The sequence below is a fragment of the Lissotriton vulgaris genome, chromosome 1_1 (genome assembly GCF_964263255.1).
Source record: "Lissotriton vulgaris chromosome 1_1, aLisVul1.2, whole genome shotgun sequence".
NCBI lineage: Eukaryota > Metazoa > Chordata > Amphibia > Caudata > Salamandridae > Lissotriton > Lissotriton vulgaris.
Genome location: NC_141685.1, coordinates 183,816,274 through 183,888,362, shown reverse-complemented (window position 1 = coordinate 183,888,362; position 72,089 = coordinate 183,816,274). Strand labels below are relative to the sequence as shown.

Below are 72,089 nucleotides of genomic sequence, written 5' to 3'. Positions count from 1 at the left end.
TTCCTGGCCATTTTGGATTCGATCTTGACTGGGAAGGATTACTTTTTAGGTTTTGCCTGGCGAAAGCTGCGCTCTGCGCAGCTTTTTCGCGCAGGCGAAAACCTAATGAGAACTGTAGTGTGGGTTTGGGTCGGCCCTCGTCATTCATTGGCTGGCTCCATAAATGGAGCCTAGCCATTGGACAAGGGGCCTGTCCGTCAATGCTGGACCAGACTCGGGGGCGTTCCCGAGATTCTTTGGCTTTTGCCGACGTCACGCGACGTCAGCCAAAAGCCGGGAACGCCCCCGAATCTGTTCCGGCATTGCCGGCACCCGCCTTACTGCTCCGGTGTCTCCCGACGTCCGTGTCCTCTCCCGCCCCCCTCCCCCAGTCCCTCTTGATGAACAGCCGGCATTGCCGGCACCCGTATTTCTGCTGTAAGGGTGAGCCGAGGTGCATTTAATAAAATTACTGTTTTCGGCGCTATAGTCACCGTTGCAATGAGCGATCTTTCACTCACGCTGTATTCTGGGCCCACGTCGGCCTTTCCTGGTCTCTCGCGCATGTTTGCTGGTTGGCGGCTGCCTCACAACACGTTCCTTGTTTTTTTTTATATATTTATAATATTTATCCCGCCAGCGGCTCGGGAAACTTCGCCGCCCGCCTGCCTGAGCTAGAGACGGGCCGCCGCGCTGCCCGCAGCGACCCGGAAGTGACCGGCCGGCCGGCCAATCCTAGCGCGGCCGGCCGGAAGTGCCCGCCCCCCGCAGCCCGGTGGAAGAAGGAAGACGGCAAGAAGTATGGCGGCGCCCGCGGGGCTCCCGTGGCCTGGAGGGAGCCCCGGGAGATGCGGAGGACGTTGCCGGTCTCCCATGCCAAAGAGGGAGACCGGAGAAGTGCCAGCGAGATTACCGCCGTCGATGTTGCCGGTATCCCATGCCAAAGAGGGAGACCGGAGAAGTGCCAGCGAGATTACCGCCGTCGATGTTGCCGGTCTCCCATGCCGAAAAGGGAGACCGGAGAAGTGCCGCCGTCGCAAGGTGCAGGTGAGTCGATCTGCTTGCACAGGAGGAGCCCCGGGGAAAGAGAACGTCCCTCCGCGGCCCGGAGAGTCCCGAGGAGCGGGAGCTCTCGTCCAGCAGCCGCCGGACCCGGTGAGTGCCAGCAAGGGGAGAGGGGCGTCGGGACACATTGTCGGTGTCCGCCCCTCCCCCCGTAGTAGAAGTCACCATGTCCCCCTGCGCCTCCTCCTTCCCTCGCGTCGGGTCTCCTTCTCCGTGGGTCTCAGCCGTCTGGCAAGAAGCTGGGACTCGGGTAAAGATATCCGGGACCGAAGCCGCTGAGGGGGGAGACCTGTTTGTCACCCATGTTCTGCTAAAGGGATTAACTTTGCATACAGAAGTGTTCTGGAACATGCACTAATTCAAATCTTTCGGAGAATGCTAGATGGAGAATGCTAACTTTGTTCTTCTAACAGTTGCTGTATTGTCTGTTGCAGTTTTCATTTCCTTATGCTCATTATTTTTTTGTCTGTTGCACCATTAGGGCAAGTATATATTTCACTTCACGTGAAGGACTTCTGGAAGGCTCTCGTTAGTGCATCCCACCCGTCTTCCAGCAAGCTTTTTCTCCTGTATGTCTAAGGAAGCAATAGTGCACTGTGGCTCCAGGAAGTTACAATTAGTTAAATTCACCTAGGGACATATGCCTTAAACATTTTCTAGCTATAGACGAGCACATGCCTTCGTATACCAGTCGGCGAGTTACATTTTTTAGTTTACCCCACTAATACCCTCACCTCTCTCATTATGTCATCGTTCATCTATGACAAAGTTAGCAGTGGAATGTGTGTGTGTATGTATGGGGGATCTGTTGATGCACGCCGGTCAGAGATGCATCATTAAAGCAGGAGGGGGGGCGCGGGGGCTCGCGCAAGCTGCAGGAGGCGTCAGTCATACACAGCAACAAGTGTCTTCCACCAGGCGGGCAGAGCAGCATGAGCCCATGCAACCTTCAGCACCACTGCCCCCCTCCTGCTTTAATGATGCATCTCTGACCGGCGTGCATCAACAGATCCCCCCCACCTGCTGCACTGGAGGCCAGGGAGGTGGGCTGACACTGCATCTTCGGCACGCGCTGCTCTTGTGTGCACCTATCTGTGCCCAAGAACATGAGTGCACTGCAACAGCAGGTGTTAGTTCGCATTGGAAGAGGGTCTCACATGCCATCCATGAGGCGTGTGTCTGTTTTAGGTTGTGTGCCTGTGCATCTGTGTGCAGCTGCATCTGTGCTTCTTTGATGGCTGCTGACTGTCCTGCATACTTGGTGGGGATCCGGCCGAGGGTCTTTATTGGCACTGATGCCGGCTGCAGACACTGTGCAGCGTGGTACGGAGACGTGTGCGCATAGGGGTGCAGTGGCGTCACGAGGGTGCTAGGCAGGACACTGACAGCCCGTGTGTTTATTATCCTCTGCATTAGCAGACGCTGTGTGTGATGTGCACTGTGGTTGGAGGCCTGGCACGGGTGCTGTGGTGGGCGGTAGACATGACACCTTTAATGTGCGCCTGTGTTCACCATTCTTGGCACTGAACTGAGGGCATAAGACACCGTGCAGTGTGCTGTAGAGTCAGGTGACACACCACTGTGCTGCTGGCCGGAGTGAGGCCTGCAGGAGGGAGAGGGCGGTTGCCAACCTGACATCTTTCATTTGTGATTGTGGGAGCGCTCATGTGTGGCATCCCATGGGCTCCTGTCCAGACAATGCATGATATGGAGTAGGGTCAGGCATTGCGCGTCGAGGACATTAGTGGGACGCCTGTGTGTGTGTGTGCTCAGGGGCGGCCTTAGGCATGTGCAAGCGGGGGGTTACACCCTCTCTAATATATGTATCTCCTAATAGAATGGTAGGGGTGCTTTCAGTCGGGTAGGTTGAGAATGAGATGCCAGTTGGATTTCAGCAGGAATTTCTACATACCCACAGACAAAAACGCATAGGCACTCCAGTTTTGAAAGTCTTCAAAAATGTTTTTTTTTATTTTCAAAATATTGTGTTCTCTTTCCTAGTACTCCTACCAAATCGCATCCCTCTCCCTTACCCCTTGGACGCCTCTCACTTTTTGTCATATAATTTATTTAAAAGTTTTATAACGGCAAGAGTGTCAGAAAATTTGAATCCCCCACTCAATGGAACGGGGAGGGGGACATGCGTGCGGGCTTGGACTCTTCCACCAGGCAGCGGAAGGATGGAGGGATGGACACGTGAGCTGATGAATGGATGGATGAACGGCGCATGCTTTGATAGATGAGTGGGTACCAGAATGGACAAGTGGGCAGCTGGGTGGGTGAATGAAGAGATTGGCAAGTGCATGCGTAGATAGATGAGCGGGTGGATCAGTGGCTGGGTGTTCAGATGGGTTAGATGAGTGGTTGAATTTGCTATTGTAAATGACAATGCCATTTATTTATGTTAAAAAAAAAACAAATAAAAATAATGTCAAGAGCAATGCCAATAGCTCTAACTTTAACAAAGGCAAAACCATTGCATTGTAAATGCTTGTTGTGGATGCTGCTGGATATTTGGATTTGAGGCCTTTTGGATTACTTTTGGATTCGAAATTTGATTTCACAAGTAAGTTGATAAGTTGATGTTGTTTGTGGTGATTTTTGTGTGTGTTTTTCGACTTTTGGGGTGGTGTTGGGGGCTGGCTATGTTGGTGGGGGGCCATTTGGATTACTTTTGGATTCGAAATTTGATTTCACAAGTAAGTTGATAAGTTGATTTTCTTTGTGGTGATTTTTGTGTGTTTTCCGACTTTTGGGGTGGTTTTGGGGATTTTGCGAGTTTTTCGCCACGTTCGCGTCGTGAAGCAACAATCTCGTACTCGCGAAATTGCAAAAAGTGCAATTCTGCACCAGAAAACCACCAGCAGGCAGCATAAACCTTCTGAAACTTGATGGATGGCATTGGATTGTGGTGATTTGTGTTGTCTTTTTTGACTTTTTGGAGTAGGGGTTGGGGGCTGGCTATGTTGGTTGGGGCCATTTTGAGGCATGGTCCTGGCCATGTGGATGGGGGTCAAGCGGCCATTTTGAAGGCAGGCAGTGAGCTTTGTGCCATAGGCCTGCACCCATTTTGCCTTGCTTTCACCCATTGTGCCCAGGTTGAGTCAGTGGTACATGAAACTACAACCCTCTCTGTGGGCTCTCTTGGATCAATGTTAAATTCCTGTTTCCCAAAAATTTAGCAATTCTTATTTTTGATATTTCCATATTGTGGCGTGCACGTGTGTATTCGAAATTTGATTCCACAAGTAAGTTGATAAGTTGATTTTGTTTGTGGTGATTTTTGTGTGTGTTTTCCGACTTTTGGGGTGGTTTTGGGGGCTGGCTATGTTGGTGGTGGGGCCATTTTGAGGCATGGTCCTGCAGGTCCTGGCCATGTGGATGGGGTCAAGCGGCCATTTTGAAGTCAGGCAGTGTGCTTTGTGCCATAGGCCCACCCAATCTGCTCTGATTTCATTCATTATGCCCAGGGGCCCTAGAACTCCCGCGGATTTACCGAAAATCTGCAAGTTCGCGAGCTGCGGATTTTTTTGCTTGTGTTCGCACTGCTCGCGTCCCTCGCAGCAACAATCTCGCACTCGCGAAATTGCACAAATTACAATTCTGCACATGAATTGAAAACCATCAGCAGGCACCATAAGGAGTCCATTTTGTGGGGGTGGGTGCCCACCCCCACAGAATGGGGTGCCATAGGCCTGCATCCAGTGTGCTCTGATTTCATTTATTATGCCCAGGGGTCCCAGAATCGGTCTGTTCGCGGAATTTGTGGGTGTTTTGCCACATTTGCGTCGTGAAGCAACAATCTTGCACTCGCGAAATTGCAAAAATTGCAATTCTGCACCAGAAAACCACCAGCAGGCAGCATAAACCTTCTGAAACTTGATGGATGGCATTGGATAGTGGTGATTTGTGTTGTCTTTTTTGACTTTTTGGAGTAGGGGTTGGGGGCTGGCTATGTTGGTTGGGGCCATTTTGAGGCATGGTCCTGGCCATGTGGATGGGGGTCAAGCGGCCATTTTGAAGGCAGGCAGTGAGCTTTGTGCCATAGGCCTGCACCCATTTTTCCTTGCTTTCACCCATTGTGCCCAGGTTGAGTCAGTGGTACATGAAACTACAACCCTCTCTGTGAGCTCTCTTGGATCAATGTTAAATTCCTGTTTCCCAAAAATTTAGCAATTCTTATTTTTGATATTTCCATATTGTGGTGTGCACGTGTGTATTCATAAATGCCTACTTGCAAACTATTAATTGAAGCGCCACATATGCAACATATATTTAACTGATGTTCCTCTGTCTTCGTTTGCTTTTAGGTGCACAAAGTCAAGAACTCCGCATCATCGTTGAGCATCAGTGACAGGAAGAAGTCCTGCTGCGGCCTGCTGTTCCGACATCTGAAGAAGATGGGTCCGAAAAGAGGTGCCCGTAGCTCCTCTTGCAAGAAAGATGTCTCTACTAAGGAGAAGAAGAAGCAAGTGGCACCACTTACCAAGGAGTCTGGTGCCTCGACCACTAAATTTATGTGGAAAAAAGAACAAAAGTCCACCATGAGTGCTGCACAGGTAGCCTGTTTAGTGGTTCAATCACCAACGACCAGTGATGTTGGCTCAAGTACTATTCAACAACCAAAGCCGCAACAACAACTGCATGAGCTAACAGTACAAGCACAAGTACATGCGCAAGGAGCTGTCCGAGAAGGAGCTGTCCGAGAAGGAGCTGTCCGAGAAGGAGCTGTCCGAGAAGGAGCTGTCCGAGAAGGAGCTGTCCGAGAAGGAGCTGGCCGAGAAGGAGCTGGCCGAGAAGGAGAAGGCCGAGAAGGAGAAGGCCGAGAAGGAGAAGGCCGAGAAGGAGAAGGCCGAGAAGGAGAGGTCCATTGAGAGTTGCAAGTAGAGGTCAGTGAAGAGGCCCATGTAGCGGCGCATGGAGCGGTGCAAGTGGCCACAATGGTTGTTCTTCCAGAAGTAAGGGCACAGGAGGAAATTGACTTTGGAGCCGGGGTATCATGTCAGGAAGACGAAGCCACTCCTCTTGATGATTCATTTTCTCCCAGCTCCCCAGCAAGGAAAAGACCAAGGAGGGTGTGTAGAAGTTCCTCTTCAAGCCCCGCTCCATCAGATAATCTGGATCAAGATTGGCAACCATCTCCGACGTCTGAGAGGGAGGCACACCATGAGCTGAGAAAGGTATCAAATCTTAAAAGGAAGGGCCCCGGAAAGCTCATACTTATGGATCCGTACGTCGGACTTGATGAAGTGGTGCATTCTGATGTTGATGAACAGGATGACAGCAATGACCTAGTCATCACACATGCCATTCCAGCCACACCGGCCATGCAGCAGACAGACATTTATACCCTATCCCGATGTCATGCTGAGCGTGACCCTGGCGATGTGGCACTGGTAGCACCACCAACGCAGTCAAGTAGTACAAGTTCAACAAAACCTACAGCTCCCATATTTTCTCCCCAGAGGGGAACTCCATCCAGCTCGACTCCCTCAAGTAGGGTTGCTGCAATAATTGCACAACCCAGTAGATGTCTGCAAGGCTCATCCACCACTGCTTCATCTGGCATTGGCAGTATCACCTCGTATGGCAAAACCAGAAGTTTCCAGTCCCCAGTTTGGAACTTTTTTAGTGTCCATGCAAAGCATGATAACCTAGCCGTTTGTTCCATTTGTACGACTACAGTTAGCCGTGGTAATATTGGTACCAACTATGGTACCGGAGACCAGATAGGTCATCTTGAAAGAAGGCACGCTGTCGAATGGTTTGCGCACCTAGCAAACATCAAGGGAAAGCAATCCCAAAGGGCAAGTGGCCAAAATATACCCGTACTAGGTGTTTCATCTGAAGATGACGGGGAGGTAGAAGAAGCGTCAGACATTTATCCGGTCGCACCCAGTACCCCTGGCAGCACCACACCCTCCGGAACACATAGGAGGCACACTGAGAGTCTGGGAGACACACCAATGCGGAAAATGTCAACACTGAGCAGAAGTGGGTCGAAGAAGGCATCAGCATCATCCATTAAACTTGTCCAGCGCAGCATTACAGACATGTTCTCCTCAGATGCGCCATTTCAACGCAACCACCCAATTGTGCGCCTGTATAACACTAAGCTGGCTAAAATGCTAGCGGTGGACCTTCTCCCTTTTTCGTTTGTCGAAGGTGTGGGTTTTCTTGAACTCGTGGCAACACTGGCCCCTAAATGGAAGGTTCCTAGCCGGTTCTATTTTGCCAGGGTTGCTGTTCCAGCACTACATAAAGAGGTGCTTGAGTTGATTGGGGAAGCTTTGCAGAAGAGTGCTGTTCACACTATACACCTGACAACAGACATGTGGACCAGTTGCGCAGCCAATGATTACATGTGCATCACTGCACACTGGGTCTCTTTTTCAGGGGTTGCAAAACAGATAAATGCAGGTGGTGACTTGGTCGAGATTTTTAAGGGTGCTCGTAAACATGCAACATTAGCCATGTTTGGCTTGGAGAAAAGTCATACTGCAGACAACATTTTGGATGACTTTAACAAAAAGGTCTCGCAATGGCTGCCCCCAAGAAAATGCAAGTTTGGTTATGTTTCTACTGATAATGGCAGCAATGTAGTTAAGGCCATGGAGGACAGTGACTATTTCAGAGTGGCGTGTTTGGCGCACTGTATAAACCTGGTCGTGCAAAAGTTCTTTAAAAATGAACTTGCAGTCGACAAAATACTGACCACCTGCAGAAGAATATGCACACATTTCAACCATTCTTTTAAGGCCCGGAAGGAGCTGAGGCGCAAGCAACATGAACGTAGAATGCCAGTGAAAGCACTTATCCAGGAGGTGGCAACACGTTGGAATTCAACCTTCTACATGCTTGAGCGTCTGCATGAGCTGTTTCCAGTAGTCAATGAGTATGTCTACAACCTGGGTGGTGCTACGACAGAAATGATGCTAGCGGTGGAGCAATGGCAGCTAGTTAAAAGCCTGACAGACATGCTTCGTCCTTTTGAGGTCTTCACGCGTGAAGTCAGCAGGGAGGACTGTAATTTGGGAAAAGCTATCCCATGGTTGCTGAAGCTCGAGCACCAAGTCAAGGCGGTGTCTTCAAAATTAAAGGATGCTGGAACGAATGAAGCATATGAGTTGGCCCAGAGATTATTACAACGCCTAGTTAGCAATAAACGGCTTGTAAATATCAAGAAACAACAGCACTACATTTGTGCTACTATTCTGGATCCATGTTACAGAAAGCCATTGTTAGGCAAAGTATTAATTCCTTTTGAAACTTCAGATGTTACAGAGTACAAAGGTTGGCTAGCTCGGTCAGCCATTCGTTTTGAAAGAGAGCGGAAGGAAACTGTAGGAGAAGACAGTACTAGTGAATCAGCAGGCCAACAGGCGTCCCAAAAAAGCACTTCTGTGCCTGTGGCAGAAGTGAGTGTCTTTTCCTCTGTGCCGTTAACCACACCAGCAACCGTATCATCTGCACCAGGCACAGGCGATATGTCTGAAGAGGATTGGCTAAGTCAGCTAGGGTTTCCTTGTCCCAGAAAGGACACAGAAGTGCAAAGTACAGGAATGCGGGAGAACATTGTTTCAATGGTGCAGGCCTCCCTGGACGACTCAACAGCGGTCAATATTACTGAGGGCCCATTGGCGTATTGGCATGGGAAAAGAAACATATGGCGAGAGCTCACCAACCTGGCTATCAATTACTTGTCTTGCCCACTCGCAAGCGTGTCTTCAGAACGTGTTTTTAGTTCTGCTGGTGGCATTGTGACTTCCAAAAGGTCCCGCCTCTTGCCCGCAAATGTGGAGCGGCTCACCATGATAAAGATGAACCAGCACTTCATACCACCAGATTACAAAGTACGAGAATGCACGCAGGAAGAAGAGGACACCGACCTACCTGAGGAAAGTTCTCCTCAGTTACCAGAAGTACTACCGACTGAATTTGCAGAGTATGAGGACGAGTTCTGCTTCCCTGACAGCGAGTTCTGAATATGAGTCAAGGATTCATTAACTTTATTTTTAGTCCTTATTCACTTTTATTCCTGTGTGTCTGTCTTTCTTTGTTTAGCAAGTGCTTGATCCCATTCACAACAAAACTGTAATCACCCAATCAAACAACAAGCCCATCAGCAGAACTGTCTTGATTTTGATGCCGCAGCATTCATCAGGTTCACAAGTTAGTTGCCAAGAACTCAGTCCTGGTCGTCTATCCTCCTCCTCCAGACTCACCCTATCCATTTCCCGTAATGCTGATGCCTGGATTCCGCACAATGAAGAAACTTACGTTGACGAGTCCCCTAAAGAGGTACTGGAAGTAGTGAGTCCTCATTTAAATACATTTTGCTAAGTGTGGCTTTTTTCCCGGATTTGCTTTTTGGCTGTTTGGGGGGTGTCAAACTTGTTTGCGCCTGGGTTTACGGGTCTTGGCTGGGCCATTGCTGGCAAGGTCTATTAAGGGATGAAATTGGTTAGGAGGAAATGGGAGGTGAAAACGTTTAGGCGTTATTGCTCGCTTGCCTGTCTTAGGGGTGCTGTCTGTGTGGCTTCTAGGGTTTTGGGGTCTGTGAGCCCCGCTGGCACATTTCGAATGTCGATTGCTTTTGCTTTTCAGAAAATCCACGCCGGGAAACTCCAGTTGGGGCCCTGCTGCAGAACGCTTTAGGACACTGTGAATTCCAGGTGGAGACAGCCCTCAAACACAAATTACAGGTAAGATAAGCGTTTGGATGGGAGGTAGTATAATGGAGTATTAGGAGGAGAGGCGAAAGAGTGACAGTGGTACTACTAGTAAACTCCTAGGACTCTTGATTTAAGAAACTCTGTGACAGGCATTTAACTTTGGAAAACATTTTGCCAATTACAGGTGAACGTTTAGGCGTTATTAATGCTCGCTTGCCTGTCTTAGGGGTGCTGTCTGTGGGGCTTCTAGGGTTTTGGGGTCTGTGAGCCCCGCTGGCACATTTCGAATGTTGATTGCTTTTGCTTTGCAGAAAATCCACGCCGGGAAACTCCAGTTGGGGCCCTGCTGCAGAACGCTTTAGGACACTGTGAATTCCAGGTGGAGACAGCCCTCAAACACAAATTAGAGGTAAGATAAGCGTTTGGATGGGAGGTAGTATAATGGAGTATTAGGAGGAGAGGCGAGAGAGTGACAGTGGTACTACTAGTAAACTCCTAGGACTCTTGATTTAAGAAACTCTGTGACAGGCATTTAACTTTGGAAAACATTTGACCAATTACAGGTGAACGTTTAGACGTTATTAATGCTCGCTTGCCTGTCTTAGGGGTGCTGTCTGTGGGGCTTCTAGGGTTTTGGGGTCTGTGAGCCCCGCTGGCACATTTCGAATGTTGATTGCTTTTGCTTTGCAGAAAATCCACGCCGGGAAACTCCAGTTGGGGCCCTGCTGCAGAACGCTTTAGGACACTGTGAATTCCAGGTGGAGACAGCCCTCAAACACAAATTACAGGTAAGATAAGCGTTTGGATGGGAGGTAGTATAATGGAGTATTAGGAGAGGCGAGAGAGTGACAGTGGTACTACTAGTAAACTCCTAGGACTCTTGATTTAAGAAACTCTGTGACAGGCATTTAACTTTGGAAAACATTTGGCCAATTACAGGTGAACCAACACGATGACAGTGTTCAGTAAAACGAACTTACTGCAAAACCACCACCCACCAGGCTCAAAAGTAGTAAAAAACAGTTATGCTCAGATAAAGTTGGAAAAAGTATATTTTTATATCCCTAACAAAATAATCTCCCGCAAGACCCTCCCTAACCCCAACAAATAAATAGTCCTTCAAAAGTCCCCAAAAACCCCAACTCCCAATTCCCACCCCCCAAAGTCTATAAAAAAGGGGCAAGGGACACTCTATGGATGCATGGTGTTGACTTTGGCCTCCAGGGCATCATGCCTTAGGGCCAGGGCATTGTACTGCTCCCGGAGGGTGGCGTGGTCTAGGCGGAGGCCCTCCAACAAATTTTGGTATTCTTTCAACTTCCGGACCTCCGCCTCCAGGTCGGACACTCTGTGCATTGCACGGCGCAAGCGAGCCTTTAGAGTACTGTGAGGGGCAGCCTTTGCTGCTCGGCGGTGGCGTCTGCCAGCCCGGCTCCGTATCGCCGGAGCACTGCGCTGGCCGGCAGAACGTGGGGTCACGGAGGAGGATGCAGGTGTCTCATTTGATGTACTGGACTGCGTGTCCTCCCCCTCCAGTTCTACCAGCCGCCGATATTGGGCAACAGTAGCATCCAGCCTCCGTTGCCGGGCCAGTAGAGTCTTCATACTCCTTGGTGCTTTTGATGTTTTAGTATTGCCAACTATATGAAGAAAGAAAGACATAATCTGTAACCAATGCTCTTTAAGAATATGATTAACACAAAATGATTCAGCAGAAAGTTGTGTCACAGTACAACTAGCAACTAGCCAGCGCAGTACAAAACTATTGAGGCCAGTATCATGGGCGTCCGCAGGGAGGGGCAAGGGGGGGCGCTTGCCCCCCCTCGGATTGCAGGTCCATCCAGTGCTGGCCCAGTGACAAATTACAATATGGTAATTACAGCAGGCTGGAACCGACAGACAGATAGAGGCAGAGACAGGGACAGAGAGATAGAGAGGGAGATGGCGAGGGAGAGAGAGAGAGGGATTGAGACTGAGGGTGACGGAGGGAGGGAGACAGAGAGGGAGATAGAGAGACGGAGACAGAGGGAGACAGAGAGACGGAGACAGAGGGAGACAGAGAGACGGAGGGAGACAGAGAGAGAGGGAGACGGACAGAGTGAGTGAGACAGAGGGAGAGAGAGAGAGAGGGGGAGAGAGAGCAAGAGAGGGAGACAGGCAGAGAGGGAGGGAGACAGAGAGAGAGAGGGAGGGAAACAGAGAGAGGGAGGGAGACAGAGAGAGAGGGAGGGAGACAGAGAGAGAGGGAGGGAGACAGAGAGAGAGGGAGGGAGACAGAGAGAGAGGGAGGGAGACAGAGAGAGAGAGAGGGAGACAGAGAGAGAGGGAGGGAGACAGAGAGAGAGGGAGGGAGAGAGACAGAGAGAGAGAGAGAGAGAAAGAAAGATGTGTGTAATGTGTATGCCAGGTCTGGTGCCTCAGTGGACAAAGGCATCCGCTGCTGGGGCATGAGTTCAACCTCATGGTCATAGTTTTTTTTGTTGCTCTAGATCCAACCCCCTCCCCCACTGACCCTGCCCCCTTCGGTGCCGCCCTTGGACACAAACCACACTGTCAATTTGGCCCCGAGAGAAAGTTTGTGAGGACCCATGCTCTATACCACATCCTCCTGATTTAGATTGAATTGTTTTTTTCTGGCATTTTTTGTTTTTCCCTGTTTTAATGTAGTTGCCAGGTCGTCTGCTGTGGTGCCGCACAAGATTTTTCTCTTCCCCCTATGGGGTTCTTTGTTTATTTAAGCTCTATGTCGTGTTAGATTTAAAAAAAATATATGTAATACTTGTGCTCAATCATGTCAGGACTCAGGAGATGGTGATGATGTTGCCCCCCCACGCCCCCCCGGAAACATTTCATAGTATTTTCGTAGTTCATCCAGTGACCGTCTACTCTCTGTAGATACACATCATATGCTATCTAAGAGTCAGATAGTACCATGATCCAGCTTACCTCTACCCGCCACCACCACTGTCTGTTTCCTCACAGTCTCTTCTTTGGCCACTTGCGCCACCGCCGCCTCCTCCCCAGAGTTGTCCTCGGACCCGGAGTCTACCACCACCACCACATCCGAGCTGGCCCCTGCACCAGATGTTCCACCTACAAAGTAGATTTAAGAATGTTAGATTACACCACTCACTAGTATTTGGTCTAGGAATGAAGGAACGTGAAAACAACAGAAAAAGTAATTGACTGTCTACTCTAGTCTAAAGTAAAAATGTCCCTCCTTCCAGGGAAGGCTGTTGTCTTGCTGCACTTTTTTGTCACAATTGATGAATGCTTGCTTAATTTTAACACACACCATTTTTCTCTGAACAGACAGAAGCTGGACTTCTAAGGACAAGACCAACATCAACTTCAAACCAGATGAAAGCTCGGCTCGACCACAAGAAATGTGTTCAATTACTCATCAACTCAGCACCAAGCACTTTTCCATTTCCAGCTAACTTAATTTTAATATAGGTGTTTACTTTTACTTTTAATAAAGCTTTTAAACTTGAATAGACTCTGTGGTTTTTGGTCCTCCAGACTAGAGTGACTGAGCGAAAGGTTTTGCAAATTTTGGCAAGGAGGAGTCCGTGCCGCAGACACTACCAGGTTTATACAGTGTGCCAAACACGCCACTCTGAAAATGTATTACTCTGGTGTTTAGTGTCCATAGTTCGGTTTGTGGAGAATTGTCCCTGCAACAGTAGTATTATGGATTGTGCTCCTATCTAAACACTATTTCGAAAAAATTAAATTAGGAACGCTTGGACAACAGTAGGTCCTCTATATTTAAATGAAAACTTACTGGGGCCAGCAAAGGAGCACTCGCCGCCCTGGCCTGCATCCTCCTCCTCTGGAGCCACAACAGCATCCTCCTGTTCCACTTCTGTCCGCTTGCCCCTGGGGGGACCTGACATACAACATGAAAGAAAGAACAGAAAACATTGATGATTGCTGCTTGTCGATGTCCTTGTCAACCAAATCAAACATTTAGAAAGAACAAGAACCAACTATTTCAGCCAAAAAGAGGGCTACAAAGGAAGGACTGCACCTGAGCCTCTACTCTAGGGGCAGATTTACAAGCCCCTTGCAGCTCTTTTGCTCCGTTCTTGCGTCACTTTTCTGACGCAGCGCCACAACAAGAGAGGCGCCATGGTGTGGCGTATATTAACAACGTGACGCATATGGGAGATGCATCCCATTTCAAAGCCCTGCGCCATAAGGGAGCATTCCAGCGCAAGGGAGGGCGTTCCTGCGCAGGAACGCATGCTAAAAGTGGCTATGGGGAATATATTAAATTTGAATCAGTCATTTAGGACAATGATGCGCACTCAAACCCTGCACCGGCATGAAGCAGACGTACGGCTTGACGCAGCATTGCTGGAGCTGCGCCATCGTTGCGACGCAACTCCATCAATGAGCAGCCTTTACGGCACCGATGCGTAAACGCTTCGGTGACGTTTTGGGACCATGGTGTGCCGCATTGTAAATACGGCGCACCATGGGTGGTGCTGGCGTGCCGCACACTTTGAAGGGATGCGCAGGTAATTGCAAATCTGACACTTAGGGGCATACTTACTAGTTCTGGGCTGCACACCTCCAGAGGTGCACCAGAACAAATGCGTAACGCAAAACTAACCTTGCTTCACGGCAGATGCGCCGCAATTACAATGCGGTACACCCTGGCGCAAGGGTAGGCAGATGCGTGACGCATCTCGTGACGAAAGAGGGGCGCATCTCTAGAGTCGCGTCGCAGGCGCGATGCAACTCTAGCACTGCTCAGGGCTGCCCAATACTCAACATACCGCATCAGTCCTTACGCCTGCTTCAACCAAGCAGGCATAAAGAATTGACGTAGCAGCGTCGCGGAAGTGCCTGCGTTAAATCTTGTAGATTTCACGCAGGCACTTTTGCGAGGCGCACAGCTGCCTGACCGCCACCCCCCCCCCCCCCCACCCCCCTGTGTGGAGACGCACCCATTGTGGCTCAGGCCCAGGCCTTAACGTGGCGCGTCTCCCTAGATGCATCACGTTGTACATGACTCGCAGGGATGCGCCACGTTTACGTCGCTGTTGCGTCAGGTAAGGCAGCGTAAACGTGGCGCAAGGGGATTGTAAATCTGCCCCTTGGTGTCTAGCATTACGCAGTTCTGTAAAGTACACTCATACATTACTCAGCCCAATTAAATGAACACAAAATAGAAAACAAATAAGCAGTGGCACCGCCACAGAGAAGGAGAGCAGTGCACCTGAAATGCACAGAAGATTTTGAAATATTAACTTACCTCTACTATCAATGTAATCGGCAGCATTATTGCTCTTTATAAAAAAGTTAAAACAAACATTTGCAATATAACACACAGAGCAGGGGAAAAAACAGAGTAGAGAGTGATGAAAAAATTGCTACTACTACTCACCAAGCCTGGGGACCTCCACTCCCAGCAGGTCGAGCAGTTCGCGCTCCCTGTCCAGGATATCCGTCCAGCGGTGGGTCACCTGGTTGTAGGTGCGCTGGACCCCCGAGATGTCAAACAGGGCCCGGCACACCTGCTCCCACCGCTTCCGTCGCTCCTGGCAGTTGGTGTAGCCAGCAGCGATCCTGCCGCCTGCCGCGATGGTCCTGGGGAGAAGGCGCTGGACATAGAAAACCAGTGAGCCCACCTTCTCAGGGCTGAAGATCTCCCTGGGCACCACCATTTCCGGCCTTAAACGGCCACACGGGAGCCGGGCACGGGCTGCGGGGCCCGTCTTGGGCAGCTTCACTGCTGTCTTCACCATGGTCTGGGCAGGTGGTAGGAACAAGGAGAAAAAATTAAAAAGAATAAGACTAGGGAAGAAGAAAATAAAAGTTTAAAAAAGTAGTTGAAAAGTAAACAAAAGTAGCAAAAAACACAAAAATATAAAGCTAGAAAACTAGAGGGATAGATAATAATTTAAATAGATTCAAAAAATATTGTAACAAGCACAGGATGGCAGAGATATAGAGAGGATTAGAAACACCACCTAGCCCAGACACAAAAATGAATGAAAAACAAGATGGCGGCCCGATCACGTGAGCGTGAGTAAGTTCGCACGCGATTTCTCTCGCGAACTCGTGCGAACTTGTATTCGCAACGCGCTCATTCCGCGAGATTACACTTCGCGGGCGGAAACGGAAATACGTCACGCAAACAAAATGGCGGTGCCCATACTCGACCTTGGGGTTTTTCGCACGAGTTCGCGGCTTCTACGGTCGATTTCGCACGACGTCGCGCCTCGCGAATAGCGCGAAACTACAGAAAAACGATTTTTGCAAAAGCAAAGGCTATGAGCAGGTGCAAAAGTTCAACCTCATCATTTGTAACCATTCCCTGTAGTGCTTCCTCAAGGGGCCCTCCAGAATTCGGTTAGGTTCCTGTTAAAAAAAAAAAAATTGCAACAAACAGGAAAAGGAAAGGAAAGGGAGCAGACAAGCAGGTGCCAGCCTTCATTAATGTCAGTTGGGGCAGGGCAGGTGTTGTTGTAATTTAATTTTGCAAAACTTAAAGCACTTAGCAGGTGTGCTTTGCTTTGCCACAATAATGTACACTCACTGGTCAACCAGAGGGTGCTCTGATGACACCGAGGGTGGCATGGGTGTGCCAGCCAGAGGGTGGCATGAGTGAACCAGAGTGCCAGTGTTGACAGAGGATGGCAGTGCTTTGCCCCAATAATGTAATATAATATAATATAATAATAATAATTCGACAAGCCCTTCAAAATAGAGAAAGCATACAGGATCCCAGCAAGGAAGCTCCAAAACAGCAACAGCCCAAGACCAATCATCTGCAAACCACTGTGTGGCAACCAAACAGATGCAATCTTTGCAATCGCCAGAAAGAGGCAATCGCTGACCATAAACGGCCAAAAGATAATAATCACGCAAGACTACTCTAAACTCACAGTAGAAACCAGGAAAGGGTTCCTAGCCCTACGGGACAAGATGCGAAGAAACAACATCACCTTCAGTTTTGCCGGACCGTCCAGGCTGAGAATAACGGACAGGAACAGCACCCTCCTATTCGATGACCTCAACGAACTAAAGAGATACCTGAGAGGACCAGAGCCAGAGAACATGGAGGCACAGAGCCCAGGAGCAAAGAGAAGAGCCTCGTCAGATGCTGCAGAAGGCGGAGAGGAGTAAAGCCGACCTAAACCGACACTGGAACATTTCTACCCAAGGCCGGCGAGCACTGTTTTTCTTTTTTAACTTTGATGACACACCTACCTCAACTCGGAAGAAAGAAGAGAAAGAACACTGAGTACAATCGCAGAACTGCCCCAGCGCAACTGAAGTACGCAACCTTTGTCTACCTCAGTCTTTTTCAGACAAACACAAGCGTGATGACCTACCAGACCTACCCCAAGCGATTGGAGGAGAGGAAGAAGGACACAACAATGCTACCTCAAAAGCAAACGCAGCAGCACGGAGGGCGCAGAAGTGCAACCATATCCTTTTTTCTATTCACAGACACTATCGAGTTAAGGGGGGAAATACTATGCAAGGACACAGAGTGACAAGGGCTGTATCTCTCCTTTCAGCACAGATACGGACTTGGGGGAGGGAGAGAGGGAGGACTCTTGCTGTCACACGCTCACAGTTCAAAAAGCGGGGGGAGGGGGGAGGGAAGGGAGGGGGAGGGAAGGGAGGAGGGAAGAATGGGAGATCGCGACTGAACACCACAGTACAGAAGCATGCATTACTTTTTCTCTATGTCTTTACTATCTCTACATCCCTACTCATACTAAGCCACAGCCCAGAGGGGGCTTCTCTAAGCGGGAAGCGTAGACCAATGGCGCCCACAGCAGGCAACCTAAATGACCCACCGACAGGCGGCGACACCAAGAAACCACCATGAGCACATCAACACAAGCCAGGCCAGCCGCAAACCTCAAGGTAGTGTCCCTAAATGTCAAGGGCCTCAACCACCCAGTCAAACGCAGGAAGACGCTCGAATATCTGGCAAAACTGAAAGGGGACGTATATGTATTACAAGAAACCAAGCTCTCACAAGAAGAGGTCGCACAGCTGAAAGCGAGGTGGATAGGGGAGGGTTTCTGCTCACCAGCCAAGCACAAGAAACGTGGGGTAGTCACAATAGTAAGCAGGAAGGCCAACCTGACCCTAGGGAAAACACACACAGATGAAGAAGGCAGACTACTACTCACGAGTCTGAAAAGGGGGGATGAAACAATACACGTAACCAACATATACGGACTAAATTCGGATGACAAAGAATTCTGGGAAGGAGTTACCACAAGACTATCAGGAATTCCCCAAGAAGACCTCCTCCTCGTGGCAGGAGACATGAATCAAGTATTAGACCAAGCAACAGACAGACACCCGCACAGAGCAAGCCACGACACCCACAATCCCAACATCCTGAAAGACGTTTGCCCCAAGCTTCAACTCACAGACCCATGGAGGCTGCAGCACCCTGATGCACGCGAATATACTTTCTACTCACATCCACACAACTCCTACAGCAGGATAGACTACATCCTAATGTCCAACACGCACTCACATCTGATTGGCCACACAGAAATAGCGCTGATAACCATCTCGGACCACGCGCACATCACACTCTCAATGAGCGGGAAACACAACGACAAACCAACTAGCAGATGGAGACTGAACAGCAATATCCTACAAGACCAGAGCAATGTAAAAGAAATTGAAGAGGCCATAAAAGACTATTTAGATCTAAATGACAACGGCGAAGTGGAGAAAAGCACCACCTGGGATGCCCTAAAGGCAACAATCAGGGGAAGCTGATAAACATCAAGGCCAGAATCAACAGAGGCAGGAACAAGAAGATAAAGGAACTAGAAGAACAAATAGGCCCCTTGGAGAAAGGCCACTGTGCAAACATCACAGTCAAAAATACCCTAACAACCTTAACAAAGAAAAAATACGAGCTTAACAAGATCCTGAGTGAAAGAGCAGGCACATGGATAAATAAATTCAAAGTCATAAATCTATGCTCAGCCAACAAGGCAGGGAAACAACTGGCATCGTACCTGAAAGCGAAGCAGAGGCAGCACTGAATCGCAGCTATAACTGACAATACAAACAAATCACAAACGACGAACAAAGGGATCCTAGAAGTCTTCAGACTTCTACCAGGAATTATACAGTGCAGACACAAACCTGGACTTGCTCAGTAGAGTCAATCTGCCAGCACTGAAGGGAAGAAGGGAGCAGTTCCAAAAGGCGCTGAGGGCCTGGGTCAAGGCAAGGAATGCCCCTGGAAAGGATATTGAATTTGAGGATGCAGAACAGCAGCTGGAGGGACCCCTGACTCCAGAGTGGAGGGGTGCAACCTCCCCTTTGGGTAGCAGTGTTTCTGGCCGAGGTCTGTCGCCAGAGGAGCTGGCGGACAGACAGGCAACCCAAGATCATGAATTGAAGTTGGCAGAGCTGGAAATAAATGGGCAACTGGAGCTAGAAACCAAGAAGTTGGCCCTGGAAGAAATGAAAATACAGCTTGCCCGTGACTTAAGAATGAGGAAACTTGACATGGAGCTCGAGGGGCTTGAGGCCAGGAGGGCTTCAGTCCAACAACAAGAAATATGTGTAGCTCAGAGATTGAGCTTTGCTGAGTTGGAGGTGGAGTCCAGCTCAGATGGTGGCAGCAACATTAAGGTAACCAGTGCTGAGAGCATAGTGCACACACCTAGAGATGTGGCACCTGACTTGGAGGGGTTTAACATACGTCAGTAGGTTCAAGGGCATGAGGTAGCTCCAGTAGTGTGCAGCGTCCCTGAAGGGAATAGGGTAGCTGGCATAGGAGTTCATGGTCCTAGTGGTGGGAGGGATTCCCCCATGGTTGAGGTCCTGGTGGGTGAGTGTAAAGACCGCCCAGAAGAGTGTGGGTTGTGTGACAGAGACAGTCCGCTACTGTCTGGCCAGTCTCAGAAGAATGGTGTGGAGTATGTGTGTGAGGCGCTGGATGGAGAGGTGGAGGATAGTTTGGTTAACCCTGCTAGGGGGCTGTGTAATCCAATTATGGGAGAGCATACTTTAAGTCTCAGTTTTCCAGAGCTATGCCAACACCTGTTTGAGAGTGAGTTCTCTGACCCCAGGGAGCTCACATTGGAGGCAGACCTTGTGGTGGATTCCAGAGGGTCTGGAGAGGCAGTGGGGTGTGATCCTGTGGGGAGTGGCTCAGGTATCTTCCAGCCCAGAGTGGTGGAAGTGGCGCAGAGTAGCCCAGCTAGGTCCTGTAGTAGTCAGAGGGGTGTAGGGCCTCACGTCCTGTCCTTAAGGGGAAGGAGTGAGAATGGGTTTTGTCCCGGTAGTGCCCAACCTCAGCCTCCGATCCTGGATGGTTCTTTAAGGGAACACCAGGTGGGGAGCCTAGGCTGTCTGGATGAGTCACCCGCTGAGGGGGATCCCCCAGTGGCGAGAGAACGTGGAGGCTCTGTAAACAGGGCTCCAGTAGTTCTGGAGTCTGGCAGTACCACTCCAGTTGGGAGGGTGCAGAAGTCCAGAAGGAGGGGCGAGAGGGGGAAAGAGTCCCCAGTGGAAGAACCAGTGGGTCAGGGGCCAGCCAGTGAATGACCATGGGGACACCACTTCTGTCCTGGGGGATCTTCCCGCACTGTCAGATGGACAGGGGTTGGGAGATCTGCGCCAGGCAGCCTGTCGCATGGCACATGAGCTATATGCCACCCTCAGGAGGGGGCATGCGTGCTCCCCGGGAAGTCATGGTGCACCAGGCAAGTGTTCAACTGCAGGGTTGGGTCCCTGAGTTGGAGAGCCAGGTTCAGGTGTTGTCTGACCTGGAGGGGAGGGAGTCCTCGTCTCTGATCCTGGTTTAACTAGAGGGTTTAGACCCTAGGTCTAAGTGCCAGGTGCAGGGTGTGCCCCCTGACCTGGTGCCCCAGTTGCAGGATAGCACCCCTGAACTGGTGGGAGAATTGTGCAGGTCACCTGCCACAGGTGCCCTGACAATTCTGAAAGGGGGTACCACTCCAGGTGGAAGGGTACAGAGCCCCAAGGAGGAGGACCGGGTGTGGGAGAGGCCACCCCAGTCTTTGATCCAGCCGCCAGGTACAGGCCTGGAGCTGGTGGGTCAGTGCCAGGATGTCATACCTGACCTGACAGGAGAGAGAGTGGACAAAGGGTGCCAAGCACCTGGGGCTACTCCCCCCTGCTCTTTAAGGCCACAGAGGTTTGAGAGCCCTGAGAGGCATAAGGCCTGGGTCTCATTCCTGACTACTGTCAGTGGCCACTGTGACATTTTTCTGTCTGCCTGTTGGGACACACCTGTGAGCGAATTAAGGCTAGGTGCTGCCCAGGTGGTGTCCACGGGTGAAGAGAAGGGTTCCACATGGGCTGGCTTTGTGGACCCTGAGAGCATACCCAGAGGAATTGAAAAAGGTTCAGTTTGGCTTAGAACTGGAGTCTGCCCCTGCAGTTGCGGGCCAGGTCCTTGTTCTATCGCCAAAAGCAGTGAAGACCATCAATGTAGTGATTGGTCTACCCTGCGTTTTGGCTGGAAGGGGGTTGTGTTGGACTTGGCCCTTCCTGCTGGGTCATCCCTAAACTTTTTGCCTTTTTCCTCCTATATTTCCTCTGACCTGTTTTTGTTGGTTTAATGACTCTGGGCACTTTACCACTGCTGACCAGTGCTAAAGTGCATATGCTCTCCCTGTTGTAAATTGTTACATTGATTGGTGTCCATGTTTGGCTTATTTGGTTTACTGTCAGTCCCTAGTCGAATGCACCAGGGGTGCCAGGGCTTGTAAATACAAATGCCGCTAGTGGGCTTGCAGCACTGGTTGTGCCACCCACAGAAGCGGCCTAGCAAAATGTGTCTAGGGTCTGCCATTGCAGAACCTGCGTGCAGTCTGGTACTGTCATGCTGGCTGGGCAAGTGCACACACTTGCCAGCCCCTAAACCTTCCCTTAACTTCATATTAGTCACCCCTATGGTAGGCCCTAGGGCAGGGTGCATTGTAAGTGTAAGGTAGGACATGCTCTGATGTGTGTGGCATGTCCTAATAGTGAATTACTGCCAAATTCGTTTTTCACTATTGTACGGCTACCTGTTCTCATAGGCCAGAATGGGCTGCTGGAATTATTACACTCTATAATCCCAGCAGGCTCAGGGAACATGGTAGAAAATAAAGTTTAGTATGCCTGAACTCAGAATAATAAAATACTTCTTTTAGTAAAGTTTATTTTAATATCCTGTGTTTGCAAATGCTACTTTTAGAAAGTTAGCATTTGCTTGCCTAACCATTTCAGCCCGCCTCTGCTTGGATGTGTATCTGACTGTCTGGGATGTGTGAGTGACAGGGCTGGGGTGTGACAGGTGGTGAATGCAAGGATTACACCTTAGTGGGAGGTAGGAGTGCCCCTGGACTCTTAATAGGGCAGTGCTCTGCCACCACAATGCTGGCTCCGCCCCCTGGGGAGCGACTGATGACTCAGCCTGCACCTGGCCCAGAAAGGGCGAAGCACTGTCATCAAGGTACTCCTGGCTGCCCCTGTCCACACAATGCTGGCTCCACCTCCTGTGGAGCGTCTGATGTGCCTGCCCCTCACACTGAAAGAAGACACCAGAGTACACCCAACAAGAGCTCAGAGACTGAAAGAAATTATGCAGAGGCCCCCCTGGCCTGAGAAGACAAAGGAAATGGTGTATAAAAGTAGGAGCCCTGCTCCTTGTAAATCAGATCCTGTTTGCGCAAAGAAGAAGCTCTGCCTGAAGAGAAGGACCCTGGAAGCTGCATGGAGAAGTTCTGACTCTGACCCCAAGAGACTGGCCTGTGGTGGGTGCCTTGCTGCTTAAGGAGAGCAGGAGAAGAAAGACTGAAAGACTTTGCTTTATTTTGAACTTGTGCCAAACTCCTACAAAGATCTCCAAGGGCTTGCTGTGGAACTTGCCCCCTGAACTGCGCCCCAGGAACATTGGGCGCTACCCCCCTGAAAGAGGAACTGCTGTGAGTGCTGCCTTCCCCTGCACTGCTACTTGGGGACAGCGGAGCACGTCGTGATCATACGCCGTGCCCCCTGAGAGGCCCAGGGCACTACCGTCCCTCCAAGCACCGTGACTGCTGCCTGCCGAGGCCCCAGAAGCACCGCGAAGACCAGCCTCGCTGGCCCAAGCACCGTGACTGTCGCCCAACCGAGCCGTAGCTCGCACCATGAGGAGAGGCCTCACCCTGCACCTGCTTGCCCTTTTTGACCTGTGCCCGGGAAAGCGCCTGCCGCTGTCTGTGAGCCGCTGTGGCGCGCTGTGCAGAAGAAGCCCGTCTTGACCCCCTTGACGTGCCCTGCAGGTTCGCCGCCCCCAGCGTGTGCCCCCTCTTTCAGGACTCGAGGTGCTTTATCTCCCTGGCCCGTCCCGGCCCGCGCCGCAACGCCAACCTTCAAGCCCGAGCCGAGCCGCCGCTCTGACTGGCCCAGGAAGGAAGACACAGCGATGCGGGACACCGAGCTGACCCCCGACATTGCCGCCTCGACCTTCGCCTAATCTTTAAAGGTACTGTGTGTGCCCCCTCGCGGTGCGAGCATCCTGCCCTTTGCAGCTCGCACCGCCCTCTGTGACCTTCCGTGCCCCGGGTGCCCCGCATCTGCAGCCTGCACCTCGGCACGAGCCTCCCCTCCCCAGAGAGGCTCGCACCGCTCCTGGCCCCCCGAGACCCCCCCTGACACTCCCCGTGGCCGGTGCCCCCTCCGCCTCGAGTCGCGCACAGAAGTTTGACTCAATCTGAAAGCCAGACCCGGTCGTGCCCTTCGCCGCTCACGCGAGAAGCGTGAGCTTTGGCAGGCCGGGCCCGATTTCCTCACCAGAAGTGCACGGAGGCGTGGGGAAGCGCACAGAAGCGCTAAGGGGCACTATACTTGGCAGGAACTGGGCAAAAGGCCCCAAAGAACACCTTTGAAAGACTAGAAGAAGCAGAATAAGAACTGTGGCCTATTAAAAATTAACTGGAACCATTTTTTTGTACAAAGACCGTATTTACAAGCCTGCTTTAAAAATATATATAAAGAAGATATTTTTACAAAAATACAGTCTAGTGTCATTGTGTGGTGGGTTGAGGATTATTGTGTGTGATACTGCAAATGTTTAACCCTATGTACTCCAGAGTTTAGCCTAGACTGCTTGCGCCACACTACCTAGAGGGTGAGCAGGGGTTATTTCTGGGAGTAATCCTTTGCCCTGACTTAGAGGAGAGGGTCCCTGCTTGTCGCAAGTACATACCTGCGCCAACCAGAGACCCCCAATTCTAACACATACCAATTAAGTTTTGTTGGTCTCGACACAGGGTTCATGACGGACTGCCTAGAAAACAAGGAGGAAAGAGACCTAGTGGACATCCTACTGACAGCGGCAGTGAAAATCATATTAACAAACTGGAAGAACACGGCCAAAGCCACTTTCAAAAACTGGATAATCTGGGTCACCTTCCTCAGAGGCGCAGATAACATCACTGGCAAATTCTCGAAGGAGCACAATGCCAAAAACGACACGTGGGAAGCCCTCGACGCACACTTGGAAACACGCCGGACCTAAAACGCGACCCCCACCCCCTCTCCTCCCCACTATCTTCATCTCCGCTTTCTTTCTCTCTCCAGGGGGGGTAATGTTATGTTATGTTATGTTATGTTATTGGTTCTTGTACCGCGCACAGCTGCCCCAGCAAAGGGGCGTCCTGGCGCCAGGAGAGATAAACACAACATCACAGAACGCAGCAAAGTCAGGAAAAATTAGTTAAAAAGAAAAGTTTTGATGGCACGTCTGAATAGCAGTAGATCTTCCAAAGCTCGGATTTCACTGGGAAGAGAGTTCCACAATTTGGCCGCCACTACCCGGAAGGAGCGGCCACCCATCCTGCTAAGCAGAAAGCGTGGGACAACAGCCAAATTCTGACCCATCGATCTCAATGATCGAGAAGGAACATATGGGGTCAGTAAATTACTCAAGATAGGTGGAGCCATACCTTTCAAAATTTTAAAAGCTAGGCAGAGCACCTTGAACTCGATCCGGCGAGCGACAGGCAACCAGTGAAGCGATTGCAATGCTCTAGACGCCGAGCAACGACGAGGCAATCCTAATACCGCTCTTGCGGCGGCATTCTGCACTCGTTGTAGCCGCATGAGTTCTGCCTTGTTCGTACCTGCTAGTAAGACACTGGCATAGTCTATCCTGGATAGGATCGCGGCCTGGACTACAAGCTGTCTAGTGGGGGCGTCGAAAAATTTAAGCACCGGCCTGATACCCCTAATTATGCCGAAACAGGAGGCAGCCACCCTCTTAGTTTGGCAGATGAAGTTCAATGTAGGGTCCAGCCATACCCCGAGATTTATTATCTCGATGGCAGGAGAAGGAATTGTTCCTAGCTCGGGGGGCCACCAGTTGTCATTCCACCATCCAGGTTGCTTACCCACCACCATCACCTTGGTCTTCCTTGTGTTCAATTGGAGGCAGTTTAGGTTCATCCAATTGGCCACGGCACGTAGCCCCTCACAGAAGTTGTGGGCGTCCACGGCTGAGTCCCCACTTAGTGTGACCGCCAGCTGCGTGTCGTCCGCATAGGACACCATTGTTAGGCCCCAGCGTTTGACTACCGCAGCCAGCGGGCTCACATAAAGGTTAAAAAGCGTGGGGCTCAGAGATGAACCCTGTGGAACTCCCAGGGTGAGCGGGTGAGAGGTGGATTTGCCAGGTGGTATCGCAACCTGAAAGGATCTGTTGGTGAGGAAAGAGCGGAACCATCCTAGAGCCGAACCCCTAACCCCAGCTTCAGCTAATCTCCGCAAAAGGATCTCGTGGGACACCGTGTCGAAGGCGGCACTCAGATCTAACAACAGGAGTGCCGCTGTTCGTCCGGTGTCCAGCACGGAGCGCAGATGTTCAACCATGTATAACAAGGCAGTCTCCGTGCTGTGGCCTGCACGGAATCCATTTTGCGTGGGATCCAAGATGTTAGCTATGGCGAGATGGTCGGCCAGGATCCTATTCACGTGGGCTTCAGTAACTTTAGCAGGCCACGGCAGCAATGAGATGGGGCGATAGTTCTCGGGTTTTACCGGATCTAGGGTAAGCTTTTTTAGGATGGGGGTAACTACCGCTTGCTTCCACTTGGTGGGCACCATCCCTGAGGTCAGAGAAGTGTTAATAAGGGCCAGCAAAGGAGAGCGACATGTTGCCTGCATGTTTTTGAACTGAGTCGGTATGAGGGGGTCTGCTGGGGAGCCAGATTTAATTTTTTGGCTCAATAGATCGAAACCCTCCTCAGAGAGGGGGGCCAGCATATCCAAAGTTGGAGCATTGCCCTTAGGACCGACATCTAAGTCCAAGTGGTGCACGGCAGTTGGGAAGGTGCGATAGATTGTATGCACCTTTTGGACAAAGAAAGAGGCCAGACTCTCACAATGAGAGTCTGTACAAATTTCTGCAGCAGAGGCCCTCTTTGTCGTCAGATCTTTTAGGACCTTGAAGATAAGTTTAGAGGGGTTAGGGCTGTTCCGGAACTCCTTCGCATAATATGCAGCCCGCGTTCGGCAGACCGCTCTATGATATGCCTTGGATACGGTAAGGTAGCAGGATTTGCGCACTGGATCATAGGCTTTCCTCCATTGCCTTTCCGCTTGCCTGCACTCTCTCTTGAGAGACGCCAAGGTCTCATCATACCACGGGCTATGAGCCTTAGTGCGGCACTTAGAGCGTACCAAGGGGATAAGGGAATCCAGGGCCGTTTCAATCCAGTTGCAGAAAGAGTCATACCCTCCGTCGACATCCGAAAAGGTAGGTAAGGGAGTCTTTCCAAGTAGGGAATGAAAATCTTCTAGTTTTAGTTTGCTCCACTGGCGAGAGAAAGAGGTTTTGTTTTGTGCCACAAAGATAGGGTCAGTCACAGGAATAGCTGCCTTCACCAGCATATGATCAGTCCATGTCAGCGGGACAGGTGGATACAAAATTATGTCCTCTAAGGTGGTAAAGAACGGGTCCAGAGTATGGCCGCCTGTTGTACACTCAAGGACGGGCCAAGCCCATACCTTAACTATGTTTACAGTGCACAACCTGGCGACGAACCAAGCCCAACCCTCCCCCCCACCCCCACCCCCGCATTGCTCTGTACTGTTTGTATCTTCTGATATGCAAATGTATATATTTTAATTGAAATACTCATAAATGTGTCTCAGTGGAGCACTTTGGCGCTGAATACAGCTCAGAGATGTGCCATGTTTTGGGGTGATTCTAAAATCTCGGATCTGTTGAAAAAGCACAGCGTTTACAACAGTGGCAGTGAAATTCCCTTTATTTCAGGACAATGCATGTAAAGCATACATGAATTTCTATCGGTTTTAAAGGAAATAAAGTCATGAAAAAGAGGAACGCGCTTTTGGCGCCTTTCTTGTGAATGTCATGAAAGTTTTTCATGTTTTAGGTGCATCCTGTGTAGACGATAAAAGAAAGGGCGTACTCCAGCCATCCAGAGGGTTTGGAAGGAAACTCAAGGCAGGACTTCAGAAGGGCAGGCCAGAGCTGCAAATGCAGGTCTGTGCATAACAAAAGGGCCATGCTCTGTGTGGGCCTTGATTGCAGCAGGGAGGGGGCGGGGGGTGCAGACAAACACTGCCTGTGAACAGAAGCTCCATCCAAAAAGAAGGGCACAGCTGCCACAATCACACAGCTGGGAGAAGTGACTTTAAAGTGCAATGACATCATTGTAATGATTGTGGTTAAATAGCTGCAGTGCCTGCATGCCTGTGTTCACTGGGAAAGGGTCTCACATCTCTTTGAGCTGTGTTTCCTCAAGATGGTGAGATAGAAGGAAGGCGAACGCAGCAGAGCTCGGAACTATAACATATAAGGGGAAGACGGCGGAGACTCATACCATAGGAGCATACACATGTAGAGTTGCTTTATGAAGAGGTGTGAAAAGTGTATCGAACTATATATGTGTTAATACGTGTAAGGCTTTAGAGGGATTTGAAGGAGGGACGAGAATCACAGGAATGGCGTGAGGAATGTCGGGAAGTACAGATGGAAGGATTTGGGGTGAGCCTGGTGATATGGGTAAGAGGCACTTTACATCCAACGTTTAAAAGAATCCCTGCAGGCCTCCCTCCCTGGTATTGTAATAGGTTGTAATTTGGCACCTAGCTCATGCAAACTAATAATGGAAACCAAACTGCGTCCCTACTACTCTGTATGATGTGAACTGACCTATTAGTACATTGGTTGGTTCTGCAAATTGTAACCCCTTTTACCAAATGCATTCTCTGTACATGAGTCAAGGCAATGATTTGCTAAAATATCACACCGTGCAGTGCAGCAGCCCCAAATGCGGCACCGCATGAGAAGGAGAGAGCAAGGAGCACCGTATTTACAGAAATATGGCGCTGTACTCCACTCTCCCTAGCGTCAGTGCAGGAATATGCTGCTGTGCGCCATGCACACACCTTAGCACAATAGTGCCAGGGCGCCTGCATGAGCCTGCCATATGTTTTGTACTAAAAGGATAAAGCCTAGAGCCTGCCGCCTTTATAGCGCCTAGAGCCTGCCGCCTTTATAGTGCCTAGAGCCTGCCGCCTTTATAGTGCCGAGCCTGCTGCCTTTATAGTGCCTAGAGCCTGCCGCGTTTATAGCGCTGAGGCTGCTGACTTTATAGCGCCTAGAGCCTGCCGCCTTTATAGCGCCGAGCCTGCTGCCTTTATAGCACCTAGAGCCTGCCGCCTTTATAGCGCCTAGAGCAGGGGTACTCATAGTACGGCCCGCGGGCCTGGGGCGGCCCGGCAAGCCTTTCCTGGCAGCCCGCGGACCCCCGAGACATCATACCTGTGTTTTTTAAGTGTCTGCAGCAGCGCGAGAGACTCTGCTGCTCTGTGGGGGCTGCCGGCCGGCGATCCTAGCAAGGGCCAGAGTAAAGCTGCAGGGGCCTAGGAAGAGGTGAAATACAAAGGGCACATTAACATGCAAATGGTCTTTTAACCCCATCCATGCGACCTAGATTCCCCTCCGGTGCTGAGCCCTTATGCAAACGGGCGTGGTCATGACGGAACGGTTCCGCCATGAGCATCGAAGGGGTTAGAGACCTGTTAAGTGCTCGGGTGCGGTTGTGAGTCTGTGCACGCCCCGGCTGGCACACAGGCAGGGTGAGATGACAGGGGGAGTGGGAGGGAAAGGGAGGGGGAGGGGGAACGGAGAGGGAGTGAGTGAGTGAGAGGGAGTGAGTGAGTGAGAGGGAGTGAGTGAGTGAGAGGGAGGGAGGGAGGGAGTGAGAGTGAGTGAGAGGGATGGAGTGAGTGGGAGGGAGGGAGAGGGAGTGAGTGAGTGAGTGAGAGGGAGTGAGTGAGTGAGTGAGTGGGAGTGAGTGAGAGGGAGGGAGGGAGTGAGAGGGAGTGAGTGAGTGAGAAGGATGGAGTGAGTGGGAGGGAGGGAGAGGGAGTGAGTGAGTGAGTGAGAGGGAAGGAGTGACTGTGAGGGAATGAGAGGGAAGGAGTGAGTGAATGAGAGGGAAGGAGTGAGTGAATGAGTGGGAGGGAGTGAGTGGGAAGGAGTGAGTGGGAAGGAGTGAGTGGGAGGGAGTGAGTGGGAGGGAGTGAGTGGGAGGGAGTGAGTGGGAGGGAGTCAGTGAGTGGGAGGGAGTCAGTGAGTGGGAGGGAGTGAGTGGGAGGGAATGAGTGAGTGGGAGGGAGTGAGTGAGTGGGAGGGAGTGAGAGGGAGTGAGTGAGTGAGAGGGAGTGAGAGGGAGTGAGTGAGAGGGATGGAGTGAGTGGGAGGGAGGGAGAGGGAGTGAGTGAGTGAGAGTGAGTGGGAGGGAGTCAGTGAGTGGGAAGGAGTCAGTGAGTGGGAGGGAATGAGTGAGTGGGAGTGAGTGAGTGGGAGGGAGGGAGTGAGTGGAAGGGAGTGAGTTAGTGGGATTGAGTGGGAGGGAGGGAGGGAGTGAGAGGGAGGGAGTGAGGGAGGGAGTGGGAGGGAGGGAGTGGGAGGGAGGGAGGGAGTGAGAGGGAGGGAGTGAGAGAGAGACGGACAGGGAGGGAGAGAGACGGAGAGGGAGTGAGATGGACAGGGAGGGAGAGGGAATGAGGTGGAGAGAGGGAGGGAGAGGGAGGGAAAGGGATGGAGACGGAGAGGCAGTGAGAGGGAGGGAAAGGGAGGGAGACGGAGAGGGAGTGAAAGGGAGGGAGACGGAGAGGGAGGGAGAGGGAGGGAAAGGGAGGGAGACGGAGAGGGAGGGAGAGGGAGGGGAAGGGAGGGAAACGGAGAGGGAGTGAGGGAGAGGAAGGGAAATGGAGGGAGAGGGAGGGAAAGGGAGTGAAAGGGAGTGAGGGAGACGGGGAGGGAGGGCGAGAGAGAGGGAGGGAGAGAGAGAGAGAGGGAGAGAGAGAGAGAGGGAGGGAGAGAGAGAGAGTGGGAGTGAGAGAGAGGGAGTGAGACAGTCAGAGTGAGACAGAGGAAGACAGAAGAGAGGGAGGGAGAGTAGGAGAGAGAGGGAGAGAGAGCTATAGAGAGGGAGGGAGACCGAGAGAGAAATAGAGAGAGAGATGTGTGTATGCCGGGACGGCTCAGTGGACGAAGGCGTCCGCTGCAGGGACCTGTGATCAACCTCATGGTCAGTTTTATGTTGTTGCTCTAGCCCGCCCCTCCCCCACTGACCCCGCCCCCCAACGATGCGGCCCTCGGACAAAAACCAAACTGTAAATTTGGCCCCCGAGAGAAAGTTTGTGAGTACCCATGGCCTAGAGCCTGCCGCCTTTATAGCGCCTAGAGCCTGCTGCCTTTATAGCGCCTAGAGCCAGCCACCTTTATAGCGCCGAGCCTGCTGCCTTTATAGCGTCTAGAGCCTGTCGCCTTTATAGCGCTTAGAGCCTGTTGCCTTTATAGCGCCGAGCCTGCTGCCTTTATAGTGCCTAGAGCCTGCCGTCTTTATAGCGCTGAGTCTGCTGCCTTTATAGCACCTAGAGCCTGCCACCTTTATAGCGCCTAGAGCCTGCCGCCTTTATAGCGCCGAGCCTGCTGCCTTTATAGCACCTAGCGCCTGCCGCCTTTGTAGCGCCTAAGAGTCTGCTGCCTTTATAGCGCCTACAGTCTGCCACCTTTATAGCGCCTAGAGCCTGCCGCCTTTATAGTGCCTAAGAGTCTGCTGCCTTTATAGCAAGTTCAAGTTTATGAATTTGTATAGCGCACTACTCACCCAGAGGGTCTCAAGGCGCTTGAGGGAGGGGGGGGAGCTTTACTTATCAAATATCCAAGTTTTAAGTTCTTTTCTGAAGGAAATGTGGTTCTGTGTGAGGCGGAGGTGAGTGGGGAGAGAATTCCAGGTCTTGGCCGCCAGGTAGGAGAAAGATCTTCCTCCCATGGTGGATCTGTGGATGCGCGGAACTGCGGCGAGGGCTTGATTGGAGGATCTTAGTTGGCGGGTGGGTGTGTAGAAGGACAGTTGTGTGTTGAGGCATTCGGGTCCTAGTTTGTAGAGGGCCTTGTGTGCGTGGGTGAGGAGACGGAACGTTATTCTCTTGTTGACGGGAAGCCAGTGGAGGTCTTTCAGGTGGCCGGTAATGTGAGCTTGGCGAGGGATGTCCAATATGAGTCTGGCTGATGCATTTTGGATGCGTTGGAGTTTTTTCTGTAATTTGGCTGTGGTTCCGGCGTAGAGGGTGTTTCCATAGTCCAGTCGGCTCGTGACCAGTGCGTGGGTGACAGTCGTTCTTGTTTCTGTGGGGATTCAACTGAAGATTTTTTTGAGCATACGAAGTACGTTGAAGCATGAGGATGAGACGGCGTTGACTTGTCTGGTCATCGAGAGGGAGGAGTCTAGGATGAAGCCTAGGTTACGTGCGTGGTCTGTGGGTATGGGTGCTGTGCCCAGGGCCGATGGCCACCATGAGTCGTCGCAGGCAGAGGGGAATGATCCTAGGATGAGGACTTCCGTTTTGTCTGGGTTAAGTTTTAGGCGGCTGTTTTTCATCCATTCAGCTACTTCTTTCATGCCTTCATGAAGATTGGTTTTGGCGGTGTTAGGGTCTTTGGTGAGGGAAAGGATCAGCTGGGTGTCGTCTGCGTAGGAGATGATGTTGAGGTTGTGTTCTCGCGCGAGGGGGCTCATGTAAACGTTGAAGAGGGTGGGACTGAGTGATGATCCTTGTGGTACTCCGCAGATGACTTCGGTGGCCTCTGATTTGAATGGGGGGAGTCGGACTCTCTGGGTTCTCCCGGCGAGGAATGAGATGATCCAGTCCAAGGCTTTTCCTTGTATTCCGACGTTGCTGAGGCGTTGTATGAGGGTGCTATGACAGACTGTGTCGAAGGCGGTGGAGAGGTCGAGTAGGATGAGGGCAACTGTTTCTCGGTTGTCCAGTAGCGTGTTGGCGCGCGATGGATGCGAGTGGGCTCATGTATACGTTGAAGAGGGTGGGACTGAGTGATGATCCTTGTGGTATGCCACAGATGACTTCAGTTGCCTCTGAGATGAATGGGGGAAGACGGACTCTTTGAGTTCTCCCGGTGAGGAATGAGATGATCCAGCCCAGGGCTTTTCCTTGTATGCCGATGTTGCTGAGGCGTTGTATAAGGGTGCTGTGGCAGACTGTGTCGAAAGCGGCGGAGAGGTCGAGTAGTATGAGGGCCGCTGTTTCTCCGTTGTCCAGTAGTGTTCGGATGTCGTCTGTCGCTGCAATGAGGGCGGTTTCGGTGCTGTGTTTAGCTCGAAAGCCGGACTGTGAGGAGTCGAGGGAGTTGTTGGATTCAAGGAAGGCGGCGAGCTGGCTATTGACGGCTTTCTCAATGACTTTAGCAGGGAATAGGAGGAGGGAAATGGGGCGGTAGTTCTTAAGTTCAGAGGGGTCTGCTGTGGGTTTCTTCAGGAGGGCGCTGAGTTCGGCATGTTTCCAGCTTTCTGGGAAGGTAGCGGAGTTGAAGGAGCAGTTGATGACATCACGGAGATGGGGTGCGATGATGGAGTCTGCTTTGTTAAAGATGTGGTGGGGACAGGGGTCGGTTGGCGAACCTGAATGGATGGAGTTCATTAGGCGGATGGTGTCTTCAGTGGTGATTGGGTTCCAGGCGCTAAGGTTGCTAGAGAGCGGTTTAGGTTCGGAGGTGGGTGGGGTGGACTGTTCTTTGGAAATGTTCTTAAAGCTGTTATGTATGTCGGCGATTTTGTTGTAGAAGAAAGAGGATAACGAATCGCATAGGTCTTGGGAGGGAGTAATGTCGTTTGAGGCTGCGGTGGGGTTGGTAAATTCTTTTACGATGTTGAAAAGTTCCTTGCTGTTATGGGCGTTGTTGTCGAGTCGATCCTTAAATGCTGATTTCTTGGTGGATCGGATCAATTAGTGGTGTTTGCGGGTGGCTGCCTTGAAGGTGGTCAGGTTGTCAGTGGTTGGGTTTTTTCTCCATGTTTTCTCGAGAGTACGGCATAGTTTCTTGGATTTCTTAAGGTCATCGATGAACCAGGGGGCCTTTTTGCTACCCTGTTTGGTTTGATGGTTTTTCAAGGGTGCTAATTCGTCAACGCTGTGAGTGATCCATTGTTTGAGTTTGGTGGCAGCTTCGTTTGGGTCCGATGAGAGGGTGCGAGGGTTTTGGTTGAGCGATGTGAGGAGTTGGTTGGTGGTGATTTTGTTCCAGTTTCTTCGAGGAATAGGTTGTTGGGGGTTGTGGATCGTGGTAGTTTTGTAGCTGAAGTGAACACAGCTGTGGTCCGTCCAATGGAGAGCTGTGGTGTGATCAAAGGAGATGTGTTTGCAGGAGGTGAAGATAGAGTCGAGCGTATGTCCTGCTACATAGGTGGGGGTGTCAACGAGTTGTTTGAGTCCGAGATTGGCCAGGTTGTCCAGAAGGGTGGTGGTGTTGCTGTCGTTTTTCTTTTCCAGGTGGAAGTTGAAGTTACCCAGTAGAATGTAGTTATCGGAGGGGAGGGCGTGTGGGCTGATGAAATCAGTGATGTCTTCGCTGAATTGTTTACGGGTTCCTGGTGGTCTGTAGATGAGGGTGCCTCTAAGTGTGGTCCTGGGGTCGGAGTGGATCTGGAAGTGGAGGTGTTCGGCGGTTGCAAGGTTATCATCGGAGCTGGTCGTGATTCTGACGATGTTCTTATGGACGATGGCGATGCCTCCTCCTGTTTGGTTGGTGCGGTCTTTTCAGATGATCTTGTAAGCGTCCGGGATGGCTATGGCGATGTTGGGTGCTGATGATGCGTTCATCCTGGTTTCTGTAAGGAAGGCGATGTCCGGTGACGCAGTGTCGAGTAGGTCCCAGAGTTCAGTGGCGTGTCTGTGGACCGAGCGGGTGTTCAGCAGGATGCACTTCTGGTGGTTAGAGTCGGAGCTGTGTTTGGAGGTCATGGATTTGGTGTGGGTCTTGATGCAGGCGAACTTGCAGGAGTGGCAGGCGAAGGGACCATGGGTACGTCCTGGGGCAGCTTCGTAGCATTGTGGTGTGCGTCTGGGGTTAAGGGCTAAGAGGGTGGCGGCGTCATACGTTATGCGGGAGGAGTGCGGTTTGCGGGGACCAGGGGGTCTGGCGCTGGGCGCGGTCCAGGCGCGGACAGGTGTAGACGGGCTTACCTTCGGCGCGCATTGGGCGCGACCGCTGCACGTGAACGCTGCGCGCAACAGCATCTGTCATATGAGGACAGTGGGGGGGGAGGGGCGAGGGAGGAGCAGCTGGGAGGCGGGAGCGGGGTGGAGAGGGCGGGCTCCGGGCACAACAACAACAAAAATGGCGGCAGAAACTAAACCGGAAACCGGTTGGGGGAATTAAATAAATAAATAACGCTGTGGGCAGAGAGGCACTAACGAAATGGGGCACAAGTAGTTTAAACAATCAGGCAATGCGAGCGCTAGTCAGGGCAGAGCGGTCAAATGATAGAGGCAGGGCGATATAGACAGTCAATGCGAGCAAGCCCAGTGAAGCACAATCAAGTACAGGGCAGCAGAGCAGCGCTACGATATCCAGGCAATAAGGCACTCTACACAATCAATGCGAGCAGGCACAGTGAAGCGCTATCAATTTCAGGGCAGCAGAGCAGCGCTACGATACCCAGGCAGTACAGCGTAAGCCAGGCAGTAGAGAGGCACAGCAGTAAGCACAGGAGACCAGGGGCCGTAGGGAGCGACCGCTTCTGACGAAGAGTCTGCTGCCTATATAGCGCCTAGAGCCTGACACCTTTATAGCGCCGAGCCTGCTGCCTTTATAGCACCTAGAGCCTACCGCCTTTATAGCGCCTAAGAGTCTGCTGCCTATATAGCGCCTAGAGTCTGCTGCCTTTATAGCACCTAGAGCCTGCCGCCTTTATAGCGCCTAAGAGTCTGCTGCCTTTATAGCGCCTAGAGCCTGCTGCCATTATAGCACCTAAAGGGAGGGAGGGGAGAGGGGAGGGAGGGAGAGGGAATGGAGGGAGGGAGGAAGGTAGGGGGGAGGGGGAGGGAGGGGAGAGGGGGGAGAGAGGGTGGGAGGGGGGAATGGAGGGAGGGGAGAGGGGGGAGAGAGGGAGGGGGGGAGATAGGGAGGGGGGGAGGGAGGGGGGTACTTTAAAGAAAGGTCGGGGATCTTCAGAGTTGCTGCCTGTCTCGAGGCATCTTTCCTGGAACAACATGTGTCAGAGGCTCAATCAGAAGGACGGGGGCAAAAGGGTGAAATCCAAATCTTCCCCCAGGGTTTGCGCTCATGCTGTGGTGTGTGGTTGTGTGTAGTGCCCGAGTGTGCGCGGCAAACATTTGAAGAGAAGGATTCTGTTCAGAACGCGAAAGAGACAACGCAGGGCTGCAGAGAAACGCCCCATTAGGCAAGTGATATTTCCAGGAAAGCAGAAACATTACTGTAAAAAATATTTATCAATATATTTTGAAAAAATCGAAATTTGAAGTTGAGTGTAGTAATAAACACGGGCCAGTGGTATACAATTCATAGGACCGACCCAAACAGAAGAAACAACAAGTAAATAAGAGACACCGCCATTTACAACGCCAGGAGCTCAAACTCTCCAGAAACCTCTTGCACTGCCAATGTTTGTTTAAATGAGTCTAAAGAGCACCGAATGCCCCTTTCAGACCTTCTATATATCACCCTTCACCCCTGCAGGCACATTCAATACATGTATCTTGTAAAACATGAACCCTGCTGTATTAGAAGAAATATATGGGTTTTGCATCCATTTCTTTGAATGGGGGAGGGGCGTGGGGGGGGGGGGGGGGGGGGGGTCAGTGCTCCGGGTGTCGAGGGCTGAAGGGATCTCGGTTCTTTTGGGCGTTGAACCCACGACACGAGCGGGGCCGCTTTTAAAGTCATTAAATAAACTCCGGAAAGACACTTTCACTCATTTCAGGGAGGCGGCGACCCTTTCCAGTATTGAACGCACACAGGCCTCCTGGTCATGCAAACATGCCGCACACAGGCCTTCTGGTCATGCAAACATGCCGCACACAGGCCTTCTGGTCATGCAAACATGCCGCACACATGCCTTCTGGTCTGGTCATGCAAACATGCGTGGCTTCTGGGCGCGCCAGCTGGGTGTGGCGGCTTGACTGGTTTTAAGCTCACTCCTGCACTCAGAGGCTCAGCGTAGGATCTGCTGTGAATGGGGGGCGTGGGGGGAGGCGGGCCCTTCTCTCTTGGGGGAGGGGGAACAGCACCCCCCCCCCCCCCCCCCCCCCCGCTCTCTGATTGGCCGTTTCAGGGTCCGCAGCAGTCCGGGCCCCACCCCCCTCCTCCACTCCGGCCTCCCCCGCCCTGGCGTCCGGGCCTCCGCACTCTAGCGCCTCGAGGCTGCCACCGACCCAGCGCCCAGTGAGGGGCACAGACGGAGGATCCCCCCAGCAGAGGGGGCACTGACCGTCCGGTACTGGTGAGTGAGCCCCCCAGAACTCCACCACGCCCAGGCCTCTGTATCTAGCGCCGCGAAGGAGCTTCAATTAGCTGAACTGCGGCTGAGGGCGCAGAGAGAGGAGCCCCAGGAGGGGGGCACTGACCGACCAGCACTGGTGAGTGACCCCCCCCCCCTCCTCCACTCCGACCCCCGCCGCTGTGTGTCCAGAGGAGGTCTGAGAGCCCTGGTGGGTGAGCAGCCCCGGCCTCGAGGCGCTAGCTCCTCTGATGGAGTCATTGGGGGACCGAGGACTGCAGATGGGGCCTTGGGGGGGGGCTGAGGACAACGGGAGGGGCCTTGGGGTTCCAAGGACAGTGGGAGGGGTCTTGGGGGGCCCTGGTCTCCAGATCGAACTCCTCTGCCCCAGCTCCTCATGGACCATGAGGCTGTGACTTTGCCGCGGACTGCCTTTCTCCCCCGGACTTCCTGGCTATGGCAGCCTCTTCCTGGACTTTCGGACTCTGACCTTCGCACTTCCCGCCGTTTTCCTTTCTTTTCATGACTCGCTTCTTCTGCTACCTCTCTCCTCCGCCATTTTAGCGACCTCTGACCTCTCCCCTCTCTGTCCTAGAGACCTTTCTATTGTCTCTCCTGTTGCCTCTGACACACTCCGCGCTGTCTTACTCGTTACTAGCTGCTTCACTCTCTAGTTTGTCTCACTTTCCTGCCCTTCTCTGTCCCTCCCCTGGTGCTGTGACTGCATCCCCCCTCCGACTGCATCCCCCCTCCAACTGCATCCCCCATCCAACCACACGTAATGGATCTCTGCTTTTCTGTATATAGAGATAACTCTAATCACTGGTATATGCTGTTGACCTTTGTAGTCTCTACCATTCCTATGTGACTCTTAGAGTATATCCATGTGTATCCCTTCCCTGTGTATATAGAGATAACTCTAATCACTAGTATATGCAGTAGACCGTTGTACTCTCTACCATTCCTATGTGACTCTTAGAGAATATTCATTCGTATCCCTTCCCTATGTATATAGAGATAACTCTACTAACTAGTATATGCTGTCGACCTTTGTACTCTCTACCATTCCTATGTGACTCTTAGAGTATATCCATTTGTATCCCTTCCCTGTGTATATAGAGATACCTCTAATCACTAGTATATGCTGTCGACCTTTGTACTCTCTGCCATTCCTATGTGACTCTTAGAGTATATCCATTCCTATCCCTTCCCTATGTATATAGAGATAACTCTAATCACTAGTATATGCAGTAGACCTTTGTACTCTCTACCATTCCTATGTGACTCTTAGAGTATATCCATTCGTATCCCTTCCCTATGTATATAGAGATATCTCTAATCACTAGTATGTGCAGCGGACCTTTGTAGTCTCTACCATTCCTATGTGACTCTTAGAGTATATCCATAGTATATGCTGTCGACCTTTGTACTCTCTGCCATTCCTATGTGACTCTTAGAGTATATCCATTCTTATTCCTTCCCTGTGTATATAGAGATAACTCTAATCACTGGTATATGCTGTTGACCTTTGTACTCTCTACCATTCCTATGTGACTCTTAGAGTATATCCATTCATATCCCTTCCTTATGTATATAGAGATAACTCTAATCACTAGTATGTGCAGTAGACCTTTGTAGTCTCTACCATTCCTATGTGACTCTTAGAGTATATCCATTCGTATTCCTTCCCTGTGTATATAGAGATAACTCTAATCACTAGTATATGCAGTAGACCTTTGTACTCTCTACCATTCCTATGTGACTCTTAGAGTATATCCATTCGTATTCCTTCCTTATGTATATAGAGATAACTCTAATCACTAGTATATGCAGTAGACCTTTGTACTCTCTACCATTCCTATGTGACTCTTAGAGTATATCCATGTGTATCCCTTCCTTATGTATATAGAGATAACTCTAATCACTAGTATATGCAGTAGACCTTTGTACTCTCTACCATTCCTATGTGACTCTTAGAGTATATCCATGTGTATCCCTTCCTTATGTATATAGAGATAACTCTAATCACTAGTATATGCAGTAGACCTTTGTACTCTCTACCATTCCTATGTGACTCTTAGAGTATATCCATTCGTATTCCTTCCTTATGTATATAGAGATAACTCTAATCACTAGTATGTGCAGCGGACCTTTGTAGTCTCTACCATTCCTAAGTGACTCTGAGTATATCCATGTGTATCCCTTCCTTATGTATATAGAGATAACTCTAATCACTAGTATATGCAGTAGTCCGCTGTGCTCTCTACCATTCCTATGTGACTCTTAGAGTATATCCATTTGTATCCCTTCCCTATGTATATAGAGATAACTCTAATCACTAGTATATGCAGTAGACCTTTGTACTCTACCATTCCTATGTGACTCTTAGAGAATATTCATTCGTATCCCTTCCCTATGTATATAGAGATAACTCTACTAACTAGTATATGCTGTCGACCTTTGTACTCTCTACCATTCCTATGTGACTCTTAGAGTATATCCATGTGTATCCCTTCCCTATGTATATAGAGATATCTCTAATCACTAGTATGTGCAGCGGACCTTTGTAGTCTCTACCATTCCTATGTGACTCTTAGAGTATATCCATGTGTATCCCTTCCCTATGTATATAGAGATATCTCTAATCACTAGTATGTGCAGCGGACCTTTGTAGTCTCTACCATTCCTATGTGACTCTTAGAGTATATCCATTCGTATCCCTTCCCTATGTATATAGAGATACCTCTAATCACTAGTATATGCTGTCGACCTTTGTACTCTCTGCCATTCCTATGTGACTCTTAGAGTATATCCATCCGTATCCCTTCCCTATGTATATAGAGATAACTCTAACCACTAGTATATGCAGTAGACCTTTGTACTCTCTACCATTCCTATGTGACTCTTAGAGTATATCCATTCTTATTCCTTCCCTGTGTATATAGAGATCACTCTAATCACTGGTATATGCTGTTGACCTTTGTACCCTCTACCATTCCTATGTGACTCTTAGACTATATCCATTCATATCCCTTCCTTATGTATATAGAGATAACTCTAATCACTAGTATGTGCAGTAGACCTTTGTAGTCTCTACCATTCCTATGTGACTCTTAGAGTATATCCATTCGTATTCCTTCCCTGTGTATATAGAGATAACTCTAATCACTAGTATATGCAGTAGACCTTTGTACTCTCTACCATTCCTATGTGACTCTTAGAGTATATCCATTCGTATTCCTTCCTTATGTATATAGAGATAACTCTAATCACTAGTATATGCAGTAGACCTTTGTACTCTCTACCATTCCTATGTGACTCTTAGAGTATATCCATAGTATATGCTGTCGACCTTTGTACTCTCTACCATTCCTATGTGACTCTTAGAGTATATCCATTCGTATTCCTTCCTTATGTATATAGAGATAACTCTAATCACTAGTATATGCAGTAGACCTTTGTACTCTCTACCATTCCTATGTGACTCTTAGAGTATATCCATAGTATATGCTGTCGACCTTTGTACTCTCTACCATTCCTATGTGACTCTTAGAGTATATCCATGTGTATCCCTTCCTTATGTATATAGAGATAACTCTAATCACTAGTATGTGCAGCGGACCTTTGTAGTCTCTACCATTCCTAAGTGACTCTCAGAGTATATCCATGTGTATCCCTTCCTTATGTATATAGAGATAACTCTAATCACTAGTATATGCAGTAGTCCGCTGTGCTCTCTACCATTCCTATGTGACTCTTAGAGTATATCCATTCGTATCCCTTCCTTATGTATATAGAGATAACTCTAATCACTACTATATGCAGTAGACCTTTGTAGTCTCTACCATTCCTATGTGACTCTTAGAGTATATCCATTTGTATTCCTTCCCTGTGTATATAGAGATAACTCTAATCACTAGTATATGCAGTAGACCTTTGTACTCTCTACCATTCCTATGTGACTCTTAGAGTATACCCATTCGTATTCCTTCCCTATGTATATAGAGATAACTCTAATCACTAGTATGTGCAGCGGACCTTTGTAGTCTCTACCATTCCTAAGTGACTCTTAGAGTATATCCATGTGTATCCCTTCCCTGTGTATATAGAGATAACTCTAATCACTAGTATATGCAGTAGACCTTTGTACTCTCTACCATTCCTATGTGACTCTTAGAGTATATCCATTTGTATCCCTTCCCTATGTATATAGAGATAACTCTAATCACTAGTATATGCAGTAGACCTTTGTACTCTCTACCATTCCTATGTGACTCTTAGAGTATATCCATTCGTATCCCTTCCCTATGTATATAGAGATAACTCTAATCACTAGTATATGCAGTAGACCATTGTACTCTCTACCATTCCTATGGTGGAGGGAATGTCCTCCTTAGAGAATACGTCACTCAAGAAAACAATTAGGGACTTTGTGTTGATGTTCACAAATTTGTAAGTAATCCAGTTTGAATAATAATCAATGAGCACCAATAGGTACCAATCCTGAGGTCCCTCTGTATGTGTAGGACCAGTGATGTCAAAATCTAGTTTGGCCCAAGGAGACTTAGGGATCTAAACTGGAATGAGAGGGGTGCGCCTGGTTGTTCCGGATTTATCACTCATTCCACATGCATAACAGTCTTTCACTTTTTCTTCCATTAACTGACCCATTCCAGGGAACCAATATTCAGACCTTAATCTTGCCTTGCAGAGACTCCTCCTCAAATGCCCTTCATGTGTAAAATCTGTTATTTGGAATCTCAGTCCATCCGGAGGAACTATTTTCCCTGACTTGAGAAGAAACTTCCCCTCAATGGATAGGTCTTCTCTTAAGTTCCAAAATGGTTGTATTTCCCCTGGAAGTTCTTTACATTTGATAGGCCAACCATTGATGACATATGATTTCACTTTGCTGCTGATCTCATCATTCTCCATGTGAAAGTCCCACTGGTCTTTTGTTACAGCTGGAAGCCTTACCTCCAGAACCCCTCCGTTACCTGTGGATTCAACATTTTCCTTTTCCACTGGTGCCCTTGATAGAAAATCCGCTACTTTATTCTGTTGGCCAGTGTAAGAACTGGGACCACCAGCTCTCCGGGGGGTAGCATGGCTCGAGCAGGAAGGCAGGCAGGGGCTTGCGTGTAAAGCAGCTACTTAACACACACATCCAATGTGACATGCAGTGGGCGCAATAATGGAGACCACACCATTGGTTGTATTTGTAAATCAAGATCTTTTATATAGATTTTAGATTAGAGCAAATCATGCAGTAGCAAATCATTAGCATTGCATTAAAGTACCACATTAAAACCTCTCATGAACGCTTTCCAAATTGCACTACCTGGAAAGTGATAAAACATTTCATCAAGTACTTTCAGTACAACAGAAAACTTCAAAGAACACAGCCTGTCACCGTATGCTACTCAGCAGGCCAAAAAGGTAATTTCATAGATCCTAGATTATCCTGTAGGAAATAACCACAAGCATTTCTTCTTGTGAATACTGAGGGTCTTGCGACCCAGAATCAGATCATCAGAATACCATTAGAATGAATCAATAAGTATCACAGTTTGATCCCCTCAGGAACTGTAGAAGCCCACCCCTGCAAGAAATTCAGTACAGGGAAAAGGACATCCCCTTATAGCAGGCATTAAGACATTTAAGTAAGCATAAACCAAACGGGTGGCGTAGACTGCCACTAAACATCAACCACCAATTGAGCGTCAGAGCTTAATCCCGTCAGGATTCCTTGAAGCCCGCCCCTGCAAGGGAATTCAAGACACAGTGCAATTCCCCATTTCAATTAACAGGCTTGTAAATATGGTATGAACAGAAGCCCTACAGGCCGGAAACTGGCAATATAGCAATTCAACATAGGGGTAAGTGTCTGTCCCCCAAGCCTCCAAACTCTCGAGGCACATTAGGTGGGGGCCAACGGGGCCCAATCTTAGTTCACCCCGGGGGAGGGGCGACCTCGGGCCTCAAACGGCCTACCGCCCTCCTCCCCGGGGGTTACCTGGTGTATTTCGGCCTTTCCGGCCCTTGCGGTGGCGTCGGCAGTGGGGGGCTCTCGTTCACTCGGGGAGCCCTCCGATCTCTGGCAGGCCTCGCTTGGACCGCGGTGGCAACGGGGCAGTGGTGGTTCTTGGGGCGCCCACAGGGGGGTCGGGCGCGGTGTGCGGTGAAGCGGAGGGGGGCTCTCGTGGTCCTCCACCCCCTCTGCGGTAAAACTGAACTTCCCCGGGTGCCTGGTCTTCGGGCAGAGGCTCGTTCCCGGCAGCCAATAGCTGGGCGGGGGGCGCGGCCGATGACGTAGCGGCGCTCCCCCGTCAATTGACACCAGCCCAGGCAGGCTTCAGGCCTAATGTGGCCTGGCAGTTTCGATGCGGCGGCCCTCTCCTGGATACAGCGCGAAGGCAGGCGGCCACAGGACAGGCCGGCAGCGCCTCAGAGGTGTCGCGTGGACCTCAAGGGAACCAGGTACAGCGCTTGGCGCCGAGGCAGAGGAGCGCTTGAAGAGGCAATCCAGCGCTTGGGGGTGACGCTTCACTGCGCTGGTTAGTCAGTCAGCAAATAATGCCGGCAGGATGATTTCTTGAGGAGAAAAGCGCCTCAGGATCACAGCGCTTGAACCCCGGGGGCACAGATAGCTCAGGGCAGGCAGTCTTAAATACAGCGCTGGACAGGGGGAGCAGGATATAGCGCTTTCCACACAGTTTAGCAAGGACAGCAGAGCAGTTCAGTCAGGGGGAGACAGGCAGGGCAAGGTGGGCCCAGTTGAAGGCAGGGGATGCGCAGGGCAGCACAGTCCAATACCTGGTCGATCCCCCAGCAGTCTCTGGTCAGAGAAAGGTAGACTTCTTGGCGCTTGGATGGTTCTGCGCCCTTGGATGCTGGTTACTTGAAGTTGCTGAGAGGGGGGGGGGGGGGTTTGAGTTGAAGGCTGGATGAGTTTTTCCTCAGTCACTGCAGATGGACCCTGGGGTTCCCTACCACTGGGCCAGATCAGGGGGCTAGCTTAGGACACCTCACCCAGCTTAAGAGGCAGCACCTAAATCCTGTCACTCCGAGTAGCATAGGTTCCTAACTAGGCCCTCCTGCCTAAAACTGCTGCTTGGGTTCCCCAGGTCAGTGATGCCCCAACTGACTAGAAAAAGTTCCCTCCCTTGCTTATATATGCCCAGGTCAGGTGACCACTCTCTAAGGCGGGAAAACCTAACTCCGCCTTTCTTCTGGAAGGTTCCAGGATCTTCCCCACTCTACCTATGGACAGGGGCTGGATGGCTGGTATTGCAACATTGTATGGGGATCCAGCCTGCTCCTGGCAGCTAGGGTGCTACACTAAAAGACCACGCTGCGGTAGCAGGGGCCAGTGGCAGCCATGTTTGAAGGAGAGAGCACCTGCACCCTTACACAGATTAGCTATGAAAAGGTGCCCGAAGACCTATGGGCCAACAAAAAGAAGGTGGGAAAAATGAGGCAAGGGCAAAAAATCACAGGGAAAGACCACCCTAGGGCTGACAGGTCTAACATGCGTCCCCCCCAGCTGAAAGTGGGGAGAGCTACCCAACCTCTAGGGAGTTCTCGTCACTAAGGCGGAAAAACCGGGAGAGACCGTCAGCATTGGCGTGGTCAGCTCCGGGCCGATGTTCCACCCTAAAGTCCATCCCCTGTAGGGAAATGGACCACCTTAGCAACTTAGGGTTTTTGCCTCTCATCTGCATGAGCCAGCGAAGGGGACGGTGGTTGGTTTGAACTAGGAAGTGAGAGCCAAAAAGGTATGGCCTCAACTTCTTCAAAGCCCAGACCACCGCGAAGGCTTCTCGCTCGATGGTACTCCATCGCTGTTCCAGAGGGAGGAGTCTTCTGGAGATGAAGGCCACAGGTTGGTCTTGGCCATCATCGTTGAGTTGCGACAGCACGGCGCCTACGCCATGCTCTGAGGCATCTGTCTGCACAATGAATTCTTTTTGGAAGTCCGGAGTGGCCAGCACCGTTGCGGTGCACATCGCGCGCTTCAGTGTTTCAAATGCCTCCTGGCAAGCAGCCGTCCAGATGACCTTGCGTGGCTGCTTCTTGGACGTCAACTCGGTCAAGGGGGCCACGATGGTGCCATAACCCTTGACGAACCTGCGGTAGTAGCCAGTGAGGCCGAGGAAAGCTCGGACCTCAGTCTGAGTTTTGGGGGGCTCCCAGGCCATTATGGTCTCAATTTTGGCCTGGAGGGATTGTGCCTTACCTCCGCCCACCAAGTGCCCCAGGTACACGAAAGATCCCTGTCCAATCTGGCACTTGCTAGCCTTGATGGTGAGGCCAGCGCGTTGCAACGCCTGCAGCACCTCCTGGAGATGCTGCAGATGGTCCTCCCAGGTGCTACTGAAGACAGCTATGTCATCCAGGTACGCCGCTGAGAAGGACTCCAGGCCAGATAGCACCTGGTTCACCAACCGCTGGAAGGTGGCCGGAGCATTCTTGAGCCCGAAGGGCATCACTCGAAATTGGAAGTGACCCTCGGGGGTGGAGAACGCTGTCTTCTCCTTCGCTCCATCGGCCATGGCAATCTGCCGGTACCCTGATGTCAAGTCGATGGTGCTGGGGTACTTGGCTGCTCCCAGCCGGTCAATCAGCTCATCTGCCCGTGGTATCGGGTGAGCATCTGTCTTGGTGACAGAGTTCAACCCCCGATAGTCCACACAGAACCGAAGTTCTGGTGTGGTGACTGGGGGAGCCGCTTTCGGCACCAGCACAACCGGACTAGCCCATGGGCTGCTGGAGGGTTCGATCACTCCCAGCTCCAGCATCTTGGTCACCTGACCCTGGATGCTGTTCTTTACTTTATCGGACAGCCGGTAAGTCTTGGTTTTTACTGGCGGACTGTCCCCTGTGTCCACATCTTGGGTACACAGATGAGTAATTCCAGGCGTGAGGTAGAACAACAAGGCGTGCTGCGCCAAGACCTGGCGGCAGTCCCTCTGTTGTTCTGGATTCAATGATGGGGAGAGGACAACTCCCTCCACTGAACCATCCTTCTCCTGAGCTGCTAGAAGGTCAGGAAGAGGCTCACTTTCCTCCTCCTCGCTCCCATCCATCACCATGAGGAGAGCAAGCTCCGATAGCTCATGGTGAGGCTTCAGGCGGTTGATGTGGAGCACCCGATGGGGCTGAAGGGGGGTCTTCAAGTCAACTAGGTAGGTGGTCTGGCCTCGACGCTCCACAATCTCGTACGGACCAGTCCACCGGTCCTGGAGGGCACTAAGCTCCCCAGGCTCCATGACCCACACCTTCTGTCCAGCGTCTAACTCTACCGTCCGAGCGTTGCGGTCATACCACTCCTTCATGATGGCTTGGCTAGCCTCTAAGTTGTCTGAGTTTTCTTTCCACAGCTTGGCCATCTGGCTGCGGAACGCCAGCATGTAGCTGACAACATCATGGGGAAGATTCTTCGAAGTCTTCCCCCGCCCCTCTTTGACCAGACTGAGGGGTCCCCTAATGGGATGGCCACAGAGCAATTCGAAGGGGCTGAACCCGACTCCCTTTTGTGGTACCTCGCGGTATGAAAACAACAGGCAAGGGAGGAGGATGTCCCATTTCCGCCTCAGGTCTTCTGGCAGACTCCGGATCATCCCCTTCAAGGTCTTGTTGAAGCTCTCTACGAGCCCGTTAGTCTGGGGGTGGTAAGGAGTGGAGAACCGATAGGTCACTCCGCACTCCTTCCACATGGCCTGCATGTAGGCCGACATGAAATTTGTGCCTCTGTTCGACACCACGACCTTGGGGAATCCCACTCGGGTGAATATCCCCATCAGGGCCCGCGCCACCACAGGTTCAGTAACGGTCCGCAGAGGGATGGCCTCCGGGTACCGAGTGGCGTGGTCCACTAACACCAGGATGAACCGATGTCCCGCAGAGGTCGGAGGGTCCAACGGCCCAACGATGTCTATACCGACCCGCTCGAAAGGGGTCCCGACCACTGGGAGCGGTTCCAACGGGGCCTTTACTTTGGTCCCCGTCTTGCCACTGGCCTGGCAAGTCTTGCAGGTCTTGCAGTAGGTGTCAGAGGCAACCCTCATCCTAGGCCAATAAAAATGTGGGACGAGCCTTGCAAAGGTCTTGTCCTGGCCCAGGTGTCCAGCTAAGGGTATCTCATGCGCCAGTTCCATTAAAAAGGCCCGGTAGCACTGGGGGACCACTAAGGCCCTCAATGATCCATGCACCGGAACCCATGGCTCACTGTACAGGAGGCCTTCCTCCCAATACACGTGGTAACTGCCGGTCTCTTGGTTGACCGCTTGGGCTGCGGCCTGTCACCGCATGCCTTCAAGCGTGGGGCACTCTTTCTGCCCCCGACAGAATTCCTCCCGGGTAGGCCCTCCTTCCACATGCCACTCGGCAAGGGTCGGCAGGTCCCCCACGGGAACAACATCCACCTCCACGGACTCCGGGGTTACCTCCGCGGGCTCCCCATCTATCACACGGGGTGTGTCCTCCACAACACTCTCCTGGACCGGCATTGTGTTGGTCCGTGGTTTCAGGCTCCAACCCGGGTTGAGCTTCTTGCCGGGCAGCCATGGGCCGCGTGACTACGCAAGTCCACCCTGGTAATCCCAGCATCTCAGTGTGGGCCTTAAACTCTACTTCCTTCCAGGCGGTATGTTCGAGGTCATTACCGAGCAGACAGTCCACAGGCAAGGCAGGGCTGATCGCAACTCTCAAGGGGCCTGACACTCCTCCCCACTCAAAGGGAACTTGAGCCACCGGATAGTAGCTCAGACTGCCGTCAGCCAACACGGCCGGATGGTACACATCAGGAACAACCTGCTCAGGGGACACCAGCCGCCTCACTACAGTGGTCATGCTTGCTCCGGTGTCCCTCAGAGCGTCCACCTCCTCCCCATTGACGTTCACCCTCTGCTGGTACTTAGCAGTATTCGATGGTAAGGGCGTCACTGGGACCATCTCTCTATCCCCAAGTGAAACCAGGGTCAGGCATGTCCACTCCCCTTCCCTATCTAGGGGCAGCTCCAACCCAAGCGCTACGCTAGCCACCCCGGGACTCTTGCCACCAGTTATGGCTGGGGGTCGTTTGCGACACTGGGCATCTCCCTTGTAGTGTCCGACCTCTCCGCATTCATAGCACCGGACCACTTTTGGCTGCTGACTCTTGTCAGGGTAAGTGGGTTTTGGGGAACGGTTCTGAGGTGGGGTACCTACTCCTTTCCCAAACGGTCTAGTTTGTGGGCCTCGTGAGAACTCCGATCTTTTATCTCCACCCTCTTTCTTCTGGGGGGCGCCCTGTCCGCCTTTCGGGCCATCTCCCCCGGGGCGCTTGTGTGACACCCGGGTGCTAACCCAAGTATCCGCCTCCTTCGCAAGCTCACGGGGATCAGTAAGCTTGCGGTCCACCAGATGTTGGCGTAACTCCGGAAAACACTTATCCAAGAGGTGCTCTCTCAAAAAAAGGTTATACAGACCCTCAAATTCACGCACCTCGCTGCCACGCACCCAACCATCCAGAGCCTTACGGGCATACTCAAAAAAATCCACCCAATTCTGCGTGGACAGCTTATGGCTGCTACGAAACCTCTGGCGATACCTTTCAGGATTGAGGCCAAAATGTTTGATAAGCGCCTCCTTCATGGGGGTATACCTAAACTGATCTGCCTTTTCCAGATACAGGAGGGTGTCCCTGACGTCAGGAGGTATATACCGGTACAAACCACCTCCCCAATGTTTCTCGGGCACCCCATGGGCAGTCAAGGCCGCTTCATACTCCTCCAACCACCTGGCAATGTCATCCCCCTTGGTGTAGCTTGCTATCACCTCCTTGGGTAACCAGAATCTGGGCTCCTGCTGAGCCTCTGGTACTCTGCCACCATTAGGACTCCCTGGCGCACTCAACTGTAATGCTCTCAGCTCCATTTCTTTGAGCTGAAGCTCGTGCGCCAGCTTCCTTTCCTCCATAGCAAACTGTTTATCCTCCCTTTCTCTCTCCCTCTAGTGCTCTAACTTGGCAAGCTCCCACCTCAATCGCCTCTCCTCCTTCCTGTCCTCGTACTCCTGCGACGATGCACTCCCCCTAGATACACTACTCCCCACCCCGGAACGTCTTCCTGGCAGCACATTGTCTGACATGTCAATGTTGAGTAGGCCTGGGTCTTCCTGAGTGTCCGCCTCCCCTTGTGTGACCTGTTCCCCATCCTCTTCCTCCTCTGGGTGGGCCCTTACCCATGCCCTTGAGGCGCTACGGAGCTCTTCTTTGACAGCTCTCGTCCCCACAGGCAACCCCATCCCCTGACAAAACTCCCTTAACTGCACTACTGTGTACTTATCAAGGTCAGCCAGCTGGAACTCCAATTTGTCAGGTGGGGACCCAGACAACCTGAAAGAAAAATTCTAGGACGTAGGCAACAATGCTGGGTCAACACCGGTTCCTACACACTTTGCAGACTTAGACAGTGGTGGACAATTAGGGTTTGCTTGCAGCACCACAGGTGTCCAATTAATTGCAGCGCACTCTGTCCCACTGGAGGGTGTTGGGTAGCTACAAGTCCTGGATCCCACCGCTCGCCACCAATGTAAGAACTGGGACCACCAGCTCTCCGGGGGTAGCATGGCTCGAGCAGGAAGGCAGCCAGGGGCTTGCGTGTAAAGCAGCTACTTAACACACTCATCCAATGTGACATGCAGTGGGCGCAATAATGGAGACCACACCATTGGTTGTATTTGTAAATCAAGATATTTTATGTAGATTTTAGATTAGAGCAAATCATGCAGTAGCAAATCATTAGCATTGCATTAAAGTACCACATTAAAACCTCTCATGAACGCTTTCCAAATTGCACTACCTGGAAAGTGATAAAACATTTCATCAAGTACTTTCAGTACAACAGAAAACTTCAAAGAACACAGCCTGTCACCGTATGCTACTCAGCAGGCCAAAAAGGTAATTTCATAGATCCTAGATTATCCTTTAGGAAATAACCACAAGCATTTCTTCTTGTGAATACTGAGGGTATTGCGACCCAGAATCAGATCATCAGAATACCATTAGAATGAATCAATAAGTATCACAGTTTGATCCCCTCAGGAACTGTAGAAACCCACCCCTGCAAGAAATTCAGTACAGGGAAAAGGTCATCCCCTTATAGCAGGCATGAAGACATTTAAGTAAGCATAAACCAAACGGGTGGCGTAGACTGCCACTAAACATCAACCACCAATTGAGCGTCAGAGCTTAATCCCGTCAGGATTCCTTGAAGCCCGCCCCTGCAAGGGAATTCAAGACACAGTGCAAATCCCCATTTCAATTAACAGGCTTGTAAATATGGTATGAACAGAAGCCCTACAGGCCGGAAACTGGCAATATAGCAATTCAACATAGGGGTAAGTGTCTGTCCCCCAAGCCTCCAAACTCTCGAGGCACATTAGGTGGGGGCCAACGGGGCCCAGTCTTAGTTCACCCCGGGGGATGGGCGACCTCGGGCCTCAACCGGCGTACCTCCCTCCTCCCCGGGGGTTACCTGGTGTATTTCGGCCTTTCCGGCCCTTGCGGTGGCGTCAGCAGTGGGGGGCTCTCGTTCACTCGGGGAGCCCTCCGGTCTCTGGCAGGCCTCGCTCGGACCGCGGTGGCAACGGGCAGTGGTGGTTCTTGGGGCGCCCACAGGGGGGTCGGGCGCGGTGTGCGGTGAAGCGGAGGGGGGCTCTCGTGGTCCTCCACCCCCTCCGCGGTAAAACGGAACTTCCCCGGGTGCCGGGTCTCGCGGGCAGAGGCTCGTTCCCGGCAGCCAATGGCTGCGCGGCTTGGGCGGGGGGCGCGGCCGATGACGTGGCGGCGCTCCCCCGTCACGTGACACCGGCCCAGGCAGGCTTCGGGCCTAATGCGGCCTGGCAGTTTCGATGCGGCGGCCCTCTCCTGGCATCGGGGGCCGCCGAGGGGGGTCAATCACGGCGCTGGACACAACGCGAAGGCAGACGGCCACAGGACAGGCCGGCAGCGCCTCAGAGGTGTCGCGTGGGCGGCGCTGATGCCGCGATGACAAGGGGGACTCCTCAGGCGCCTCAGGGGAACCAGGTACAGCGCTTGGTGCCGAGGCAGAGGAGCGCTTGAAGGGGCAATCCAGCGCTTGGGGGTGACGCTTCACTGCGCTGGTTAGTCAGTCAGAAAATAATGCCGGCAGGATGATTTCTTGAGGAGAAAAGCGCCTCAGGATCACAGCGCTTGAACCCCGGGGGCACAGATAGCTCAGGGCAGGCAGTCTTAAATACAGCGCTGGACAGGGGGAGCAGGATATAGCGCATTCCACACAGTTTAGCAAGGACAGCAGAGCAGTTCAGTCAGGGGGAGACAGGCAGGGCAAGGTGGGCCCAGTTGAAGGCAGCGGATGCGCAGGGCAGCACAGTCCAATACCTGGTCGATCCCCCAGCAGTCTCCTGTCAGAGAAAGGTAGACTTCTTTGCGCTTGGATGGTTCTGCGTCCTTGGATGCTGGTTACTTGAAGTTGCTGAGGGGGTGGGGGGGGGGGGGGGGGGTTTGAGTTGAAGGCTGGATGAGTTTTTCCTCAGTTACTGCAGATGGACCCTGGGGTTCCCTACCACTGGGCCAGATCAGGGGGCTAGCTTAGGACACCTCACTCAGCTTAAGAGGCAGCACCTAAATCCTGTCACTCCCAGTAGCATAGGTTCCTAACTAGGCCCTCCCGCCTAAAACTCCTGCGCGGGTTCCCCAGGTCAGTGATGCCCCAACTGACTAGAAATCGTTCCCTCCCTTGCTTATATATGCCCAGGTCAGGTGACCACTCTCTAAGGCGGGAAAACCTAACTCCGCCTTTCTTCTGGAAGGTTCCAGGAGCTTCCCCACTCTACCTATGGACAGGGGCTGGGTGTCTGGTATTGCAATATTGTATGGGGATCCAGCCTGCTCCTGGCAGCTAGGGTGCTACACTAAAAGACCACGCTGCAGTAGCAGGGGCCAGTGGCAGCCATGTTTGAAGTAGAGAGCACCTGCACCCTTACACAGATTAGCTATGAAAAGGTGCCCGAAGACCTATGGGCCAACAAAAAGAAGGTGGGAAAAATGAGGCAAGGGCAAAAAATCACAGGGAAAGACCACCCTAGGGCTGACGGGTCTAACAGCCAGGAACATACACAATTTTGAAATGGAATCCTTGTAGCCCTAATGCCCCTTTTGCAATGCGGGGGGTCATATTGTCCATATCCTTTTTAGTGAACAAGGAAAATAGGGGTTTGTGATCCGTATATACTTCAAATGGTAGGCCCCAGGCATAGAAACTGAAGTGTTTTATTGCCCAAAAAACAGCCAACACCTACTTTTTCTACTGTAGAATAATTTGATTCAGCCCCTGTTAGTGTTCTAGAGGCGAAAGCCACTACATTCACCTTCTTGTCAATCCTCTGTGATAGTGTTGCTCCAATGCCTTTACCACTTGCATCTGTGGAAATAATGGTGTCTTTATCCACATTGAAGTTCCCAATGAACGGGGCAGAAATTATGGATTCCTTTATGCTCTCTAAAGCTTCTTTTTGTTCTATGCCCCAAATGAACGCTGTATCTTTTTTTTTAGGAGATCTCTGAGAGATTGAGATAGCATTGCAAAATTTCTGATATACTTGGCCATATATTCAACTAAACCTAGGAAAGACAGAATTTCCTCTACACGTTGGGGTAGGTGCTCGTCTCACAGTTTCAACGAGATCTATCTTAGGTTTTATTCCCTCCTCAGAGATTGTGTGACCTAGATAGTCCACAGATGTAACACCTAGTTTACATTTGCTTTCTTTTGTAGTGAACCCTACCTCTCTGTCTTTTGAGGACCATACCAGCATTAGAATTGTGTTCTGTTTCACTTGAACCATAGATCAAAATATTGTCCTGAAAACACATAGTCTTGGGGCAATCTTTAAGTACATGTTGCATTGTATGTTGAAATGCTGCAGCTGCAGACGCCAACCCAAATGGCATCCTCAAGAATTTGTAGTTGCCAAATGGGGTGGTGAATGCTGTCATAGGTTGAGATTCAGGATGTAACTGGATTTGATAATAGGCCGAGGAAAGATCAAGAACACTAAAAAATGTTGGTCCTTGTATCTTACTCAGCATTTTATTGATCCTCGGTAAAGGATGTCTGTCAACTAAAATGTTAGCATTTAAGGCCCTTAACTCCACACATAGTCTAATACTCTGACCACTATCCTTGGTTGTGATGACTATGGGTGCCAACCAAGCAGAGCTCTCTATTTCTTGAATTACACCTTAGTTGACCAATTTTTCAATTTCCAATCTTAAAGGTTCTCTCATAAGTAAAGAAATAGAATGTGCTTTGCGAACTACTGGGACAGCACCTTCTTTTAGAGCAATTTTATGCTTGGTGGTCGAGAGCTGAGTTTAAGTTTGTTTGTTTGTTAATTGATTTGTAGAATGAGTGTAAGTTGCTTGTAAACTGGCCAATTGAAGAGCCACAGAGTGAAACGCCTCAAAATATTTTACTATATTACAAGAGATTGATGCAGATTTACAGACAACAATGCAAAGTCAAAGACCGGGTAAAAGAGGGCGCATCTTTTAGCGTTGAATTCCGAGGGTAGTGCACATATCCAGCAAAATGTGAGATGAGATTTTGTTGTAACCAAAGTTCTGTAGTGACAATTTTGTTACTAAGCAGAAAAATATCAAAGAAAAAATAATGAGCGCTCAGACAAAAATGTTCCAGAAGGGTGACGGAATTGGTTCTCACGGATTGTATTCTCGTTTTGATTCTGGTTTTGTTGCTGGTGGGAATTTGGATATGCACGACGTACGTGTGCAGAGTAATGATGTTCAGTATGTGCAAGGAGGAAATGTTGTTCCTCTGGGTCAGGGCCGGACTGGGAACCCAAACCAGGCCTGACTTTTTTGATGGCCCAGATCCATGCCTCTTTTGTTGCTGGGGGCGATATAGCAGCACCACAGCAAAACCAGCCCCTAGTACTGAACAATCGTCCCCCACTCTTCCAGCCTCCCGGGGAAATACCTGAGCATTGCCCAGCCCTGCTTAGGGTATAGGTTTTACTGACAGTGGCAATTTAAATACTTCAAACACTAATAATGTGCAGAATAAGAGATGCTCCTTGCAATGTTCGCAGGAACCTGGGAAACTGGAACATGAATCAGATGGCACAGAATGGGATGTCACAGTCAATGGTCCCAGCCCAACTGGCCTCTGTGCCGAGCATGTTGAATCAAAGGCAGATATATTAGAACATGCCTTCAGTCCCGATGGCCCCACAGCCCAGTGCAGAATAGAACGCCAAATTCTCAACAAATTTAAGATTTCAACAAAATCCTTTTTTGCTTAATAATGATTTTCCACAACTTGCATCTACGCTTGGAGTTTCTACTGGACAGAATCAGACACAATGAGGGTGCCTGAGACGGGAGAAGGGCTGTATGCTTGGTGCAGTCCTAGAGGTCACCCAGAGTGGCCCTTTTGTAGAAGAAGTAAATGGGAATCCGGCATCTCTTTTAATTTTAATCAATAAATGTGCCTCCCGTGCCACAGTCAGACTGACTGGAGCGCCCAACCCACCCCTCTTGGGAAAGGAGTGCAGGTTGTAGGCATTTCTAATAAGCAACTAATAAGCTGTCAGCAAATGTTCTCGTACAAATTGGGTCAATGATGAAAGGCCACAAACTGTGATTAAGATCCAGTTATTATGTTAGGGAATAACCTTTTAAAATGACTTGTGGCTGTTAGGGGAAGAGTCTCAATTAATTATTCATTTTGTAGGTGTGGTTTATTAAACTACATTTTGTTGTGCCATGTTTTCATGAACATTTATTGATTGCTGTCATTTTTACTACTTCATGAACCATGTCAATAATATGTTCTCTCTGTCTAAAAACTTATATAATGTATTATTTTGGGAGATTTGCTGGAATTGTTTTATTTTACACTTTTCCTAAAGTCAGACTACATGTCAGTCCTCTTACTGATTTTGTACTTAAGAACTTTTCCTTGATTTTTAATTAAGCAGAATCTGACAGTTTGCTATTTGATATTGTAGAAAAACGTTTTCTTTTTTCTTAGAACACATTTGTTGTGGTGGTCTGTCTATTGACTTTACAGCTAGAGTTATTTCTGAATCTGGCTTTTGATATACTTTATAGGTTACCTTTATTTGATTCTCCTGCAAATATTATGATAATTATTTCACTGACTGAGTAACCATGTTTATGCCTTCAGTAATTATTTGAAACCTTTAATATAGCTTTGAAGCTTGTTGTAGCTCCAAAGGCAAGGGCCTTTACCAAGGGAGCGGTCCTTTAATGGGCAGTATTGCCTGCTACGGCTGACTATAAGGTCTTTATACTGTTTGCCCCATGAGGGCAGAATGTGTTAATTAATAAAACAGCGGTGTCCCAGAGACCGAGGGGGTTGAAACACCCCCGGTACTCTGAAACCTTTGTTTCACAGCTGTTGCTGTGAATGTTCACAGTTAACAGCTGCATGCAGGACCATGGCTGTTAATTGTTGAACATTCACAGCATAGCTTTGAAAAGAGGCTGAAGTCAGGCTTGGTTCTCCCGGGGCTCGGCTAAACTGCTTTTCACAATTCAGGCGAGCCGGAGAGATGCAGGAAATGAGCAGAACCCCCACCCTCCTTCTGAGACGCCAGTGACACTACGAGCTACCGGAGGAGAAAGGGGGGAGGCTCCTGTGTGTCCTGCTGCAGGCTTTATCTTCAGCCTTCTCCTGCCCCATACATATATTTTGGAGAGGCAGGGGAAAGAGAGAGGCAGAGGCTGTGTATTAAGACATTGTAATGTTGAGAGCAGCGTGTCTATATCAGGTTCTAGAGGCTGCTGCTCCTTTGTCTTCAATGGAGGTCTCAACATTTCAATATTCTAAGCTTTGTCTTGCAAAGGATTTATTCCAAATTATAGTCTTTGGGTCGCCGTCCTGTAGGGCTCACAAGACTCTGACCCTCTGCATCATCTCTTTAGATAATTTATACATTCAAAGTGCCAACACATTGATGTCTTGTTGCTTCCCTTGCTCAGCATTCAAACTCTGCACCAGCATGAGCTTGAATTGCAGTTGCTCAGAGAAAATCTAAGAGTCTGGTTGAATTATTTATGAACGGTGGGCAGAATTATGTACAAGGACTTAAACATGCCTTTTGTGAACCAGATTGTTTTGATTTGCAAGTTTCATGGGCTGGAAATGGAAATATGGGGGTTATGAAGACGTGGACTGGGTTGTTGGGGTTGGTTCTCTGAGACTGTGGGTGCACTCCATATTCACAGAGACCTTTTCCAGCAAAGGATTGTGGTTCTTGAACCAAAAAAATTATTTATTCATAACCAGAGTTACTTGGCAATGGCCTCCAGAGAATAAGAGATTCTTTTATTTTGGAAGTTCAGGATGGGTATTTGGAAGATGGGATGAAGTGTGATTGTCGCCTGAAGCAAAACTATTTCTTTACTTCCTTTCAAGGTATTCTGGGATGACCAGGTGGTGCAGCTTGGCTGCCACCCTCGGAGGAACAAAATATAATATAACTTTCAGGTAAGGATTCTTATAACTCTAAGTTTCCTTTTCCCCTGTTTCTTCTTACTTTATTCCCTTTCTTGATCTCTGTTGTTTTTGTCTCTTCAACTTCAACATTTGACTCCCTCTGTGCACTATTCTTGTTGTTATCAAACTTCTGATAATCACCTGATGGAGCCACATTCCTCCTGGAACATGTTGGGTGTGTAGTGCAGGTCCAGTTCCTTTTTAAGTCCGTTTTGCCCACCAGTTCCTTAACTATTATCACATTTGTCTCCTCCTCTACACCACGTGATACCATCCTCCCTCTGTCTGTCTTTCGGCGTCTTTTCTCTCTGGATCTGACTTCCATCTCTTTGCGTCCTCCCATCCTGCTCTTTTCTGTCTTGTCAACTACAAGCAAAAGACACAGTACATGTGTGTGGACACACATGCACAGAGGACTTGCTTTAGGGTGGTGCGAGTGGTGGAGCTGCACCTGGTGCTGACCTTGGGGGCACTGTGTTTAAAAATAACTTATGGGTTCACAAGCATCTGCTGCACAGTTTTCTGTGCTTGAAAATGTGATGAGAGTGGAAGGTAGCCTTTTTTCTCTTTCCTCTGCTTCGTGTTTTTCTTTTCTTGACTCTTTTCGGTTTCCTCTAGTGTTGTGCTGTTCTTTTTCTCTTTTTCAGGTGTTGAAGTGCCCGGGTCCTGTCGAAGGAGCATGATGAGTTCTGGGCCACCAAGTAAGTCCGTATCATCCACACAATTTGAAACTGCATTCCACTGAGCTAACTTGACACAGCGTCAGTCTACAGTGGCATTTAAAGCACTGAGTGCAACAAGGCCAATACCTTCGTTCAATAAAATGTCCCTTCCAAGAACACTGGAAAAAGGAATAGATAAACAGTCTAGGTGGGCAGGGGAGTAAATACCATATGATCATTTATTAAAAGTATTACAAATATCTCATTGTGATGCCAGCCTTTGCCACAGAAATTGTAAATTGATAGTGTTGGCTGCTGCTGAAAATCTGTGTCACAATATATGTGCAACTTGTGTTTCTTTCTTAAATATTGGTTAAGTTTGCTCTCACATCCTTGAGTTCCAGTAATACCAAGCTCCCGATCTACACTGTTTCACCACTATCATAAATGCAACTCAACTGATTTCCTATCTTGTTTTTGTCAATACTTTCTTTGTGCAAAGTATAAGGTCAAATATTTTTTCTTTGTGTTCATTTACAATTTTTGACTCTATTTCTACAGGTGACTGAAGCATGAACAGAAAAAAGAAGGTTTACATTTAGAGAAACACAACAAAAAGGATTATTTCAAGGAAAGTTAAAACATTCTCAAACTCTAAAGAAGAAACACATTCTATGTGCCAGGAATGGTGAGGATGTTGTAGCGGAATAAACTGATAAATGTGAAAGTTGTCAAATTCCTAAAGTAAAAGGAGCATAAATGTTTACCAGTGTCAGTAACTGAGATTAAGGAGAACATTGGCCGCAATTGATCCCCACGCCGTGCACTTGAGAAAACTCAGTGCTGTAAATTCTGTTTGATGGTTTATGAGAAATGCTTTGGAGACCCAAACCCTCCCCAACAGATCAGCATCCGTAGACGTGTTGTGATGTGACAGGACCGTAAAAAAGACTAATATCCTCGGTTTACAATTGCAAGCTTTTGTCTCCGTCTCCTGGAGACAAGAGGAAGGAAAAGATTATTTAAAAGAAAATCATTGTAAATACACTTTCTCAGATGTCGTTACAGCAAAGTTGCTGGATTATCGTTTCCAATATAGGAAGATTTTCCCCGACCAACTCTGTCTCTTGGGTTAATCCGAGTGGTTTCAAAGTGTCCTGTAACTCCAAAGTGGATCATGTACCTGTCTTAGCCACTGAGCAAAAAAGCATATACTGACAGAAAGTATAAAAGGGGCCAGTGTTACGCTATTGATAATTCATAAACCACCCTGGCATGCCCTAATCAGCTGTCATTACTTGTATGTACAAACATACCTTACAGGCAAACACTAAACCCCAAAGGCCTTATCAGTGCTTTTAAAACTCCTAAATCAAATATGAAGAAACTAGAATCACTAAATGAGACTAATTAAACTTGAGAGAATTCACCCAGGCATAACTTGGAGAAAATGAATCCATGAGGAACATTTTAATAAATACAAGGGGCTCCTCAGTGAAAGTTTATAAGACAAGTTAAATCTGTGCCTTTAAAGGTAGGAAAATGATCTCCAGGTAAAAACTATCATTAGTTAAATTTATTTTATTTATTTATTTAAACTTTTACCGCGCACAGCTACCCACAGTGGGTTTCCCGGCGCTATACATATATTAAGAAGAGCATCTGAAATGTACTTTAGAAGTTAATGCTGAGTTGTAACATAAACAAGTACACAATCCGATTCAGTCGTAAGATGACTTGTATTCAGGAACAAACCCAACTTGGAGAAACAAATAACTCGAATAAGCACAATGAATGTGAGAACAGCTTTAGTTATCAATCCAACTTCACTAAACGTGAGAAAACTAGCTCTGGACGAAAACCCTATCAGTGTCCTGAATTTCAGAAAGACTTCAGTCTCAAAACCAACCATACGTTACATGAAATAACCCATACTGGGCATAAAACGTATCAGTGCCCTGAATGCCAGAAAAGCTTCAGTAGCGAATCCAATCTCACTTTACATGAAAGAACCCACACTGGACAAAAACCTTATCAGTGCTCTGAATGCTGTAAATGCTTCAATCGGAAATCAGGCCTTACTATACATGAAAGAACTCACACTGGACAAAAACCATATCAGTGCTCCACGTGCCAAAAAAGCTTCAGTTTTTGTAGCAGTCTGATTAAACATCAGGTAACTCACACTGGACAAAAACCTTATCAGTGCTCTGAATGCTGTAAAAGCTTCAGTAGTAAATCAGCTCTCTCTCAACATGAGAGAGCCCATACTGGACAAAAACCTTATCAGTGCTCTGAATGCTGTAAAAGCTTCAGTCAGAAAGGCAACCTTACTAAACATGAAAGGACCCACACTGGGCATAAGCCGTATCAGTGTTCTGAATGCCAAAAAGGTTTCTATCACAAATCCGGTTTAACTCAACATGAGAGAATCCATACTGGGCTCAAACCCTATCAGTGCTCTAAATGCCAGAAAGGTTTTTATCATAAATCCGGTTTAACTCTACATCAGAGAATCCATACTGGGTTCAAATCGTATCAGTGCTCTGAATGCCAGAAAAGCTTCAGTCATAAAATATCTCTCACTCTCCATGAGAGAACTCACACTGGGCAGAAACCGTATCAGTGCTCTGAATGCCAGAAAAGCTTCAGTCATAAAATATCTCTCACTCTCCATGAGAGAACTCACACTGGGCAGAAACCGTATCAGTGCTCTGAATGCCGGAAAGGATTTAGTCAGAGATGCAGTTTAATTGAACACAAGAGAACTCACACTGGACAAAAACCTTATCAGTGCTCTGAATGCTGGAAAAGCTTCAGTCGGAAATCCAGCCTTACTATACATGAGAGAACCCACACTGGACAAAAACCTTATCAGTGCTCTGAATGCTGTAAATGCTTCAATCGGAAATCCAGCCTTACTATACATGAGAGAATCCACACTGGACAAAAACCTTATCAGTGCTCTGAATGCTGTAAATGCTTCAATCGGAAATCCAGCCTTACTATACATGAAAGAACTCACACTGGACAAAAACCTTATCAGTGCTCTGAATGCTATAAAAGCTTCAGTAGTAAATCAGCTCTCTCTCAACATGAGAGAGCCCATACTGGACAAAAACCTTATCAGTGCTCTGAATGCTGGAAAAGCTTCAGTCAGAAAGGCCATCTAACTCAACATGAAAGGACCCACACTGGGCATAAGCCGTATGAGTGTTCTGAATGCCAAAAAGTTTTCTGTCAGAAATACGGTTTAACTCTACATCAGAGAATCCATACTGGGTTCAAACCGTATCAGTGCTCTGAATGCCAAAAAGGTTTTTATCATAAATCCGGTTTAACTCTACATCAGAGAATCCATACTGGGTTCAAACCGTATCAGTGCTCTGAATGCCAGAAAAGCTTCAGTCATAAAATATCTCTCACTCTCCATGAGAGAACTCACACTGGGCAGAAACCGTATCAGTGCTCTGAATGCCGGAAAGGATTTAGTCAGAGATGCAGTTTAATTGAACACAAGAGAACTCACACTTGACAAAAACCTTATCAGTGCTCTGAAAGCTGGAAAAGCTTCAATCGGAAATTCAGCCTTACTGTACATGAAAGAACTCACACTGGGCTCAAACCGTATCAGTGCTCTGAATGCCAAAAAAACTTCAGAGATAGATCTGGTTTAATTGATCATGAAAGAACCCACACTGGACAAAAACATTATCAGTGCCCTGAATGCTGGAAAAGCTTCAGTAAGAAAATATATCTCTCTACACATGAGAGAACTCACACTGGACAAAAACCTTATTAGTGCTCTGAATGCTGGAAAAGATTCAGTCAGAAATCCAACCTTACTAGACATGAAAGAACCCACACTGGGTATACACCATTTCAGTGCTCTGAATGCCAGGAAATCTTCCGACTGAAAAAGACTCTCACTAGACATGAAAGAACTCACACTGGGGAAAGACCTTATTAGCTCTCTGAATGCTAGAAAAGTTTCAGTCGGAAATTTGGTCTTCAATTTGGGAGAACTTACCTGAAAAAAAACCTTGTCTTTGTTCTAAATGCCAGGGAAGCGACAGCTGGAGATTCCGTTTCATTCAACATGAGAGAACCCACAATGAGAAAGAAAATGACCCGTGCTCTCAATGTGACAAAAACTTCAGTTGTAAATGTAACCTTTCCACATAGGAGAGACAATGTGGGAGAATAAAAGGTGCTCACTGTAAACCCTGAGGAGGAGCTTTCAGCATCACAAAACATTTACATGAAGCAGCCACAAAGACACCGCTCCATTGATTGTCCTACAAACTGTCTACTGAGAAAAGCGCACAGCGAGGGATGGAAATGCTTGAATTAACCTCATTCTTTTGTAACTATTTCATTCTTTTGTAACTATTTGTGGCCTCATTCCATTCAGTGTGTTTTGCTTCCTGAGTGTTTATAAGCTGTGGCTCTGACCCTCAAAGGCCATGCGATCCTGATCTTTGAGGCCACGCCCCCAAGGGTCTGGAATGCATGTAACCTCAAACTGTTTCCAGCCTTAATGAGCCTCACCAGGGCCCTGAAGCAGGAGTCCCTTTGTCGAAGGTCTCCATGGGACCAACATCTGTTCATGTTTGTACCACGTAGGGGTGATCATTGAGAAAAACCTAAGGTGATGGATGAACTGGTAGCTAATCTCGGCAACATCCCACCACATCATTCTCTAGTCTTTGTGTAACTACAGACAAGGCCAGCCATATGCAAACCATTCTTGGCTCCACCCTAAATAGTCCTAATGACTTCTGTTCCATTGGGACACAGCTTCATATTACAAAGATCCACATGAGTGGCCTCTTTCCATCTTCTTTTTGTTTCAAATGGATCCTGCTATCCCCTTAACCATGCCTCAGGCCTGCCACGTTCCATGCTTTCGCTCTTATCAACCTTGAACCATCTCCATAACTTGGAAGCTCCGAAGACTTCGCAGCTGTTGTAACTGCTTGAAGTTTCCCACATTTTGATGGCTGTGGATTCAGGTTCAACTTGATAACCCAACTCTATTCTGTGGGAATGTTGCACTTCAAGCCACTTCTGTGCAGCTCGTCATCATCTGAGACTGATTCAGGCAAAATCCTTGCATCAAATTCCAGTGTTATTCATCACCAGAGACTAAACTTATCTTTGCCCTCTCGAGCATAGCTACCGAAGTCAGCTACAATTTTGTAGGTAACTTCCTGATTGATTCAGTGGATCTGCTTTTTTTTAAATGTATTTAACTTTTTGTTTGGTTTGGACAGTTGTTTTTGCTAAGTAATAATCCATAAATCACAGCCCTCCTTTAGATTTTGCTTCTGAATAATTATTAAATATTATTTTTGATCTAAACTTGGTTTGAATCTTTAAGTTCCTTGTCTATTTTTAATAACCTATTGAAATTTGTGACTTCCACTGTTTTGCTCTACCTTCGAGCCCGCCGTAGGCCCTACTGCTCAAGCCACGTTACCAAAAGTGAGCTAGGAACACTTTAGTAGAAGACATATTTACCTTTGCTGACCAAAGTTTGGAAAAAGCAAAGCAGGCTGACTCCAGAAAGCACACTAAGGTTACTCTCCTAGGTGGCATCTGCACCACCTGTAGATGCAAAAATCAAAGATTATGAGGGAAGCTGTTGGTATCTGTGCCCCCAGAATTTGAGACTGCCACCCTCTCTCAAACAGTTGAAAGAGCTAATAATGCAACCGTCAGAGATTCATGTCTCAGCAACTAAGACTGCTTGCTCCTGCCATACAACACTCACACTGTTACCTGAATCACACTCCCTGTGCAATGTACAAACTTTTACATAAACAAGTTGTGTTGTGCTATGTGAACAGGCTTTCACCCCCCCTTAATATGTAAATGAGTTTCTATGGTCAGACGCCCCCCGGCTCCCATTTCTTCTAGTGCGGATGATAATGTGAGAACTGTAACGAGATCACAAACAAGGGCTATATTGAGAAATAATCATCTTCCAAGTCACACAGTAGTTTGTAGTTCTTTATTAGTCTTTTAAATGTACATCCCCATCCTCGATCGAATGACGGGAAAGACTGGCGTGTTATTTGACCGCGGAGAAGCTTATCAGACCGTCCATTAACAGGCGTTTGTCAGCACATAACAGAATTCTTGGATGTGCCCAAATCTCCACGGAGTAATTATTTCCTCCTGCTGTACTTTTTAGAAGAATAGAAAACCCTACCTGAGACCCTCCTAAAAGACTCCAACCGGTGGTCACCATTTTCAGATCGATTACCAACAGTATTAGAGCCGCTCAAAATCGCAAAAGCTAAGATACTGGCTAGTGATTCTCGCCCTTGGGGATTTACAATATTTTGTTTCAATTTGTCCTGATGATGGTCTCATTGAGTTGTCCGTAGAGACCGAAACGTCGACTTCTGCTTTATCCAAAAGAAATTTTCTCCACCCCTTGTTTTTGGATAAGCTTGTCACAGGCCATACAGAGATTTTGATTTATTTCCTAATACCTGTCTTGTATTCCTGTGTTACTCATTTTGATTTATTGTAATTTTTCCCTGCTAACCTTAATTTTGATAAAATCTATTTTTTGCATATACACATGTCTATTTGTTTTTATGTTAACATTTGTGTCACTGTTGAGTATTGTTGTGTCTAGTTAGTTTTAGCCATTTGATTTATTTAATTAAGTTACTTTAGGATAATTCACTTACCTATACTCAATCCATTTAGAATAAGCAAAGTGAATATTGAAAACAAACTCCTTTGGAGGCCCTCTCACCCTTTTGATCATATTTCACCCAGCCCCCAAAGGTTTACTGGGTAGCTCACTCTATCGAATATATCAATGGTTAGAGCGGCAGACCCTGATGCAGAGGTCTAGCTCGGGACCAGGGTTCAATTCCCCGCCTCGGCGGGTCTTGGGCTCAAAATTCCACGGACCTGATAATTCTCGCCTCGGTGCCTATTCCAATCATGGAGTCCCACTCTGCAACTCTGGGCAATAGCTTGCTTAATCTCCACAACGGCCCCCACAACGCTAAGGATGCCTGACCTCCACCTTGGGGGTGCCCAGGAGTGGACGCCTCACAGGGAAAGCCAGGATGGGTTCCACAGCGGTATTCGTACAAGCGCCTTGAGACCCTTACAGGTGAGTAGTGCGCTATACAAGTATCAATTTACATTTTAAGAACAGAAACAGAGTCCAATTTCCTGAAGAAGCGGCGGGTGGGTAAACTGGGGGGGTCGAGAAGCAGTATAAATGTATCAACAGCGTTTTTGCAACTGCCACTCTACCCAGGGGTCGATAGTGGCAGCGAGCCCCAAAACGACAGGGAGCTGCAAACATAGGACATCACCTAAGTTGCCCTGTATTGTTTGTGTGGTACATTCACCCCTAAATACCTATACATATATAGATACGCATGCACTTACCTGAGTTACACAAATGCATAATCAGCATACAGTGTTATGGCCTCCCAATTTGGCTCACACGTTATACCGACTGCTGGGTCCTGCAAACGGAACAGGCCATGGCTAGAGCGAAAGTAATCGACAGCGGGCATCTTTGCCACATCCTTCAAAAGAAACTGAGATTTCTGCATGTCCAGATGCGGGACAGCGGGTTGGTGTAGAGGAGATTTATCCAGTGCTGTATTTCTGCTCCTGGTTTCATGCACATCAGCACTTTCGTTAAGTAAAACTACCCCAGGGTGTCGAAGGCCTTCTCTATATCTAGTGAGAGGGCTGTGTATGGAGGCAATTCATGAAGATTCGCCTCCATCAGCCGCAGAAGCGTCATAGGTTTAGACATGTTTTTCTCCCAGGTACGAAACCATTCTGCAGACCTTCCAGGATTTCGCGATTTGCCGCGAAATCGGCACTTTTGTAAAAGTGCAGCGATATTTACAAAAGTGCAGCGAAATCGGCTCTTTTGTAAAAATGGTGGGATTTTTACAAAAGTGCCCGCGAAATCTAGACATCCAGACCCCTTTCAAGGGGGCGGGTCTGCGGAGGCATGGGGTGGGGGGGGAAGAGCAATCTGGTGGATCGCAGGCATCTTGAGGCAGTGGCAGCCCCCGCTCCGTGGGAAGCCTGGGAGGGGCAGCTCTGTGAGTCTGTGAGTCCCCAGGGGTGTTCCCTGCTGATACCACGATCGAGAGGAGAGAGAGGCAGGCTGTAACCATTGAGATTTCCACGTGCTACAAGAAACTAATTCATATGTAAATAAAGAATCCCATTGTGGTTAAATCAGGTTGCTGAGGATCATGCACATATGTAAATAAATAATTAGTCATGAAAAATGTAAACATGCACCATACGTTTAAGCACAAAATCAGATATAATTCTCAAATAACTTACATATCCCTTGGCATGTAACAACACCCCGAAATAGGATGAATGAGGTGCTGCCAGTGAGGCAGTGCAAGATGTGATATCAAACCACATACAATTAGACAATTTGGGTGAAAAGTACAGTGGATAAAGGTAAGCAAGATTTTTACCTATATTGAAATGTGTTAGTTTCTATGACAGCCATTCTGATGTCCAAAGAGTTGAAGGTAAACTTCATAAAATTGCTTCTCTCCTTGACTAATCTTATAAGGACAAAAACCACATATTCTTATAGAAATACTTGTAGACATAATCGAAATTTCTTTAACCTCGACTGTTACGCAGAAGAAACCAAGTATTGGAACGTGTCAAAACCTTTCAAAGGGTAATCAATCTAAAATGAGATAGAGGCTGTGCCCTCCATTAACCATTCAGTCATAAATTGCCAGATTTATTTGCTTTCTTCGTACATCTAAATAGCTATAGAAAGAAATATGTAAATGCACAGCTGTTAAAAGCACTCAAGATCCGCTCTGATGTTGCTAGGAACTCACATGACTGTATGAGCATAGCTCCCCCAGCACGGATGTGTGATTGCACAAAATGTAGTGGCTTAGCTGACATTGTTTTCAAGATTGCACTGAATTCAAAGCTACCTTATGATGGGCTTCATCAAACACACATTGATTTGATACATGATTATTCAATTAGGAATAGTGAGAGGCAAGCGCGGGTAAGCAGTATTTCTTCCATTATCCTGGTACTAAGCTTCCTGCTAAGCGGTCAGAGCTGCTTTAAATTGACTAACCATAATACATCCCAGATCACCAACGTCTTGTGTAAAACATGGAGCTGTTGTCGGGAACCTCGAATCCAGCATCCTCGGTTAATTTTGGCAGATGCACACAGTGCAGTTGATGAGTTTCATTTCAAACAACGCTTGCATTAACAGATTTTCTTGCTAAGTAGAAGCTGGTACACATGTTTGCATATATTTATCATGAACGTGCTGTAGCCCTACTAGCTCGTGACCACACCCTGGCACACATAATTATGCACGTGTGGTACTAGACACTGTTCACAGTCTGGGTGGAAAATCTACTCTACAACACTCAATGCCAACTCTATGCCACTCTACAATACTATTCCACTCACCACTACTCTTAAGTAATTCTGCAGCGTGCCGATTGTGCGGCCGGCCGATGGGGGGGATTGCTTTTGGGGCATTTATTCATTAGTTTATGTCCTATATGCAGCCTTGAAGCCAAACAAAGTGTCTACATTGTAAATAAACCAAAAATACATAGCTTCATGTTGTTAAACAACTAAAAAAAGAAGATATCTGTGTTTGTTGTAGGAAAAACCACCAAATAAAATGCCGCTAAATTTCCATATTTGTGCCGCTAAATTTCCATTTTTGTGCCGCTAAATTTGCTAATCCATGCCGCTATATCCTGGGGGTCTGATTCTGGTCTTGGTGCCAATGTAGAGAGGCAGGGGAGCAACCTGTTTGCAAGAACCTTCCTATGAATCTTGTGGTCGGTGTACTGTGGCCAGTAGGAGTGTAGCTCCAGGGGGTCCCTGTTGGGGTTAGGCAGGACCAACCTCATAGACTCCCATAGGGATCCCGGCAATGTGCCCTCTGCCGGGCTTGTTGGTACATTTGGATTAGCTTTGGAGAGCGGGTTGCTCTGTAGGTGAAGTAAAAGTCCACCGGGAACCCGTCCATCCCAGGAGTTTTGTTGCACGCGATCTTGTCAATCATGAAGCCAATTTCCTCAGTGGTCAGGGTTTCATCTGGTGTATGTCCCTGAAGAGGGTTAAGTCTGGGGGTCGATAGTCTATTCAAATACTCATCTAATTGGGGAGCTTGCACTCCCAACACAGCCTGATATACAGACGTCTGGTACTACAGGAAAGCCTGGTTTATATCTGCTTGCACAATCAATATCTCTACCACCGGGGATCTGCTGGCCTTACTGGGTGTCTTTGGGGTCAACGGACTTAGGAGCCATGCAAGTATCTGATAGTGTAGTGTTCCTAGTCTGACACCCGCCTCTCTTTACTCCTTTCAGAGAGGGTTGATTGTGTTCTAGTTTCATGCAGCTACCCCAGATATATTTCCGTTGTTTGTATAGTTCGTTCAAGGGAGAGGTTCTGGGCTTGCAAGGCATGTTTTACACCGTGCTACATCTTGATGCACATGCCTTATGTGACACCCTTAAAGGTATCCCACTCTATCACTGTCATAGAGGCCGTCCCTTCACTCTGTCCTGTAGGGCCGGGCATACAGCCTCCTAGTAGGTACTGGTGCATGTCGTCTGCCCCACTGAATATTCAGTTTGAGGTGGTTGTGGTTCAAAAGTGTGTGGCCTAGACATTCAGGTCACTAGACCAAGGAAGCCACAGAGGGATTGCATAGGAGCAAGCCGATTCTGGTGTCCCATGGAGCACGGCATACCCCCATCAACATACCATGCCTGCAACCTCTGCATCATTCTGGATAGCAAGCTATCCATGAAGAAACAAGTCAATGGAGTCTCGTCCACCTGCTGCCACACCCTTTGCAGGCTCCACAAGAGCTTCAGATGGCTCCCGGCAGACACCAGAAGGACCATCATGCAAGCCCTCATCACTAGCAGACTGGACACTGGAAACACAATCTGCGTAAGAATCACTACACGCCTCCAGATGAGACTCCAGACAATACAGAACTCAGCGGCAAGACTCATAGTCACCCTCCCAGAAGGACCCACGTCACATCTCAAGAAACTACACTGGCTCCCGATTCAGAAGAGATGCCAGTTCAAGATGATGAGTCATGCCTCATGGCCTTGCGCAACGAAGGACCAGCATACACAACAAACGTCTGACCTTCTACCAACTGACCAGACAGCTTCGATCAGCTTCCCTCTCCCTCGCAAACACCCCACAGATCTACTGAGCCAACAGCAGAGGACACCATTCGAATCGCTGCAGCTCAACAATTTCCCAGCACAAGCTCCTCTCAACTTCTGTGGACGGCAGCCTTGACAACAACAACAACACTGACACTGGCTTTATAGGGCATTAGTGCTATCGAAGTTCAAGCCATCATGTAACCCCATTTCTCACCCTCCCTTCTGTACATCAAGAGCACCTTTGCTTTCCTTAATTATGTTCAGTCTAAGGCTGTCAACGCAGGGGACCTAGTGGTGTTTCTGGGGTCACATCACCTTGTCCTCTGTCATCAGGGGAAGAGCAGGGCCCGTTCACAGTCTGCTGGAATGTTCTCCAAGGCGAGGGCCAACTCTCCGTGCAGCAAGGCTCCCCCCCCTGACATGGTGGCTATCAATGCTGCTCACAATGACACTCTCTTGCTGAAAGGCTTTCCACTCAAGTACTCCTACAAGTTAGATGCACCAAACATTCCGTATACTGAAATTCTAGGAGTGTGGTATAGAGTAATACCAAACACTGCTCGCAGATTGGGTTTAATACTAGCTGCACACAAAGGTCTGGGGTCAGCACACACAGGGGTCGTGGATACAGGTTTTTTTTAGTATCGCTATTGGTGGCCTGGTATTACAAAATAGACCAAGGACTTTCTCCTCAATGTGACGCTGCAAGATGATGGAAGAAAGAGAACAACAATGGCCGACCCTCTGTTGTGAGAGACTGGATCTGACTCCCATGGTGCCCGGAAGGAGCAGTCCTGCCCCCAGTGAATATTAAGAATCTACAAATGTTCACAAGCGAAGGGTTGTGAGAATCTGCGCATACTATCTTGGAAGTTGGGAGGGATTAGAACACCCACAGAACAAAGGAACCAGTGGAATTATTACTCAAGGATGAAATGTGTTTTGAGCGACACAGCACCTTTGCACACAGTGACAATGCTCCAATGTACAGGTGCAGAGTTACAATGTAGTGCTTGTAAAGTTTCACTGTAGTACTCCTGGAAAGCTGCGCTGGGCTCTGGTCTTCAGACGTACCACTGGAAATGTTATGTGAAATCACCTGTGGACTTCTGATCCCAGCAGCTTCTTTCAATCACTCAGTAGATTTGTAGATTTATAGAGCGCTTCTTGTCACCTGTGAAGGTATCCAGGCAATTCGTTCCCTTGTCCTCTGCCTCTCCTCCTCCTTGGATCACGGCAGTCACCTCAGATTCTCTGCATCCTTCCTTTATTACAATCGTAAAGTGTACATCTCACACCCGTGTCAATGCATCTAACGCGTGCACCGAGATCCTGAGTGACGTCTCACTTCTGAAATGTTTTCTGTGATATTTATTCCATTATCTGGCTCCGTTGTTGGGTGGTTACTGCTCTTCATCTTCCTCTTGCTGCAGTGTGTGCGTCATCATGGAAACATCTGCTTTTCTGGGTCTTCCCCCCACCTCGTCTCCACCTCTCTCTGTCCCCTCCCTCCGACTCCCATAGGCACTCTCTTGCATTTCAGTTCATTTATCCACATAATACAATGTCACCGCATAATTATAGGTAACTCAGGCATGATGCAATGTGGACACCAGTAATCCTCTGCTCTTTATATTCTATTATACGTCACTCTTCTGGTTTCATTTCATATTTCCTTTTACCAAGAATGTGTTTCCCGGCTTTTTATTGACATTTCCGTTTCGTCCTTGTGTCTTTGAACAGCAGTGCCTATGAGTGCTTGTTTGTGCCTCTGTGTGCTTGTTTTTGCCTATGAGTGCTTGTTTTTGCCTATGAGTTTCTGTATGTGCCCATGAGTGCCTGTGCATGCCTATGAGTGACTGTGTGTGCCTGTGAGTGCCTGTGTGTGTCTACCAGTGCTTTTTTGTCTCTGTGCATGCCTGTGTATTCATATGTGTGTGCCTATGAGGGCTTGTGTACGTGTATGAGTGTCCAACGGTGCCTATACAGGACTGTGTGTTCCTATCTATGCCTGTGTGTGTGCCCATTTGTGCTTTCAGGTGCTTTTGAGTGCCTGTGAGTGACTGTGTGTTCCTGTGTGTGTCTACCAGTGCCTATTTGTGTTTGTACAATTTGAAAAGAGTAGGTGCTGAGGTATTACCAGCGCATAGCCCATGCAGCAATAAATCTAGAAAGGATTATTCCAAAGTGGCATCAAGGGAACCAAAGACAGCTACCACCCACCGCTGTCAAGAGACAGCAATTTACAGAGTAATTGTTGTCACAATAGAGCAAACTTATAGGAATCCCTGAGCACAAAAGTATACGTATCTGTGAGATTTACAGATAATATCTATTCAAACAATAATTGTCCATATCTGTACATCCAAGTTATGAAAAAGTCCTTATTTTTATTTTCTCAGTCCAGATGATCACGAAGACTTGTAGGTACAGCAGTACAGTCTTGGTACAGTATACAACAGCCAAACGCCAACACGTGTTTCGTCAAGGGACATCACCCAATGACTTCCTCAGGGCTGTAACAATAAATTGTACCCCATTATAATCCCCATACAATGGGGAGCCAAGTCAAGACACAAAGAACCACCACCGAACGCTCACCGAATGTGCCAAATAAAGATAAAAATCACCTCAACCAAGGAATAAAAGGTTAAGTAAACAAATGGGAAAGGAAAGAACACAATTACCAAAAGTGTATATACCTGATTCCAGAAGCGTGTCAGTATATGAGACACCCCGTGACAAAGGGGGAGAGAAATACACTGGAAGGACCGGAGGGAGGGTGAAGGACCATCACACAAGCACCCATTCCAAACCAGAATCAATGTCCAATTTAGTTTATTGTGAAAAAGAATATCTAGTAAACACCCTCAATGAGTTGTGTGTAGAATACCCAAGAATTAGATACTTGTACTTATCACAAACTGATAAACTAACACTCACCCTAAAACTGTTATCACTTGCAGTTGCAAAACAGACAGGATGGTATCAAGGACCTTTGTCATATAATTCACTATAAGAAAAGGGGGAAAGGGGGGGGAGGGGATTTTAGAAATAGTCTAAGTATTCATACTTATAAGTCACTGCAAAAAACGAAATTCTAAAACAACCACCACACACTATTCAATAGGAAACTCTTACCCTTCAAATGAACTTGCAACTATATCGCTAATTAATGTCTTCCCAAATATAGTGTTCTCGTTTTAGAGGAACAGGCAATATCAGCCTTAGTTCTCTGGAACCATCAAGCGTATCTGAAAAGTAAAAACCGAGCAAAGAAATGTATTTAAAAATGTACCCGGAACGAGTCGCGTCCACACTATTGACATAACGTTTTCAGCAACCAAATATTTATAACTAGAACGTACTCGCCGCCACAACTAATAAAATACAGAGAACCCCAATTGTGCTAACATCCTGAAGGTCTATTCACTATGCCCGATATCAAGTTGCAGTACAGTGCAGAGTAAAAAAAGGTTAAGCCTATTAAACGCAAACAACATAATTTAGACCGTAACTCCAGTCATGCGGGCATGCACTATCTCATTAATGCTCGACAACCCCCAGATGACACTCACCTCGGGTTCCCGTAGCAAAACGTGTAACCGATCCTCTTGTCAATACGGCGTGTTGCACCCGCGCCATCTTAGGTAGGTATTATATACTGAAGCTCCAATGATAGTAAAAACGGACTAAACACGCGAAAATAGATATCCCAGCGCTTCAAGTCAACCGGCTGATATCAACTGCGGCAGTAATAATAAATATATCATTCTTAAAACCTAATGTAATATACTAACAATCCAGTAATTATTTTATAATGTGAGATGGGAGTCAAAATAAAATCGAAGCCTAACAATAAACCAACCGGATTACACCGGCCAACTGCTCACTACCACCGGCACCATTTTGAAGTGGTCCGGTTAACATTAAATCACTATGTAGTCATATATATCATTTTTAACAAAAAAGCTGTAGTATTAGGCAAGAGTGCACTAAATATAAATTAAATTGCTTGGTTTGAATCCCAACTAAAATGCAAGAATTATGAGAACCAAGGATTAAATAAAGACAGTCATAATCGGAGGTGTGAAGA

At 48.8% G+C, this 72,089-nt stretch overlaps 1 pseudogene across 1 annotated transcript; it reads left to right on the top strand.

Moving 5' to 3' along the window:
- Nucleotides 1–36,409: 36,409 nt before the first annotated feature.
- On the top strand, nucleotides 36,410–62,565 carry LOC147738099 (uncharacterized; annotated as a pseudogene). The gene is made up of 4 exons (XR_015307457.1): nucleotides 36,410–36,532; nucleotides 56,023–56,094; nucleotides 56,751–56,804; nucleotides 57,327–62,565. The product of XR_015307457.1 is annotated as an uncharacterized LOC147738099 (transcript).
- Nucleotides 62,566–72,089: the final 9,524 nt, after the last annotated feature.